The sequence below is a fragment of the Helianthus annuus genome, chromosome 8, assembly GCF_002127325.2.
Source record: "Helianthus annuus cultivar XRQ/B chromosome 8, HanXRQr2.0-SUNRISE, whole genome shotgun sequence".
In the NCBI taxonomy this organism is placed as follows: Eukaryota; Viridiplantae; Streptophyta; class Magnoliopsida; order Asterales; family Asteraceae; genus Helianthus; species Helianthus annuus.
In genome coordinates, this window is record NC_035440.2 from 110,707,113 (window position 1) to 110,779,201 (window position 72,089).

Genomic DNA, 72,089 nt, shown 5'->3' on the forward strand with positions numbered 1-72,089 from the left:
TATATTAAGTAAAAGTTAAATAAATAATAAGTTTGTTTAGAATCATGCTCATTTATTAAACAAACTTATTTTTATGCTAAGCTCGAGATGCAAACTCCATTCGAATTTTTGACAACACAATTTCAAGTAACTCTTAAATCGTTTACACTATTATTTCGTTACATCTGTGCCAGCAGACTTTGTCAGTTTTTTTTAATTCCATACGGGTCGTATAATAGTATACGGCCCGTATGGATATATAAAAAACTGAGAAAAATCTATACGAAATCCCTTAAATACTTTGAGAAAAATCTAATTTTCGAAGTATACGGGCCGTATAATAGTATACGGCCCGTATACACCATGTGTAAATATTTTGCCTGGTCATATACAATGTATACGAAATAGTATACGGGTCGTATACTGTTATACGGCCCGTATTCTTCGAAAATTAGATTTTTCTCAAAGTATTTAAGGGATTTAAGGTGTGAATCACACGAGATATTTTACAGTCCTGAGGTGCTCAAACATTTCTAAAAGTAGAAAAAAATAAAACATTAACATGTAACAAAGATTGAAGAACAAAAAACGTGTCGTATGACTGTAATAAAACGGAAGCTATCAACGCGGGATTACGGGCATGGTGTTATTCTTTATTTAATATATATACAGAATAAAAGGAAGGGTGAGGCATTTGATGAGAGTTGTAAGGAGTCTGAGTCTTCGGTTTCATCAGCCTGTACCGAAGAAACCAAATTCGCAACAATGAGTCTGAGTCCATTGTTGTTCGTGAATGTTTCGAATCATCATAGAAGACGTATCGGGTTCTTCTGCTAGTGGTCGGGCTTCCAATGCTCACACAGGGTGATAAAAACGCTGATATGAACACAAACCAACTACTTTATCTTGAGTCGTCGGGAAAAGTTTTCCTCATGGAAGGGTGAGTAGTATGAGTTTGAGTCCATTGTGGTTCGTGAATGTTTCGAATCATCATAGAAGACTATCAGGATTTTGTTGGTTTATTTCCAGGTAGGGTTTAGAATGTTTGAAGTATTCTTAGTTCAATACCAACTCTTCTGAAAGACAAGAATACAACGTTCATGTATCACAAGGAATGACCGATCTAAGGCAGAGAACCTGATTCAGATACACAAATTCATCACCGGTTTCTACAGCAAAAGCACATACACAATTTGTTGGAAGAACCCGACACGTCTTCTGCTAGTTACTCTTTTCTTCGATTTCAACAAATCTTTCAAGGTCTTAAGTGATGGAGAATTGGTTAAAAGATGTAGAAGAGTTTGTGTAGAGATCTTTACAACTGAATATGTTAGTTTCTTGACAGTATGGTTTCTCGACAAATGAAGTATTATCTGACAAATGAAGTATTAAAAGATGTTAGTTTCTTGACAGTATGGTTTCTCGACAAATGAAGTATTAAAAGATGTTAGTTTCTTGACAGTATGGTTTCTCGACAAATGAAGTATTATCTGACAAAACTCGAAACAATTGTAATCTTCCCAGTAATCATCCACAACAAGGGTGAGCTCGTGTATTGGACCCTGGCGCAGCAACAAAACTTAGTGTAAATCATTCATGTCCATGTTTTTCCTTGTACTTGCTACGTCAGATGTTAGCTCGAAAGTTCTATTACACAAAGTAAACCGAAGGCTTGGAATATTGGTCCACTTGTACCTCCATTCCCTAGAGAGAATACTTGTCCTTGTTGCCTTTTCGGTTGGTAAAAGACATAGGATGGTTTCTAATACAGGCTCTTTTAGAGAAATGTTGGGATTTAAGGGTTTATGAGTCAAAGTTAACATTCAGATTCAGATTCAGAAAGCAGATGATTTTGTACTTGGTTTATTCTCTTTAATCTATTAGAACGATCCTTGTTTTGTCACGTACATGCGTTTAATTCCCAACATCCTTGTTTTGTCACGTACATTTCGTAAGAAACTTTTTGTGCACTGAACCTTCAGTTGTGTACGCAAATTCACCACCGGTTTCTACAGCACAATCACATACAGCGGTTTCCAAGTAGGGTTTAGAATGTTTGAAGGAAATGTTGGTTCAATATTTACTCATCTTTAGTAGTGTTTGTTTGAGAACCTGATTCAAATAAACCACGGTTCTCCAATTCCAGAGTAAGCAAATACACAACGGTTCTCCAATTTCAGAACAGTAATGAACGTTCAGTTATGTATACAAATTCATCACCGGTTTCTATAACACAAGCACATACACAGGGAGAATGTTCTCGAAATTGAAGGAAAAGAAAAAATGGTTGCTGATGTTTTTCACTATCAGGATTTTGTTGGTTTGTTTCCAGGTAGGGTTTAGAATGTTTGAATTATTTTTGGATCAACAGAAATAATTGAAATAACAACTATGTTGGTTCGGTTGAGTTATTTTCCGACTGTTTCAGTTACGATTCAATAAATAATATCTGATTGAGAAGCACTAAAACGGTTGCGGTTGTCCAATTGAGGGTTACTCTGTTATATACATCAACAAATCATTGGTTTAATACCAACTGCTCGAAATCCCTTTCGTTTTTTGGATCGGTCTAATAGAATAAAGAGAATAAACCAATTTTTACCATAAGAATACGGGTCGTATACAATTATACGGCCCGCATACACAAAGTTAAAAAAACTACCGGCTCGTATACAATGTATACGATCTGTGTATACGGGCCGTATACTATTATACAGATCGTATACTATGCGTAAAAAATGATTGTATCAGACTCTCTCCCCCTCCTTTTCTCTCTCTGACAACCCTAGACCCAAACCACCGCAATCCACCACGTTCTGCGAAAAAAAAAACATCATCTGTTCATCATTGTTCTTGAAGATGAAGATGAAGAAACGATGGTTTATTCTCTTTAATCTATTAGAACGATCCTTGTCTTGAGAACCTGATTCTGATTTAAACAATGCACGAAGATCCTTGCATTAGACACAATCTGATGGAATTTGTGGATCAACAGAAATAACTAAAATAACTCGCCATTCTCTTGCACCTGTATACATTGATTGAGGATTTAACTTGCAAGAATTGGGTATGTCGCATGATAGAAGATACATATCGTCCGTTCAAGTTGAGCTTCCTGATGCAATTTGTTGGAATTTGTGGATTTCGGTTGGTTCAGATCTCGGAAGTACTGAAAAACTGATTACTCGGTCGAATAATGGCCAATAATACGTTCATTATTTTCACATTGGTGCCAATGTCCTACTACTACAATCCTTCCAACGCCTGATTTCGATACGGGCCCACAAGAGTTGAGCAAGAATTGGGTCCGTCGCATGATAGAAGATACATATCGTCCGTTCAAGTTGAGCTTCCTGATACATATCGTTCGTTCAAGTTGAGCTATCGTTCGTAAGAAACTTTTCGTGCACTGAACCTTCAGTTGTGTACCCTTCAATCTTCTTGAGTATTTTTTCTAACTTTATGCTTGCATCCACCAGACCACCACAGTGAATATTAACTTTGAGTGAAAGAGTTTGGAAACCGGACGGAATCTACGAAGAAACTGTTGGAATTTGAGGATTTCGGTTGGTTCAGAAACTTAACAAAAGAAGCAACTAAAAAAATACAATTGATTACTCGGTCGCATGATAGAAGATACATATCGTCCGTTCAAGTTGAGCTTCCTGATCTCACAATCGTCGCTCTCGTCGGCTTCAAAATAATCGTCGACGTCATTGCTGGGGTTTTTTCTCTTCTGGTTACCAGGCCTATCATCTCCGTCTACGTTTGGTTTCCTCAACGAAGAACCATCAGCCATTATCTGCCCTTTTTCCTTTGGTTTTCTGGTTGATTTTGAGAAAGAGAGAGAGACAGGAGAGGGTGAGGGTTTTGAATTGATTCCTGCGCTCAAGTTTCAAGTACTGGAGTGAAAGATTTGTTGGAATTTGTGCATCAACAGAAATAACTGAATACAACCGGTCAAATCACACACTATATAAAGTGTAAACTTATCGTGTGTTGTAGTTTGGAAAGATGACCGAATAGAGATCTGAATCAAGATTTGCGTCTGAAGTCCAAGTTTGATCACATTTGACTTTGTTCTTCGTTTTTTGGATCGTTCTAATAGATTAAAGAGAATAAACCATTTTTTTACCCTAAGAATACGGGCCGTATACTATTATACGGCCCGTATGAACCATGTGAAAAAAAATACCAGATCATTTTTTACCCTTTAAATACGGGCCATGTACTATTATATGGCCATATACAGCATGTGAAAAAAATTTAACCGGTCGTATACAATGTATACGATGATTGTATATGGGCCGTATAATATTATACGGCCCGTATAATATGGGTAAAAATTGGTAAAAAATGGTTTATTCTCTTTAATCTATTAGAACGATCCTTGTAATCATCAACCGGCTTTGAACGAGTGTAGAACACTCGTAATCCTCAACCGGCTTTGAAACCGGACGGAATCTACGAAGAAACTGTTGGAATTTGTGGATTTCGGTTGGTTCAGAAACTTAACAAGAGAAGCAACTAACACAAAGTATCTCGATATGGTTGGTGTAAAAGCTCACATTTTACTACGTTGACCATGTTTTTTGACAAATCATCTGCTTCCTGAATCTGAATCTGAAAGTTAACTAGACCCCTCAAGTTGTCATTCATAACAACTAAGCATCTGGAGAAGAGTATGTTGATATAGGAGAGTTGATGCAATTTTCCAAGCATTTTATCGTGTGTTGTAATTTTAATGAAGCAATGAAGATTGAATATGCAAACCGCATCCGTCTTCTGTTATGATTCGAAACATTCCGAATAACTAGCAGAACCCGACACGTCTTTTGTGATGATTCGAAACATTCCGAATAACTAGCAGAAAAACCCAACACGTCTTCTGCTAGTTAATCTTTTCTTCGATTTCAACGAGGAAACTTTCCTTATCACCCGAACCGGTGATTTCTTATCCATACTATTCTTCATAGCCATATTCCCACTCACAAGTTGTTGATCTTTGGGTGGTGATTTACTCCCGAACAAACCATGCCCACCTTGACCATAATAGATAAGCGTATCACTCGATCCACTTACATTCGAATAACGCTGAGAATCCACAACGCTTAAGGTCAGATTCTTTCCTTCAATCTTGGCAAAATCAATGCCTGCTTGTTTTATTATCACGAAAGTACTGAACAACCGAGATAACAGCTCCGGTATGTATCACCAACTCATATTTAGTAGTGTTTGTTTGAGAACCTGATTAAATAAAAACTAATATTAAATAAAAACCACTTACATGATATTTAAAAAACTAATATTAAATAAAAGTTCACGCATGAACTTCAATACTTCATATTGTTACTGAAAGAACATATTTACATTTCTTTATCCTATAAATATATCTGCTTTATCATTTACAACTTTAAACATGTGCAAACATGGATATATGTTGGACTCTTTCATAAACTGATCACTTTTAAAAGTGATTTTTTCAAACTAACAAATCAAACCTAACCCTCACCTACTGTTTCAGAAAAAAAAAAAATCATGGTGTGTTATTTTATACTGAACCACAAAATATATTCACACACATGGCTTATTTATCTAGTTTTTCAAACAATACAAGGGTTTATTCAAAAGAACCAAAACACATGAATATTAAGAGCATTAAAAACATGCAAAACACAACCTTTTAAGAGCATGTATATGAATTTACACATATCATTCAAACTTTGCTACAAATGGGCCTTAATCATTCAAACTTTGTTTACATGATCGTGGCAAACAAGCATCCAATTTTGTTTACAAAAATTGTTGAATTCTCCAATACATACGAACACCAAGAAATAGCCGAAAGTCGAATTTCAATCAAATACACTTCAGCAATCTGACTACCTCATTCGGCTACTTTGGCTCAGTCAAACTCGCCTAGAATCTAACGAACAGAAATCCAAACATCATAACGATCACTGAATCACCTCGTTCGGGAAGCCTTTGTAGTACCAAGTTGAGCTCGGATAGCCTCCGCGGCATTAATCCAGTTTAAGTCTAGTTTGAATCTAGTTCCGTAACCATTAGTCTTCATTGACCGCGAAATAGTCGGATAGATCTATCGGGTTTACACGCCCCGCTCCTGGTTGGTCGTGACCCTGTGGGAGTGCAATCGTATCCATACTTTGCGTTTGCGTCACCTTAATTGGTAGCGTGTTAAACATGTGGTAGGTTTGGTTACGAACTTTATGTGAGCGCATACGTTAGTGTTCTAGCTAGACATTAATTTGATCAGATTTCATTAAAACTATGCATACCGGTTTTATCAAATGTTTTAAAAATTCATTTGTTACAAAAACCTGTGAACTCGCCAACAATATGTTGCCGTTTTTAAACATCTATTTCAGGGAAGTAAGCAGCGTCTCATGGCGTGAAGGTCAACAAATAGGATGCATATGACGATGCCACTTTTGGAGGGTTTGCCTTGTATTTCCCACCCACGTACGGGATATATTGGTCAAAGCCTTGTTTTATAAACAATAACTTTGTCTAGATATTTTTGAGATAAATGATGCTAATTTGGGCAATGTATGATAACTCAAATACTATGGTTTTGTAAACTTTTTAAACAATATATTTGGTATCGTTGGTTTATTTTTAATCATGTAGACGTTTGCTAATCGAATGCTTGAAAACCTTCCGTGATTGCACGTCGCGTTTCCTCCTTGGGCTAAGGTGTGACACATAAAAAATTGGTATGATCATCTAGGAAAAAGATATAGTACCCATAACCCCAGCGCTAACAATTGGGAAGGTCCAAAGGTTACTATGTATTATGTCAAATGATAAAAAAAAAGTACTATTATTTAAAGAATTAAAAGGAAAACGAGTAATTTTTTTCCAAAAACACAAGATTGACAAACATGTTTATCAAAAAGCCATAATCAATACAACTTGAAGTTTTTAAAGAGTGTCCTGGGTGGCCGAGACGTTGGTGCCAAAGTTGTATAGATAAAACAACAAATGTTGCGGGTGATTGTTGTTGCAAGGATGGTCGTGGAAGAAGTGGATATAAGTCACTGTAGCTATAGCACCGCAGGATAGGGATCTGTGTCTTGAGATCTTTCACAAGAAAACCAAAGTGATCAAATTCGATTGAAATGGAGTTCTCGGTTGTAAGCTAACGCACGGATATAAGATTTTTTATAAGTTTAGGAGCATAAAAGATGTTTAATTTGAAGGGTGGAAAGAGTGGTGGTAGGTGTTTATTGTCTTGTCTAGTAATCGGGATGGTTTGTCTATTTCCAACAATAATGTTATGAGAAATGCTATTATTAAAAAAAGTTCAGAATTACCTCTCGGTTGTGGCATGTATGTTAAAAGATTTTGTAAAAGTTGTGTCTAGATTCAATCGGTTAAAAATGAATTGTGGATAATATTTTAGGGATTTAAATGGCAGGGTGGTGTTGATACAACAAATACAAGACCAAGGCCTGTAGCGATATCTCTGGGGTAAAAGGGTTCAGGGGTTCGATTAGCCTAACGCAGGTCGTGGGGTCCCCCCACGTTTGCAAGACGTGGAGAGAGATTCACTAGTATTGTTTTTATCTTCCTTAGATCTTGAGTTGATTAGAAATCAGCCCAGAAAGCGATCGTTGGAGAAGATGAATTATTTAGTGTGAAGAAGAGAAGCAAGCATGAAACTAGTTCTCAAGAGGGAGAAGGAGAATCAGAGAGTTAGAGTGACATCTGCTGATCCTGGAGTGAATGGCATGGTGGAATGGCCTGCATTTTATAGGGGAAGGTGTTTCTCAAAGGAGAAACCCATGACTAGTGAATCTGTGCTTGCAGTGAGGGGTTTGCCCATTTTGGGGGTTGAAGGGTTTGGACCTGCGGACAAAAGGGTGTGCTCTCCCACATGTTCTGGTTGCGGCTGGGCACAAGGTTTCACACGTTAAGTGTTGATGTGACCGGACACTTTGCTTGTCCTTTTTACTGTTCATGACCGTTGGACCATTTCCGAACCTTTTAACCTTTTAACCTTTTAAGCTGTTGTGTCTCTAATCAGTTTATTAAGGTTTGAGCTACCCCCGTCATCAGCCCCCCAAGTCAGAGGTATTTGGGGTGTAAGCTCAAATGCTTCTGACTTTTGTACACGATTTTTATTGCTTCAAGGCTTCAAGGCTTGAAAGGTTATCAGGCGTCTAAGTTTTTTGGATTTGAATTTTGAAATGACAGTTAATGTGATGGATGGCAGTTTTTTTTTTTCCTTTTGCGTAATAATAACTGCCTATACTTCACTTTCTTTTCACTTTTGATCGCCTCTCCTGGGTGCTAGCAAAGATCTGTATGTGAGTTATTCTTGTCTCACTAGATAGGAAGTTGAGGCTTTTTGTAAATAATGGGGCATCGATCTAAAGTTTAATCCGGTGGCTCCGGGTTTTAGATAAATCGATCGATCAGTGTCCCGCTGGTTCGATTGCTCTTTATTGCTGTCATTTCGAGTTTTCCAACTTGTGTCATTCGTTTTTGGTCTTTGTTCTGAATATTTTAGAGTATTATTGTGTGTCGCTTGGTTAGTTACGTCCTCAAGGTCTTGCTGGGACTTTACACTTTGAGGTCTTGTGATATCGTATGACCCATCATTGTTGTTTCGATGTTTCTTACGGTTGACCAAGAACGATGATTGGGTCACGTTTGAGACATCCCAAGTTGATGTTTGTTTGACTTCCTTAATGGTTACTACCGTTTGTTCTTGGAAGGACCGAATTTTCTGGATTTCTGAGTCCATTGTTTTTTTCAAGCTTGTTTGGAGGCACCCTGATGTTATGTTAAACAAGCTTAAGCCATTTGAGTCTGAACTAGATTGTTTAAAAGCCATTAGGAAGTGTCCTTCAAGGCTTCGTCCCTTTCCTGAACACCTTTTGGTGTTGATGGGTGTGAGCACCTTGTGGGACAGGCCGGATCATGAGGTATGATCAGGGTATGATGTTTTGCCTTATGCTTTATCAAGAGTGATGATACCTCTGATGTTGTGTTTGGGGATGCTGAGGCCACCCCCGGTGAAGATGCTGTTGCCAGAGGTGCTGAACATAGGTTCGAGGGTTTAGGTTATGTGAACCTTCCAAATGTCAAAGGCTTTACTAGGGTCGGTGCTTCCAAGGCTTCTACCCATTGTTTAACTCGACGTATGTTAAAGAGAGCTAACCAACTATCGGCCTCCGAGCCAGTGCAACCGAGTGATGATATAGAGGCTTCGGACGACTTGGAAGTTGGGGTTGAGAGAACATAATAAAAAAAGATAAGGAGTTGCCCTTGGTGATTGGTAAGGAGAGTAAAGCAGCGGGTAAGAAGGTTGTAAGCTTGAAGGGTTCCGGGAAAGGTGGTGAAGGTTCCACCAATGTTAATCCCGAAGAGGTTTATGTGCCGGATTGGAAGGTCACAGTTGGTGACGGCTTCAAGTATTCATCCGTTTGTGAGGATGTTCTTACCCATTTTGCTCCTCCTACTGTTCAAGGTTCTTGCTCGTGTATGGATGATGAACTAATGATTTCGAAAATGATGATGGGTGCTTGTAAACTTGCTGCCTTGCTTCTAAAGGGTGTATCCCGATTTCGAAAAGGATGCAAGGATATGAAGTCTTTTCGAAGAAGAGGGATTAGATGAAAGCTTCAGTGGTTGCTTTGAAAGAAACTGAGGGCTACACTGAGAAGGAGAAAGCATTGCTGTTTGAAGATTTGAGGAGTTTTCTTCCCGCACAAGACTGATATGGTTGAGTTGGAAAAACGCTTGGAGGCTGACAAGGTTTAAGTCAGGGTCGATAAGGCTGCCTTGGAGGTTCAGAAAAAGAGCCTTCTTAGAGGAGAAAGAAGGGTTAAAGGCTTCATTTGCCCAGGAAACTGGTGATAATAAATGGCTCATTGAGGATGGATTCCAGCAAGTGGTTACTTATCTTCTCCATTCGTCAAAGTTCAAAAAAGTCTTGGGTGATGTGTACATCGAGCTTCTTGCTCATGGGAGACACCAAGGTTTGTTTGCTGGTTACAAATATTTGTGAACCTAGGAAGCCTTAGAAAAAATCTTCTGTTTTTCAACACAAAGCCTTCAAAGTATTATGGGAACAATTTTTAAGATAGAGCATTTGATTTACTCTTTTGTGGGTGAAGTCTCCGAGTGTTTTGGTAAACCTTTGCCTGTTTTGCAGGAGCTAAAACCCCAGGGCCTTAATGTGGTTGTTTGTAACGAATTGTTGAAGTCCCTTTCGAAGAAACGTTCTTGCTCCGGAGATAGCGAAGAAACATGTTTTGAAGGTGGTAAGGGCTCAAAGGGTTCAAGCCTTGAAGCCTCCGAGACAACGGGTGTCATAGGGAGGAAAAAGAGGAAGGCTAAAAACTCCCAAGATGATGGGGTTTCGAATAAAGGTGATGCAGCAAAGTCTATCATTTCTAACGTTGCCATACGAAGAAGAAACTTTAATTCATAGCTTTCTTAGCATGTCGAACAATGTTATGGGTTGTTTGCTTAAACATCTTTTTGTTTTAAAGGAACCGTCTAGATCCCTTGGTGGTTAAAGCCTTGAAGGCTTGTGGACCATGTTTTATGTTTGATGGCAAGTATGGCACTTGCTATCTTTAACTTATCTTGCTATGTTGTTCTATTTATTCCCTTGCGTTTTCGTTTGTTTTGCATGTTGTCTTTGTTTTGGGTGGTGCATCTTATGTTATTTATACCTTAAAGGGTTCAGTGCTTCAGTCACTTAGCCTTAGGATATTTTTAACAAGAAGATACAACCTCTATCCTATGTATGACATTCACTTAGAGTATTTTTGGTTCGTAAGCCAATGTTAGGGCTTAAGGAACATTTGGTGTAGGCTGTTCAAACCCGTCTATGAGACATGATTTTTAAAATTTCTATGAATCTCATGGAGTAGTATTGATTTAGGAACTCACCCCTTATATAGGTCCATTCAACCCTTGAACCTATTGAGCGATGTGGCCTTGGAGCTCATCCCCTTACATGGCCCTTACCATGGAGTTTCTTGCTAGGTTCTCAACCTGATTATAGGATAGAAAGACAAATTTTGATCCATCGTTCATTCATTTCAAAGTAATTTGATTACTAGGGGAATATAACAACTTTTGGGAACTATTTGTAACACATTTTGGTTAAACGTAGAACCTTTTAAGGTTTTTGCCATTCCAATGGCGGGGAAGCTTTTTGCCTTGCGGACCTGCCAGCTTGTATGATCCCCCTTTGTGGGCTTTAAGGATAGTGTATGGCCCTTCCTACTTAGGGCCGAGCTTTCCTTGGCTTTCTTTCTTGCAGGCCTCATTATTTCGAAGCACAAGGTCCCCAGGCTTGAAGTGTTCATGCTTCACCCGTGTATTGTAATGAAATTCCATGTTTTGCTTGTACCTTGCTTTTTGTATGGCTGCTTAATCACGAGCCTATTCGAGTTGTTCCAAATTCAACATCGTCTCTTTCTTATTTGGCTCGAGGTCGATGTTAAATGTTCTTTGTGTTGTTACTCCGATTTCAGCTAGGATTACAGCCTCTGATCCAAACACTAGCTGTAGGGTGTTTTCTTGTGGCTCGTTTTCTTGGTTGTTCGAATTTCCAATAGCACATTGGGAAGCTATTCGAGCCAGTTGTTATTGTATCTTTCCAATCGAGATTTAATCCTTTCAACAATGTTGTTGTTTATCCTATTAACTTGGCCATTAGATTGTGGGTGAGCTACCGAGCTGAATACCTTGGTTATTCTGAACTCCTTACACCAGGAGCTAGAAGGCTTCTCGGCAAACTACTTCCCGTTATCCGTGACTAGTACCCCTGGAGCCCAAAACGACAGATTATGTTTTCGTAAACGAAATCAATGACCTGTTTCCCTGATATTTTTGCCAATAGTTTTACTTTTGACCACTTGGTGAAGTAGCCCACGGCTAACAATAAGAACTTGACTCCTCCTTTGGCTGGTGGGAATGGTCCAACAATGTCCATTCTCCACTTACTAAATGGCCAAGTCGAGGTGGTGGGAACGGGGTCATGTTTAGTTCTTTTAGGTACCGGAGCATGTAACTGTCAAGCTTCACATTTTCGCAGTTGTTCGGAGGTATCTCGATGCATGGAAGGCCAAAAGTGTTCGAGGTTCATCAACTTTGACACTACCGATTTTGGGCCACAATGAGCTCCACATATCCCCTCGTGAACCTCTTTGATCAGATATTGGCTTTGTTTTGGGCCAACGCATCGAAGTAGTGGTGCAAGGTATCCTTTTTGTAAAGGATATCTCCTTGTAACACATATTGCCTTGACTTGATGCGAACCCTTTTAGCCTCGGTCTGGTCATTAGGTAATTCACCATTTTGAGGAACCTTTCAATGGGAGTCATCCAATTTGGCCCTTTTTTAGTGATCACATCTTGAACCTCAAGTTTTTGGATGGATGAGGTTTTTAATACCCCAACTAGTACCTTCTTGGTGAGGTGGGTAAACGTAAGAGATGCAAGCTTGCTTAGTGCATCAACTCTCTTGTTTTGAGATCTTGGAATTTATTTGATGGTACACGTTTGAAATGCGTTCATTGATTTCTCTCAGTATTTATTCATGTTGGGTTCTTTTGCTAGGTAGCTGTTATTGTCTTGGCTTGAGAGAGTTTGTGAGGACTTGAAGCTTTTGAACCCCTATTTCTTTGGCTGTGTAGTTGTCACCTATTTGGTTTGAAACAAGCAACGAGTCTGTGAAGACTTGAAGCCTTTTGACACCCATATTTTTGCAAGATTGAGCCCAGCAATCAATGCTTCATACTCAGCTTTGTTGTTTGTAGTCTGAAATTCAAGACGAAGGGCATACGTGAATTCCAATTCATTAGGATCAATTAGAACTAGCCCTGCTCCTGACCCTTCAATGGTTGAAGCTTCGTCGGTAAAGAGCTTCCAGGTATGGGGGTCAGAGGGTTCAGTGGAGGTTGTATTGACTTCCGTTGTGACTTTTTTAGGGACTTCTATGATGAAGTCAGCTGAGACGTGGGCTTTGACAGCTTTTTTCGGGACATAGGTGATTTTTTAAGCACATTCTTAATAGATTAGTCAGTGACCACATGTATCTGGTGTGACTGAAAGTACCTTCGAAGCCTTCTAGCCGTTTGGACTAGGGCTAGAGCAAGTTTTTTCGAAGAAGAATATTTGATTTCAGCTAATTTTGAAGTTTTGAAAAAGTCAATGGGTATCTGAACTTTATTTCGTTCAATGATTAGAGTCGTACTTATGGTTTTTTCAGCGATCGAAAGGTGGACAGAGATCGTTCCTCCTTTTTCCGAAGCTGAAATGGTTGGGAGTGAAGCCAAGTGTTGCTTCATTTGGTTGAAGGCTTCCTTTTGAGGTAAAACGCTTCAAAGCTGTAAGCTTTCCATCGAAAGCCTTTCTTGTTAGCATATCCCTTGAGGGTTAGCTTTTATGCTTTGTTTCCCAATGATATGCCCTACAAACGAGCACTTGATTGGATTAAACCTCATCTTGATCTTTCTCGAGTTTTGGAAGGTTTCTTGTATGTTATCGAGCATTTGGTATTCCGTTTTGCTCTTGATCACCAAATCGTCAAAATAAGCTTTAATGTTTTTGCCGATTTATCTGGCAAACGCTTTGTTAACCAGACGTTGATAAGTGGCACATGCATTTATTAAACCAAAAGATATTTTTTGGTAGCAAGATATACCTTCATCAGTGTGAAATGTGGTTTTTTCTTCATCTTTTTTTTTCATTATTAGGATCTGATGGTAACCCTTTTAGGCGTCAAGAAAACACTTGAATGGGAAGCCTGTGAGCGAGTTATCCTTGAGGTCTATCTCGGGTAGCGGGTAGCAACTTTGGGCGTGCTTTGTTCAAGTCTTTAAAATCGATACACATTCTCCCAGACTTGTCGGGTTTTTGAACCATTACCGAATTGGCTACCCATGATTGATACTTGACCTCTCGAAGGATTCCGGCTAGAACAAGCTTTTCCATCTCTTGGCGTTATACAAGGCTTCTGTTAGGGGCTTGACTCCGTTTCTTTTGTATAATGGGCTTAACATCAGGTGGGATCCATAACTTCATGTTTCAACAATGCTACGAGGGATGCCGGTCATATCTTCTGGGCACCAAGCAAAGACATAGTGCAAGAGCAGCTTTTTAAGGTATGAGATGGTTTCTTTGGAAAGGTTAGTGTTTACCCTTATCCCCTGTTGAGGATATTTTGGGTTATGTCTAACCCTTGTTCATCGTCTTCGTCCTTTCTTGAGCTTTCCCCTTCAACCACAAAAGCTTCTTCGGTAGGTTGAAGGGTTGTTATCCATTTTTCAATGAGAAACTTCACAGCGCCTTGGCCAACTGAAACTGTCATTCCGAACACACTTTGCCATGGCCTTCCTATGACGATATTATAGTTGGAAGGGATATTGATCACCGCAAAAGTGAGTTGTTCGGTTCGTCCCTTTGTTCTTTCGCTGAACAAACGTTAGGGGTTATTTGGCCTAAAGGCTTGGTAGGTATGTCTGCAATACCTTCGATGGAGGATTCAGGCTGTTGAAGCTTTGAACGCTCATCGTCGCTGAGAGGGTTAAAGTGTTTCAAGCTTTTCATCAGCTGAGAGGGTTAAAGCATTTCTCAAGCATGATTTTGGAGGATTCAGACTGTTGAAGCTTTGAACGCTCATCGTCGCTGAGAGGGTTAAAGCGTTTCAAGCTTTTCATCAGTTGAGAGGGTTAAAGCTTTGTTTTCAAGGTCGACCATGTTCACTTCCTACTTTTATTCTTCAACCATTTTGTCCTTGACCCCTTTAACCAAGTGAGCCAGTTTGGAGTTGACGGCTTTTTCGATCCTCTTTTTGGGTTGGAAGCAATTATTGGTATGGTGACCTTTCTATTCATGAAACTCACAATACTGGCTTGATTATTCCAATCTTTTGTTTGGCAAAGGTTGAGGAGGGCGGAAGCTGTGTTTTACCTCTTCGGTTGCCAAGATCTCTTATGTAGCCTTTGTTAAGGCTTTAAAGTTTATGGTTTTTTCTTGGCTTGGAGGGTTCCGGCCTTCAGGCCTTCTGGAATCCGAACCTTTGAACCGTTTGTCATAAGAGCCATACTGGAAGCTCCAGTTAAGAGTCTTTTATTTTGTTCTTTGATGTCTACAGCTTATTCTCCTCGAATGTGGGCTTCAGCCCTTTTAAGTGTTTCTTCAAGGGTTTTGGGCAGGCATTTATTGAAGTCTCTTGTGAGATATTTGGAATTTATAGCATTCATGAACCCTGCGACCCTAATCTTTTTATCGGTGTAAGTTAAACCTTCCTTCTTGTAACTTTCGATGAAGTCTCCGAGACTTTCATCATCACGTTGTTTGATTTGGAAGATTATCGTGGCGTCCTTAACATACCTATGTTTTTATAGGGAACTTTTGCTAAGATCGTCAAAGGTCTGAACGCTTCGTCCAGGAAGGTCATTGAACCATATGCGCGAAGACCCTTCAAGGGTTTACCTGAACATGAGACAACATTCGGAGTTGGCTCATTTTTCAATTCTTGCAGTCCCGACAAAGATTTGGAGGTAGTCTTCAGTACCGTGATGGCATCTTTATCTGGGTTTGAAACTCGTACTTAACAATTTGTTGGGAGAAGCAAGACAAGTTGTTGGGCTTGTAAGGTTTTGAGAGGTATTTTACTACCCTTGAAGCCGGGTTACCGCTCGAGGTACCCTGGTGAGTAGTTGGCACTTGGTTGATGAAGTTAAGGCTAAAGCCTTGAAGGCTTTCTGTGTCATCATCCAGCTTTCACGTGTTGCAAAGGAAATTGTGCCATCATCTGTGTCATCAGCGAGGGCATAAGGTTAAATCCTTAAAGGCTTTCTAATTCCATTATCTGTGTCATAAGGTTAAAGCCTTAAAGGCTTACTGTATAAGGCATTCCCATGGATGTGCTCATGACCGCACCTTCGAGCCAAAGGCAGGGTGGCCATAACTTGTTTTCACGAAGTAGCAATAGAAGGGGGAACACTTGAAGCTGGTGACTGACATAATTGATCAAGAGTGGTTTTATGCCCCATAGATGCACCGGTTGTAAGGAAAAGCGGTTTGGACTTGGCCTCCCCAAAAGCTAAAGGGCTTGAGTGGTTGGTCTGTCACACTAGGACCAGCTTCAAGGTAAGGTGTGGCTGAACGTGAGCTGCTAAAAGGAAGAGATGGAGGGCCAGGTGATAATGAGGGTTCAGACTCCTCATAATTTAGTCTTATTCTCACCCTTTTTTTCTCTTTCTAAGCTCACATGCTAGTTGAGAAGAAATCTCAGTTGTAATAAATTTCTAGCTAGTCACTCGGGTGTTAGATCTATGCGTTCCGGTGTATGCATTACATCGTGAGTAGGTGCAACCCCTGACCGAGATGGGTTTGTGTTTGAAAAGAAGTGAACTCCAGGAACATATCCCGGTGGAGTACTTCCGGGAGTAGAAAGAAATGTAGATTTGACCGGTGAGATCCGACCGGAACTTGGTGTTAAATCGGTGTTGTTAGGAACCTGATTTACCTGACCGAGAGACTCGCTTTCAGACATAATGTAAAGAGAAAATGGAGCTACACAACTGGTCTTTAAGATAAAGTAAGCGGCGTAGCCCCACGGTGGGCGCCAACTTGTTGATACAACAAATACAAGACCAAGGCCTGTAGCGATATCTCTGGGGTGAAAGGGTTCAGGGGTTCGATTAGCCTAACGCAGGTCGTGGGGTCCCCCCACGTTTGCAAGACATGGAGAGAGATTCACTAGTAATGTTTTTATCTTCCTTAGATCTTTAGAAATCAGCCCAGAAAGCGATCGTTGGAGAAGATGAATTATTTAGTGTGAAGAAGAGAAGCAAGCATGAAGCTAGTTCTCAAGAGGGAGAAGGAGAATCAGAGAGTTAGAGTGACATCTGCTGATCCTGGAGTGAATGGCATGGTGGAATGGCCTGCATTTTATAGGGGAAGGTGTTTCTCAAAGGAGAAACCCGTGACTAGTGAATCTGTGCTTGTAGTGAGGGGTTTGCCCATTTTGGGGGTTGAAGGGTTTGGACCTGCGGACAAAAGGGTGTGCTCTCCCACATGTTCTGGTTGCGGCTGGGCAGAAGGTTTCACACGTTAAGTGTTGATGTGACCGGACACTGTGCTTGTCCTTTTTACTGTTCATGACCGTTGGACCATTTCCGAACCTTTTAACCTTTTAACCTTTTAAGTTGTTGTGTCTCTAATTAGTTTATTAAGGTTTGAGCTACCCCCGTCATCAGGTGGGTTGAATTTGGACGAAGAATTAGAGGTTTTTGAACATTTGTATCAAATTTATTGGCCAACAATCACCAAATAACGTCCAGGTAAAAGAAACATGAGTAAAAAGTAAAAATTGAAAACTAAAAAAACCGAAGAAGGGAGATTTCAAATCAATTGTAGTTAAAATAGGAGACTTGTCAATCCATCTACACAACATATATTTACTAATTTAACATTAGGTTTCAAATGAGAAGAATTTTTTTTAAGAAGAAAAACGAAGAAGTTTTTTTTTTTTTTAACGTCCAACATAAGAATCGTCGGGTACTCCGTACGCGGCACCCATTGGCCGAAAGGTAGCCCGCGGCAGCCCAACCTTCACGCACGGAGCCCCTAGCCCACCATGCCACCAGTTCCGGGGAAAACCCGACCCTGCACCCGCCCGAGGGCACGACAATGCAGAGCCGGTAAAACCCGGGTGGATCAGGAATCGAACTTGAGACCTTTCGGTCAGAAGTCTTCCCTCATTTCCATAACCACTGAGCTATAAGCCCAGGGTTAAAAAAAAAGTTTTTACCAATAAAAATGCTTCATTTTACTTAATTTAATATTTGCATTTAATTTTAACTAGATCTGACTAAATTTGATATAATGAATTTGAAGAGAACCCCAATTTTGTTTTTCGAAAGGAGATGAAGTGATGCGGACCAGTCTCGTGATAACCAAACAAGTGGCTAGGACCGGCCCGGGCTCGTTTTAAGTTCCGACCAAGTCTTGTTCCTTTTATTTATTTCCGTTTGTTTTTTTTAATAATTTCCGGATGTTTTTTTTATTTGGTTAATTGTTAGGTTTGAATTTTAGTTTATCTTTATCTTGGTTTAGTTTGTTTAAAACCTGGAGATTTGGTTGGAATAGATTTGGTGAATTTTGAAAACTTGTTTTTTCTCTCTTTGGAACGAACAATCGTTCTTGTGAATTCCGGTTGGTCGGATCACGGTTTACCGTCATCATCGTCTTGGTTGGCCAAGGGTGGTGTCGCTAGGGTTAAGCCTAGGTTATTTTGTATCGAATCCTATCAAGTGGTATTCAGAGACCAGGGATTTCTCAGCATGTCAGGCCAGGGTCCGGTTTTCCGTCCACAGCCTCATCGCCGGCCACCTGCCGACGATCATGAAATCGATCCACGTGATGCTGAGATTGAAAGATTGCGCCAGAGGATTCGGGATTTGGAAGCTCATCCGTTCGATCGTCTCGGTGATCCGGACAAGACTACCGTCACCGACTCCGACTATGACGACCACGAGCATAATGTTTTTGCCGATGGTCGTTATCGCCGTTCACCGCCTCGCCATCGTCACAGATCACCGCCGCCGCCACCACAGGCACAACAACCTGATTCGCTTCGGGCTCTCGGGTTTAGACTAGAGGTTCCGGAATTTGAGGGGAAAGTTCAAGCCGATGACTTTCTCGAATGGCTTCAAACGGTCGAGCGTGTTTTTGACATACGAGAGGTTCCCGAGGAATTGAAGGTAAAATTAGTTGCTCTTAAATTTCGTAAACATGCGTCTTTATGGTGGGAACACGTGCAAGCAAAACGTAGACGGGAGGGTAAAAGGAAAGTACGTACGTGGGAAAAATTGCGTTCTTTGATGAAAAAGAAATTTTTGCCAGTGACTCACAAGCAGGATACGTACTTGGACTACCATAACTTGCGTCAGGGTTCGTTATCGGTTGAGGATTTCATTGGGGAATTTGAACGCCTGCGTTTACGTTGTGACATGGAAGAAGACGAAGAACAAATAATTGTGCGGTTCTTGGGTGGGTTACGAACCGATCTTTCAGATGTTGTCTACTTACAGCAGTATTTCACGTTTGACGACGTATGTCGGCTTGCTTTACGCGTCGAAAAACAGCTTCTCGCCAAGCCCACACCTGCAAGCCGATTTGCACCCACAACCAGGCTCACTGTTGTTTCGCAGCCCACTGTTTCGGCCCAAAATGCCACTGCCAAGCCCAATGCTAAAGCCGATACTCCACAGCAGCCCACCGCATCGGTTCCAGCATCCAGTACGGCCCATTTACGTTGTTACAAGTGTCAGGGCTTCGGTCACCTCAAGCGTGATTGTCCGAATAAGCAGGTTTTGGCACTCATTGCTGATCTGGATAACCAGTCGGACCATGAGGAGGGCCAACCCGAGCTTCTTCTTCCGGATCGAGGGGAGTTACTCGTCACTAGCCGTTTGTTACACACCACCGTGAACGACCCTGATGACACGGCATGGCTTCGCCACAACATTTTTAAAACCCAATGTACCGCAAAAGGGAAGGTGTGTTCCGTTATCATAGATGGGGGTAGCTGTGAAAACATGGTTTCAACGACGATGGTAGAAAAACTTAACTTGCCCACTCAGGATCACCCGGATCCTTATCAGTTGTCTTGGCTCCGAAAAGGTAGTGTTGTTCGCGTTACAAAAAAATGTTTGGTTGCTTTCACGATTGGTAATAAGTATGCGGATGAAATATGGTGTGAGGTGATTCCCATGGATGCTTGTCATGTTTTGTTGGGTCGAGCATGGTTATACGATAGGCGGGTTAAACACGACGGTTTCCGCAATACTTACACTTTTAAAAAAGACGACCTACATGTCACACTTGCTCCACTTAACCCGAAAGACGAACCGCCACCGCCGATTGCGTCCAAATCGGAATTTGTGGGTCTCACTCGGGTTTTTCCCACGTCAGTCGTTTTCGGGCTTGTGGTCACGGAGGTCAACCCCGCCGTGCATGAGCCACCCGAAGTCGTTTCCCCGTTGATTACCGAGTTCGCGGATATCTTTCCTGAGGATATCCCTCACGGGTTACCTCTCATGCGGGATATTCAACATTGTATCGACTTCTTTCCGGGTTCCACTATCCCTAATAAACCGGCGTACAGGATGAACCCAAAAGAATTCGAAGAACTACATAAACAGGTCAAAGAACTCTTGGACAAAGGGTTGATCCGGGAAAGCATGAGCCCTTGTGCGGTCCCGGCTTTATTGGTTCCTAAACCTGGAGGTGCTTTTCGGATGTGTGTGGATAGCCGAGCGGTTAACAAAATCACGATTAAATATCGGTTCCCAATTCCCCGTTTTGACGATATGTTGGACCAACTGCATGGATCCACTATTTTTTCTAAACTTGATTTGCGGAGTGGCTATCATCAAATACGTATGAGACCGGGGGACGAGTGGAAGACGGCATTCAAAACTAGAGATGGTTTGTACGAGTGGCTTGTTATGCCTTTCGGGCTTTCGAATGCACCAAGCACGTTCATGCGGCTTATGAATCACATCTTCAAACACCTTATCGGTAAGTTCGTTGTGGTTTATTTCGATGATATATTGGTCTTTAGTCGTTCGTCGGACCAACATTTGACTCACTTACGGGCGATTTTCACAATCCTACATGAACAAAAGCTTTACGCCAATTCAAAAAAATGTCAATTTTTCGCCAAAGAAGTGAAGTTTTTGGGCTATTTGGTGTCAAAAGACGGTATTCGGATGGACCCCATTAAAACCGAGTCCATCACATCTTGGCCAATTCCAACGTCTTTCCACGAGGTGTGTAGTTTTCATGGGTTGGCGTCGTTTTATCGCCGCTTTATTAAAGATTTTAGTACTATTGTCGCGCCTATCACCGAATGTTTGAAGAAATCAAAGTTTATTTGGACCGACGAAGCTCAAAAATCTTTTGAGAGTTTAAAAAAAAGCGGTCACGAAAACCCCAGTTTTAGCTTTACCGAGTTTTGACCAAGTTTTTCAAGTGGAATGTGATGCTTCCGGGTTGGGAATTGGAGCCGTTTTAAGCCAAGGATCGAGACCGATTGCGTTTTTTAGTGAAAAATTTAACGAAACTCGCCGTCGGTATAGCACTTATGATAAAGAATTTTATGCTATTGTGTGAAGCCTTGAGTATTGGCGCCACTATTTGTTGCCAAACGACTTTATTTTATACTCCGACCCCCAGGCACTAAAATACATTCAAGGGCAAGCAAATTTAAACCCGAGACATGCTAAATGGGTCAAAATGCTCCAAGACTTCTCTTTTGTTATTCATCACAAGCCGGGCACTTCAAATTCTGTCGCTGATGCGTTAAGTCGGAGACCGAACAATCTTTTGACCACCGTCGCTACTTCCACCGACCTACCGGCATACACTCCGGAGGATGAAGTTGGTGTTGACTCGGGGACGAGTCAAATTTTAGAGGGGGAGGATGATGCGGACCAGTCTCGTGATAACCAAACAAGTGGCTAGGACCGGCCCGGGCTCGTTTTAAGTTCCGACCAAGCCTCGTTCCTTTTATTTATTTCCGTTTGTTTTTTTTAATAATTTCCGGATGTTTTTTTTATTTGGTTAATTGTTAGGTTTGAATTTTAGTTTATCTTTATCTTGGTTTAGTTTGTTTAAAACCTGGAGATTTGGTTGGAATAGATTTGGTGAATTTTGAAAACTTGTTTTTTCTCTCTTTGGAACGAACAATCGTTCTTTGTGAATTCCGGTTGGCCGGATCACGGTTTACCATCATCATCGTCTTGGTTGGACAAGGGTGGTGCCGCTAGGGTTAAGCCTAGGTTATTTTGTATCGAATCCTATCATGAAGTGTACCCTGTTACTTTTATAGATGCCTATCCATGACTATATAGGCTAGTGGCATCTTGGGGGGGGGGATAAGACTTTGGGACCAATAGGTCCTGGGTTCGATTCCCACAAAGGGGTTTTTTCCATCTTTATTGGATTTCCTCCTGAATTGGTGTATGGGCAATACGCCTAGTGGAGATGGATATAATCGGGTGGTTCCGCTGGTGGCACGGTGATACTCCAGTGGTCCGTCAGTGATCTAAATTTGTCGTTCAAAAAAAAAAACTTGTTTTGATGCCTCAAATCCAATCAACTTTCCTGGATTCTCTTAGACATCCATGATTAGAAAAACTTTAATGAAACCTAGCATATCATTATATCATTGGTAATCTAATAATTACATATTAGTAATTTAGTACTTAGAACAAAGAAAACTTCGATGACTTAATTGAAACAATTGTCAAACTTGGTTACATTTCTACAAGTTACCCCTTTATTTTACAGCAAAGTCTAAGACTAAGGTACTGTTTGGTATGCAGGAATGAGTGGTGGAATGGAATGGATGATTACGAGGAAATGAAGGAAATGGTGTTTGGTTGGTCAATGGAATGGAATCACCCATTCCAAAATGCATTCCATTCCCTCAAAATCATTCCTTCCACCCCCCATGTTTTTTTTCCATTCCATTCCCTCTTGCACCATTCATCAACAACACCACAACCCACCACCTTCGCCACAACCCACCACCACCGACGCCATCGCCGCCACCCGCCACCACCTCACCCCGACAGCAACCGCCGTCACCCACTCGCCACCGTTATCACCCACAGCTGCGACCAACCGCCAACGACACTCGCTGCCGCCGCCCACCACCATCGTTGACGCCACCACCACCACCACCACCGCCACCACCAGCCGCCGCCACCAACCGCCACCTCTGTTGCCACCCACCACCAATGACCACCTTGCAACCACCACCACTCGTCGTCACCGCCGCACCGCCACTCGCCGCCACAACAACCACTCGCCGCCACCACCACCACCCATCGCCGCCGCCGACACCCACCACCGCCACTTATAACCACCCACAATCACTACCACCGACCACCACCACCACCACTCACCGCTGATTTTATTACTCCGTTTTTCTTGCCTACCAAACAATACACAATAATAACTCATTCCATTCACACATGGTAACCAAACAAGACATGGAATGGTAATGATCCATTGCATTCCCTCGTCCATTCCATTACCTCGTTCATTCCATTCATTCGTCCATTCCATTACCCCATACCAAACAGACCCTAGAGTCTGGGACACAGCTAATCGGTGACCAAATCAGCTTACCAGACCGTTATACTGACCCACATCAGGCATTATATAGAATATCTACAAGCTTGAAATGAATAAATGCTGGTTATGTTATGTTTCCATTATTATGCTTCTTTTTATTAAAAACAGCGGCTTTATTGCTTACATGTGTTCAAATCAAAGATTAAATCCATGCAAAACATAGTTGATGGAGCAAGGGAATGGTATAGTAATCTATTAATGGTACAATTTAATCATGTCAAACATCATAGATGAAAAAGGGGTGGTGTAGTAAGGCTATGCGGTATGGGGTACGTCCCCATGCCGTCGAGGACCGGCGCCGAAGGCAACACCGTGCCGCCCCCCTCGTCCCCGTCTTGACCGGCGAGTAGAAGACGCTGCAGACGGTCCAGAAAAAGACAAAAAATGGTGGGGTTCGAGGCTTTTGTGACCATTTGAATAAAAAAACAAAATTCAAAAAAAATATAGGACCTGCCATTGTTGAGAAGATTGGAGCTTTGCTTGAGGAGACGACCTTTGCCATGGAGAGAAGATGTGGCGGCTGTTTATGTTTTAGGGTTTTAATTGATATATCTTTATATTTCCTTCTTTTTTAAGTAAACTACATTTTCATCCCAGTATTACAGTTTTGGTCAAATTTAACCCTAAACTTTCTATTGGTCAAATTTAACCTTAAACTTTCTGTTTTGTTTATTTTTTTTCCTTTAGTTTTATCTAGTTGTATATATAGCTTGGTTAGTTATACATTGGGTGTGTTATATACATTGATGTGTTATCTACTTACTACCTCTGTCCCACTAAAAGTGTCTTATTTTGAATTTTCAAAGTCTTTATTTATAAACTTTGACCTTAAATAATTTTGTTTGTGTTAGATAATACTTGATGAAAGTTATATGATTTGAGTGTGTTTTACAAGTGTTTTTATCGGGTTAATTTTCATCAAGCTTTATATAACACAAAAATATATAATTAAAGTCAAAGTTTATAAATAAAGACTTTGAAAATTCAAAATATGACACTTTTAATGGGACGGAGGGAGTATTTTTTTTCTTGAGTTTTACAGTAATGTTTTTTAATAAGTTTATGTTTTTTTATTAAGTGTATGTTTTTTTATGTTTATATAATGTCTTTTAATATTAATGAAAATTTTTTGTTAGTTTATTTGTTAAATGTTAAAAAAAAGTAGAAGATTAAAAAAAAACATAAAAGTGGTTGGGAGGACTATGACTAGGATCATCCTCCATACCCTCTAGTTTTGGGGGATGGACCATCCTTGGGAGAACTATGACGTAGCGCCTACGTGGCAGATCATCCTTCCTTGGAGGACCATCACCATAACCTCTAGCCTAATCTATTAAGGTAGTGTTTGGTATGCAAGAATGAGAGGTGGAATGTAATGGATGATTACGAGGGAATGAAGGAAAGGGTGTTTGGTTGGTCAATGGAATGGAATCACCCATTCCAAAATGCATTCCATTCCCTCAAAATCATTCCTTCCACCCCCCATGTTTTTTTTTCCATTCTATCCCCTCTTGCACCATTCATCAACAACACCACAACCCACCACCTTCGCCACAACCTACCACCACCACCCACCACCGACGCCATCGCCGCCACCCACCACCACCTACTCGCCACCGTTATCACCCACAGCTGCGACCAACCGCTAACGACACTCGCCGCCGCCACCCACCACCATCGTCGACGCCACCACCAACCGTCGCCGCCGCCACCAACCGCCACCTCTGCTGCCACCCACCACCAACGACCACCTTGCCACCACCACCACTCGTCGCCGCCGCCGCGCCGCCGCCGCACCGCCACTCACCGCCACCACCACCACCCATTGCTGCCGCCGACACCCACCACCGCCACCTATAACCACCCACAATCACTACCACCGACCACCACAACCACCCCACCGCTCACCGCTGATTTTATTACTCCGTTTTTCTTGCCTACCGAACAATACACAATAGTAACTCATTCCATTCACACATGGTAACCAAACAAGACATGGAATGGTAATGATTCATTGCATTCCCTCGTTCATTCCATCACCTCGTCCATTCCATTCTTTCGTCCATTCCATTACCCCATACCAAACAAACCCTAACAGTCTTATGTGATATTAATGACCTAATCCATGCCCCTACACCCTTTAGCCTTAGGAGTGTTTGAAATTCCTCTCAAAAACAACTTATAAACTTTTATAAGTTATAAGTTAAGTTATCATTTTCAACTTCTCAACACACAAAACAGCTTAAATACGCTAACTCAACACTATAAAAACAACTTATTAACTTTTATAACTGAATAAGTTATAAGTTATAACCCAAACAACGTGTAAGTGGTGTAAATTTAAAATGTATGAGGTGTTTCCAGGATACAATGGTATCGAGAACCCATTGATCAGGATGGCCACAATTGTTAATATGGCGTCCGAGCCATTACACCGTGAGGAACCAACTTATCCTCCAGAATTGGTAAATGGACGCAGCATATCTCTTCAAATATATACATATATATGTAAAACAAATTAAACAAAAAAATTTAATTTAGTTATAAAGTTGGAATGAAAATAAAAATAAAGCTCAGTGGAAGGAGAAGTCGTTTAAAATGGGGATCACGGCAAAACGGTTTTAATCGTCTTGTCCACTTCCCTAAACACATCCTCATGTGTTTTACCTCATCACCACAATTATTATTAACATCCCATTTAATAAAAAGAAATTATTAAGAGCTTCAGTGTGTGTAACAATCAGATCATTAATTAAAAGTAAGTAATCTCACTGAAATCCGCTAAGATAATTGTATTTCTCATCATTAGCTCTTATAACCTAATTTTAAAAACAATAAATAAACTCAGAGTATTAAAAACTTATGAATTAGATGAAAGGTATAGTGCTCTGACAGCCAAGGGTTTGTCGTCAAAATAAAATGGGAAGAAGAGCCCAATATCAGAAACTCTAGTCCACAATATATGCTTCATCACCGCACTAACTAACAATTCCGAAAGGAAAAGAATACAAAAACAAAAAAAAAAAATCAGGTATGGATTACCAGCTGGTTGAGGAGATAAGAGGTCCGTTTGATGAGAGTAAAACGAAGACTGATGGAAGAAGAGGCGATGGCGCAGTCGATATATAGTGTGTGAGAGGTTGCTCTGGTTAGTTAGGGTTTTGGGTGATTGGTTGGGTTTCATGGGCTACGTGTAATCCAATTATAGCGTGGGCTTTAAAGATACTCATCCATAGTTTTATTATGGTGTAAACTGTGCGAGCTTGAACTTGGCTAGGCTTGAACTTCGATTGTTTTACTACAAAGATCTCATATTCGAGCTCTATTTAAAAGCTCGAGTTTGACTCTTATGTAGTATTTCAAGGTCGAGATTGACTCATTTATTATTTATTAGGGTTAATGGATTTAAACACCCCGAACTATTGCCATTTGGCCACTGGCACTCTCAACTTTGACTTTGGCTTACACCACTCCCAACTTAACACTTGGGTTGCTGTGTCACCCCGTCGTTAAATAAACACTAACTAGGTTAGTTCTTTTTGCTGACGTGGTCATTTTATTCAACGTGGAATGGTGACCTGGCCTATTTTTGTTTTTATGAGGTGATGTGTATTTTTTTTTAATTCAAAAGAAATAATCAGCAATAAAAAACAAATATAATCTCCTCCATATATCATTCAAATCCAAACAACCATCTCTGCCTTCAAAGACACCTCCGCCTCCATAAATCCCCAACTTCTCCACAAGATTTTGCCGCCACCCACTCCGCGACGTCACTACCTTCTCCTCCCAAACCCTCCAACCGAAATCCACCATCTCCGGCTTCAAAGCACCTCCGCCTGCTTCAGCTTCGACGGCCTCCTCCTTGCCGCCGGCTCTTTCTCCAGCCGACCACCACCACCACCACCACCACTGTCTGGTGGTGGTGCGATGACGAAACGAAGAGAGAGAAGCAGAGATGAGTAACGGAGAAGAGAGAGAACGAGGAAAGAGATCGACGGCGAAGGCGCCGTTTTCCGGCAACGATCCGCCGACGGCAGCGGAGCCGTGGCGGCGGCGGCACGGGTATTCTGACCGACAAAGCATCACGGTAAAAACCCTCTTCACCATTTTTCTGTTATTTATGAGATTGTCGATGATGATGTTGATGATGGTCTTAACGGTGGACGACGGTGGACGTCGACGACACCGGTCAGATGAACCGGCGCCGACGATGGTGGCGGTCTTCATTTCATTCTGACAGGGTCACCGGTCAGATTTGTTTCGACAAAGGGGGAAGGAGATGATATTGGCTGGGTTGATTGTGGCGGTGGTGAGAAAGGGAGAAGGAGGTGCTGGCTGGGTTGATTGTGGCGGTTGATTGTGGCGGTGGTGAGAAAGGGGGAAGGAGATGATGTTGGCGGTAGTGAAATCTGATGTTGGAGATGGTGTGTGCTGATTTATATGTATTTGGTTTTTTTTATAAATTTGAAGCAGGTTATGAAAAAATAACAATAGATTTGAAATTAAAAAATTACACATCATCTCATAAAAACAGGCCATGTCATCATGTATGACACGTATGAATGCCACATCAGATTAAATTGCCACATAGGCTAATTTTAGTAACCTGGTTAGTGAATATTTAACGACGGGGTGCCATGACAATCGAAGTGTTAAGTTGGGAGTGGTCTGAGCCAAAGTGAAAGTTGAGAGTGCCATCGGCCAAATGGCCATAGTTGGGGGTGATTAAATCCATTAACGCTATTTCTATTATTTAGTTGCTTTTATCAAAATTTTATATATAGGGTTAGGATTTAGGGAAAACGGTTAAAAGTGTGAGAACGCTTATGGATCGTCAGATCAAAATAATCTATGGACTAGATTGGCGCGGTTGCATTTTCGTAAAACCCAGAAAATAATAATTAAGTCGATTTAGGACCCCGCATGTTGTAACAAACTTGTCAAACCAGGAAAAGATAGACGACGTAAAAACGTAGAACCACACACGCCCGTTGATCTGTGTTAACTCGCAAAATCTAATACGAAGCGTAAAACAATATTTTAAAACGTTGAACCACACACACGTTATGTCGTGTTAACTCGCAAAATTTAAAACGAAAATTTTGCGAAATATGAAAAGTGTGGGGACCAAAGTTGAAAGTACAAAAGTTGTGAGTTTAAATTGCAAGAAATGAAAACTTTTGGTGTTATAAGTAGAAAAACAAATAGTTTTGGGTTAAAAGTGAAATATCAAAAAGTTTTTTGAAAACCTCTCAAAGCATGAGGTACATACCTCTATGCACACAAATGTTGATAATTTATACTTTGTTAATATAAGGGTATATTGGTAAACTTACAAAAGTCATTAATTTGTATTCTTCCCCTTTAATAACTAACTAAATTAAATTTGTAACTTCTTTTCAAAATATATACTTTTTCCAAATTAAAAAATAACTTAATTTAAAGTGTAGAATAAATTACTAGTTATGTACGATATATTTCGAGTTGTATAGGATAAATTTTGACTGTGTAGGATAAAATTCTATAATGTGTAGGGTATATGTAGGAAAATTTTGATATTTGTAGGTTTTGTAGATTATATGTAGGATAATTAATAATTAGTTGACTAATTAAATAAAGAGTTAAAAATTAATGATATGAGTTATAAATGAAATAGTATTTTACTAATATGTTCTTTCTTCTTTTTCTTCTCACATTAAATTTCTTCTCAAATGAACCTTCCCCAACACATGTAATATATATACTTCGCCGGTCAGGTTTAAATAGTAGGCTACTAAAAGAAAACCGTCGGCTGGCTAACAGTTCAATCCAGTTTTTCAAATCGTAATCTGTGAAACAAACTGTACAACCCCTAAACCGGCCGATATAACATGGGGTCGACTGTTTTAACGGTTTTCTAACACCCGTAGTCATTTATTTTTCACATAAATTAGCGGTGACAATTTAAACTGATTTATGAATTGGTCATTTTGAAAACCAATTGGTCAAATATCCAAAAGTGTAACAATTGAGCATACAACCTTCTAATTGCATTATTTAGTTTATTAAATTTATGCTTACGCTTCTCGTGAAAAGCTTTTTAAACTCGAACACGTCTCATTTGTCTTTTTATATTAGTTTGTTAATTATGTGTGTGTATAATTATTTGTATACATATGTATTTATAATGTGCATATATAAATATGGGTAGGAGTTGGCTACAAAGTCAGCTTTTCCCTTTTTCCACAAAGTATAGGAAGCAATCTATTTGTGACATGTGTCATTTAGTTATTTATTGAAATATTGGATTTTAGTAATCTCAATTATTCGTCGTTGGTCGCCAACAGTCTCAACTTTAAAAATAACCACTGGTAATCCTAATTTTTAACATATTGGCCTCCAATGGACCCTGACTAACAAAACTCTAAGGCCATTAGTCTCCGTTCGCCGGAAAAACGTTTTTTGGCCGGAAAACTCAACATTTTCATCCCGAACCTCTTTGTAACCTTGTAATGGACCTTTGGCAAACTTTTTTTATGTAAAAGACTTAATTATTAAAGTCGCCGAAAAACTCCTTTTCACCGGAAAGCTTCTTTTTCGCCGGAAACTCAACTTTTTGGCCAGAAAACTCAACGTTTTCATCCCAACCCTCTTTGTAACCTTAGATCGGACCTTTAGAAACCTTTATTCTGGACAAAAACGGTTTTCCGGCGACCGGAGACTAACGGTGTTAGGGCTCTGTTAGTCAGGGTCCATTGGTGGCCAATATATCAATAGTTGGGACTGTCAGTGGTTATTTTTTAAGTTGGGACTGTTGGCGGCCAACGACGAATAGTTGGGATTATTAAAATCCAATATTCCATAGTTATTTTGTACAAAATGGCATAATAATAATTGGATAATTATTTTAATTATGGAAGATTTAATATCCTAAACAAATTAACAAGATCTTTAAGGAAACTCATATCTCTTTAATTTCAAAATTGACAGTTATCTTTTATATTACGATTATTGCTATTCATATTCGCATTCCATTATTTCTTGACAGTATGTTTTATCAGTTTATAGTTTCTTCACACTGTGTTATATCAATTTTCACAATTAAACACACCCTCAAATATTTCGAAACATAAAACACATTCAGTATTTTCTTTACGTTGTGTTTTATTAGTTTCTAGGTTCTTCACATTATGTTATATCATTTTTCACAATTAAACACACCCTTACACATAAAACACACAATATAAAATACACCAGTGCCTGATTCGATGTAGATACACTAGTGTCTTAAATACATAATAAAACACATCAGTGTCTGAAATACACTATATAAAACACACCAGGTTCGGAGGTGTAGAGGTTTATGGTATGACAGTTATTTCCTTATTTAAAACACACTAGTTTCGAAGGAGAAAGTTAGAGAGAGAAAAAAATTGTGAGAAAGATGGAGAGGTTTATGATATGACAGTTATTTCCTTATTTAAAACAAGTTGAATGACTCATTTACCCCCAATCAATTAAGTTAGCTTATTTTTAAGATATGCATATTTACCAAAATGCCCCTAACATGATCTCAACCATCAAACACACTCATCTAATGGTCAAGATCACTTACTACACTTTGTAAGAAAAAAACACACTCTGGAGAGGAACCACACCCTTACAAATATATATTTTGTATATATCTATATTATGTAAATTTTATATAAGGTTTTCGAACCAACTTGAGCTTGTAGAGTAACCTCACCCATATAAATATATATTTAGTATATATTATGTAAAATTTATATAAATGTGTTTGTTTAGACTTACGAACCAATTTGAGCTCAATAAGTAAACCTCACTCTTGACTTTGTTTATAAAAACAAGCTTATTTGGTTTAACTTGACAAGAAAATAAGTGGCTTGATTCCTTAACAACCCAGCTTCCATTGCATCATTCCAAACATAGGTAACACTAATTTGATTTCAATTTTGGGTCATCATGGCATGATATTTACGGCCCACTTTAATGGGCTTGTGTGATAATGATAATAGAACTCATTATTTGATTGGGCTTTCAGACTAAAGCTCAAACACCTAGGCTTTGTTTGCTGAACTGGTTCTGTCACACATCCGACGTGGCTGAAGCCCACAGGTTGAAAGAAATGTAAAACCAACGGCTCCTGTCAATATCCAAAAGTTGTCAGTTTTGGATAAGTCATCATGTTGACACCTAACCTTATCTGGTAAGCTCCGAAACCTGGGAGTCCATACCGTCTTTTTTTTATTTTCTGGAAATATATTAGATATTTTATTTTGAGTAACTTGCCAATAGTTCCTGAGTTTTAGTCATATTTATCAGTTCATGCAAAATGAATTTTTTTTAAGACCCTCACATGTTTTAATTGGAAAAACGTAACGGAAAAATGAACCATAAAATTTATTTCTTTATATTCGTTCTAAGATGTTTGAAAACCGTTTAAATAACTCTCTTACATGAATTACATATTTACATTTTATTAAATACTCCATGTGTTACATACATTTTCAACTAAGCGACCATACTCCCGTACAATCCACGTTTGGGCTCGATCTTCAACCGCTTACATCTCATGATGATGATGATTGATGATCCATGTAACCTACAGACACCATACACATCCACATCATTAGTAATAACTGACAACATACATAATCTAAAACAAGTATAATTTAAAGGACATGACGCATTCTTCCAACGTGTAATATTCCATTTGATAATCCTTTTGAATTCAATCCTTGCACTCCGGCAACGAACCTTCAAAGGCCAACAATAACTTCCCTGCATCTTTATTCCATTCTCAAAAGTAACATGATTAGTACCGTTAATACTCATACGTATTATAAGTCACGTACACATATTTACAAGTCATATTCATTCATATATACTAAATTCCAATATATGCGTACATAGTATTCTATCCAACTTTACCGTGTATGAAGAACCTACCACGAACATGCATTCCCTCGGTTATTTATAACAATTGTTGCTATGATTAATACTTATGCGCTCATTATATAATATCAAAACGGTTATGAATCTTCTACGTGCCTTAGTTCATACATTCTAATCCTTTTTTCCAATATTTTATGTTCCCGGCATTGTCTTATCACAATTTCATTAAGTTCACATAACTCCCTATTAGTTATTATCACATTTCGGGACTCTTTAAAGGTTACGGAACAGGTTTTAGGAAGTACGGAACTCGTGGTGGGATAAACCATCAAAAACATAAGTTCTGGACATGTGGGGGGCGTCGGCGACGCCCTAACATGCGTCGACGACGCACCCTGAAAGTTTGCGTCGAGGGTTTTCAGCGTAAACGGGAGATTTGGGCATCGGGAGCAAGAAGCCATGTCGACGACGCACCAGGGGGTGTCGGCGACGTCTCCTCAGTTATTCCAACGCTGTTTTGTTCACTTTCAGCTCGTACGGCCCGTTTCCAAGTCCCGTTCCAACCCGAACTGACCCAAAATATTCGTAACATTCTAGAACATTCCTACATGACTCCCAACATTCATACAAACAAATTTCACATCAATCCCCATACTCTAATGTCCAAAATCAACACCTTATTACGCTACTTTCGGTTTTTGACCCGTTTGATTCTACCATGCAATTTTGGACATTGTCAACTACATTTGACGCACAACAATAATACTTACCTTGGTGCTTACCATTACCTATACTTTCTTACATGATTCCCTATATTAAATCATACCAAACATCAAATATAATATAAGAAGTGAATTCGGGATTCGCTTACCTTAAGCGTTCCTATACGCATTCGTTTCCTTATCTTCTCTTGGCCCATTTGCCTTCCATGCTTATGCGATACCTATCCTTTCATGCCATCATGTCCATGACATTGTTAGTATGCATGTCCATTCATATCAACATTCATTTCAAATTCTTAGTTACATTGACTTTTCTTAATCAATCATTCACCAACATGCATAAGACATGAATCGACAATCACATTGTTCCACATCTATGAAATTCAATTCCTCATCATACGTAACACATAATTAGTCTAACACATATCACATGATTCCTCATAATCTTACATTCATATTCATAAGTCTAACCATGCTACTAACGTATTCGTTGACTTTTCAGAAAGTCAACGGTCAAGCATAAAAACTTCCAACTTAGGAACTTGTGTCCATATTAATGACACCATATACATTTCATACTCATGTTTTAGGACACATTCAACCACATTATCAATTAATTACACCATGGACATGTATAAACAATTCAATACAAACTAATGCTCTCATAATCCTACAATTGTCAACCACATTCAAAGTTAGTACTTTAACATAATCTCAATGTCATTATTTACTAGTAAACCCACGAGCTATACATTTAGTGCACGTCATTCCTAAATTACCATTGAACAACTAGTTCGACACATGATGTGCACCACACCATTCAAGTATGGAGTACAAACTCCTAACGCATACTTTTAGCAAAATTCATTTCATCAACTAAATACCCACATGTATTCCATCAAAAACATCTATCTCATGCTAATTTCACTACTAATACCTCATTATCACCTTCTATACCTAATTACCAAATTCTTGCATACAATTTCACCTTCTAACTTCACATAGTCATTTCATCAAACACTTGGCGCACGTACAATTTTTTAAGCATAATGTACAAGTATTTTCATACATTTTCTTCCTAGTTCTTGCTTTTAGTCATCAACAATACAAAATATCAAACTAATTTCATACCATGTTCAACCTAACTAGCAAGATAATCACATACAACATAATATATCAAGAATCGAACAAAGATTGGACATGGGTGACATACCCATGTCGCCATCTTCACCACCAATGGTAGGTTTCACCTCCAAACATCAAATTACACAAAATATTTCATAATTCAAGTTTTATTTGTTGACTCTAACACATCCTCATGCTTAATTTCATATGAAATCAAAGATAATTCACATACACATACTTGCAAGATCATTAAATCAAAAACTATAACTTACCACATTTTTAGCAAGTCTAGATGATCATGTATTAGGGTTCATGCATAAGATTTAGCCTTGATCTCCTTTCCAATTTACTGATTTTTGGGCTGTGAGGGTTTTCTCCCTCCATTCCTCTGGCTCAGATCGACACACACACACTGATGTGTGTATTTGTGTATTAAAATTATGTTTTAATAGTTCATCTTTCCAGTTGTCCCCTTTTGGTCCTTCATGTTTGAGTGTTTAGTTTTAAATGGCTATTATCTACCTCAAGTTAACATATCACTTGCATTCTAACTAGGTTAGTACTCATAGTTACCATTTTATAAAATAAACGAACAATTATACTTATATACTTATTCTTAACACATGTATATATAAATAGCTTAGTTATTTTTATTTCATGCTATAACATAGAAAACATGCTAGCGAATATAAAAATTCGGATTTTGGGGTGTTACATTTTTGTCCCAAACAACCCTTCACTTTTGGCATTTTTTGCCATTTTCATCCAAACCACTAACTTAGTTTACTTTTTCTGTTAAGTTGAAGGAATTTGGATGAAACTGACAAATATAAAACAACAGGAACGATTTTGGCAATTTAGTCAAACTTTTTTTAATTTATTTTATTTAATTAATTTTGTCACATATATAATAAAAAAGAATATACATGCAATTTTTATATAAAAAATGATAGTTTTGTCACATAATTTTTATAAATTTTTATCCAACCACTAACTCAGTTAATTTTTTCTATTAAGGCGAAGGATGTTTTAAATTTTATAAATTAAGACATAAATTAATTTCTAATTTTTTTATACAGATCAATTTTAGAAAAATAAAATCTACTTAAACCTCTAAATTTTATAAAACTAAAATGTTGGTAACCTTATAGAAAAAGGTCAAATAAACAAATCTTATCATATGTACAAAGTTTGTAATTCATTTTCTACTCTTTTAAATTCGCTTCTAACGAAAAACAGAAGTCAGTGCCCCCCTCCCTTATCAAACAACGTATCGTTACCAAACCTTAAAAGTGTCCACCAAATAGTAAGTATAATGTCATGAACCAAAAGTTTCTTTACTCAAACCACTTAGAATAAATATTAGTTAGTTACCCTCATAATCTTAATTATATAAATATTTTATATCTGCCAACATATTTCCTAGGTGCTCAACACATTTAAAAAAATATGTAACGTTTTACAATTTTTTTTCTATCTCTACAACTGATTAAATACTAAAAGTTGTAATCGATTGTTATGTGTTGCACACCAATTATATTTATTTTATATGTCATTTCTCTTTATAAAACTGATCTATATAAAAAAAAACTGAAAATTAATTTATGTCTTAATTTATAAAATTTAAAACATCCTTCACCTTAACAAAAAAAAATAATAAACTGAGTTAGTAGTTTTGATGAAAATTTATAAAAAGTTATGTGACCAAACTATTAATTTTTTTTTATAAAAAATGCATGTATATTCTGTTAGGGGATGGATCATGAGAAAACTAGTTTAAATGAGAAAACCAAAAAAACTAACTAAAAAAGCCCAAAAAAAAACATACCAATTTTTTTTTACATTCTTTTTATAAAAAAAAGTCGCTATATTTTATGCATGGAAAAAAAGTTTCTAAAAAAAATAAAAAAAATTTGTATTATTGCACATGTGCACTATTACGGATATAGTGCACATGTGTAGTACAACAATTTTTTTTTGAAATTTTTTTTATATATAAAAACTAGCGATTTTAAAAAAAAAAATTGTAAAAAAAAAATGGTATGTTTTTAGCTTTTTTAGTTAGTTTTCTAGTTTTCTCATTTAGATGTAGTTTTCTCATGATCCTCTCCCTATTCTGTTATATATATATATATATATATATATATATATGTGTGTGTGTGTGTGTATGTGTGTGTGTGTGTGACAAAATTAATTAAATAAAAGAAATTAAAAAGAGTTTGAGTAAATTGCTAAAATCGTCTCTGAGGTTTTATATTTGACAGTTTCATCCAAATATCATTCAACTTAACAGAAAAAATAAACTAAGTTAGTGGTTTTGATGAAAATGGCAAAAAATACCAAAGGTGAAGGGTTGTTTGACACAAACAAGTTATTTTGGATAAAACTGACAAACAGACCTAAATCTCAAGGACGATTTTGACAATTTACTCTTTTATTTTTTATTTTTTAACGGAAAACTATATTCACACTAGCCAAAGCTAAAGAATAGTATTATATTTTAATTAACTAGATGTTCTTTCATCAATGACCTTACGGTAGATTGGTAGTCCAATAGTCTTTTAAAGTGGAAATCATGGACTCAAGTCGCCTTTCAATCAGTGTGTTTCCTTTTGAATGATAGCTAGGCAGGTCACCACCGCCATCTACGTTCACAGGCGCTAGATGATCTTTTGTCATTGGATTTACCCATATGATCGGTCTTTTGTTGATCGTTTAAAAAAACTAGATGTTCCTTAGAATATCACAAATAATTTTTCTTTTTAAATAAATCAAAAAACATAAATAACTCTGGTTTATTCATGAAGTTTTGGGATTTCGACTTGTTGTTTTTGGTCTTGGGATGAAGCTCGAAGGGTTGGTATATTGTATCAACTTCCCTTCTTTTGTATTTATGCTGGTTTTTGCCGTTAATTTGTTCCTTTTGTGCATTTAAGCTCTTTTAATCCTGAAAATCAAAAGTATACAAAGAAACGCATTTTTTCCAACATTAGTACTAAAAAGTGTTGTTTTTATACCTCATTTGATATAATTTATATGTTGAATTTTGCGCATATCACCAACCGACACTCATCTCTAGTTACACTATTGCGACGTGCTTTTTTATTTATGTTTAAAATGACCCGCCGTAATGTGTGGCGGTCGTGCTTATTTTTATATACATTTTGGTGTAAATTTGTTCGAATAACTAGGCTTCCGTATACAACGTAACTTTTATGTGACTTTCGAGCATACCGTCGCAATGTGGCTTTTTTATTGTCACATAGAATGTCCTATCAGTATTTTCTATTTTTTGTATGCTTCGAACCTGCCCCAGAGTGCGGGTGATAACCCATTAGTTTTATTATAATTATATAAATGTAACACCTACACAAATTTCAAACCAGTTATTAACATGGAGTTAAATGCCAAAATTATCCCTGAGATTTGGGCACTTTGTCACATTCATTCAAAATGAGAACTTTTTATAACTAGGCCTCCCAACGTTTCATTTTTCTTATCATTTCTATCTAAATCACTAACTCAGTTGAAATGTATCGTTAACTTGTGGACGATTTTGGCAATTCCCAAACCTCAGTGATATTCTAACAGTTTACTCATTTTATTCTTTTGTTTTCTTTTTATTTTTATATTTTAATAAAAATAATTATAAATATAATATATATGAATACACACATTTATATACACACACTTATTTTCTTAATTTTCTTTTTACTTCACAATAATTTTCTTTTTACTTCTAAATCATATTAGTTGGATAAATTAACTTGGTAGTTATATCTTAACAAAAGATTAAAACCCCGGTGGGTTTTCTTTAAAAAAAATCCGGCTTCATCCTGTGGTATTTTTTCTCATCTTGAATTTCTTTTCTTTCTTTTTTTAATTATGTTTTGCTTTTTGTTTTAGTTTTGGTTGAGTTTTCATTATTTATAAAATCAAATAACATGGACAATATTATTGAGAATTTAAATATATCAACATATAATTCTAACATGTTTTCCAAAACCATAATTATTAGAATTGGATTTTTTTACATCAATAGTTAGAATTGATTTTTTTGTCACATCAATAGAATTGACTTTTTATTATGTTTTTTAAGTTACAAAACAATATGTTTTTTATTTATGTTTTGATGTTAATAATGTAGCTGCTGCAATGAACCAAACACATGTAGATATCGTTTTGGCAATATACGACTTTATTTTTTGGTTATTCTCTTTCGCTTACCGATACTGACCGAACTCCTGTCGGATCTCCGCCGCAACACGCGGATGGAAACTTACTAGTTATAATTATATATGAATAAAAACACACATTTAAAATTATATATACACACACATCATACACACTCTTTCTTTTTTGTTCTTCTCTCTTATCCACAATAAATCTGTCTATCTCAGCACTCGTACCTCATTTTTCCTCGTTGATGCGTCGTACCAAACGCCATTATTTTATTATTATTATTTTATTTAAAGGTAAAAAGATTTATAAATAAAATAAGTGTGTGTATATATAAATGTGTGGTATATGTATATCAATTATATTTATAATTATATCTATTGTTTTTTATTTAAAGATAAAAAGAAAAGGAAAAAAGAAAAAAAAAACAAAAAAATAAATGAGTAAATTGTCAAAATCGTCTCTAAGGTTTAGAAAATGCTAAAATTATCCATAAGAATTCATGATATATTTTAAGTGAGTTAATAATTTGAATGAAAACAACAATGAAATGAAATGATGGATGCGTAGTTACAAAAAGTACTCATTTTGAATGAAATGTCAAAAATACCTAAACCTTATGAACAATTTTGATAAGAGATATTTTATTCATAAATTATCACATCTTAACGCATTTTAAACATATTAATATGTGAAAAAACCTTGTATAAAAATCTTCATTCGAGCACATTATACAAAAGCAAAAATCCATATTTTTACTTGTATAATAACGACAAAACCTTTGAACCGAGAAAATAAAAAAAACTACTACATTGGACTACGAGAATCTTATCCACCATTGTTATCGTTATCAACATATTCATCACCACGTAATCCCACGGCGGCCCACCACCACCATCCCCATTCTTCCCTTCCCTATATAAACCCCTACAACCACACCACCTCAATATTATTATTCCTTCCTTCCTTCCTTCCTTCTCAACAATAATATAATATTATTATTATTCAAAATCAAAATGTTGGCAATCTTCCACAAAGCATTCGCACACCCACCAGAAGAACTCAAAAGCCCAGCAAAACACAAAACCCAGCCCAAACTCCCTGAAGAAACACTACAAGAATTCTTGTCCGTACACCCCACTAACACCTTCTCCATGACGTTCGGTGATGCCGCCGTACTTGCTTACGTTAAACCCAACTTGAATTACTCAGTAAATCAAAGGTTGTTCACTTCTTTTGATGATATTTACTGTTTGTTCATGGGGAGCTTGAACAACCTGTGTTCTCAGATTAAGCAGTACGGGCTGTCCAAGAACACCAACGAGGCCATGTTCGTGATTGAAGCCTACCGCACCTTGCGCGACCGCGGGCCCTACCCCGCGGATCAGGTTATCAAGGATCTTGAAGGGAGTTTTGCGTTTGTCGTTTATGATAGCAAGACCGGCACTGTTTTCACCGCCCTGGTAATGTTTGTTTAAGATTTTTTTTTTTTTTTTTTTTTTTTTTTTTTACTGAAGTTTTTGATGAAATGCCTGAATGAATTTATTTATTATTTTTTTTAGGGTTCGGATGGTGGAGTGAAGTTGTATTGGGGTATAGCAGCTGATGGGTCTGTGGTAATTTCTGATGATTTAGAGGTTATAAAAGCAGGTTGTGCTAAATCATTTGCACCGTTTCCTAAAGGTAACATATTCATTACAACTTTGAATTTTTTATGTTTCATGATGGTGATTGTACATAAAATAATAATTTGCACATTTTTTAAAATATGGGTTATTTTTAGGAATAGATGAAGAGTGGGGTCCATTTTTATTGTTTAATTTTGAATTAATCGTTACCTAAAACAGCGACTTATCAATGTCCTAGAGTTCATTGTCTAGTGGCACTTATTTGACTGTAAGACCATTCCTAATGGTTAATGTCTAGCGATATTTTTCTACCCACCAACATCATAACACCCTAAGGATGAGCATTTTAGTTGTTTCAAGCACAAATTTGAAACGCTCGTATGATATTTTCAATACTTGGGAACTCCTAGACATAGTAATAACTATACGTTATATATCGACTAACTTTGGAATTAAAATTTACACTTCAATTTTTATAAGACAAAAAAAGTTGTAACAAGACAAAAATTGAAACACCATACGCACACTAAGACATAGAAGTAGCACTATTAGGTAGCGTAAGTGATCGTCCTAAAATTCACTACAGCATAGAAGTAGTTGTGTAGCGCTATTAGGTAGCGACTGTCCTAAAATTCACTACAACAAAAAAGTAGTTTGCGTTAGGTAGCGACGAACCTAAAATTGAAAAAGAAATAACATTCTCACCAGGTTTTTTTTTGTAAATATTTTTTTTAAAGAAGTTAAAGATTTGAGGTTTTTGGAACAAAACATTTGCAGGGTGTATGTTCCATAGTGAAGGTGGTTTAATGAGTTTTGAGCATCCAATGAACAAGCTTAAGGCAATGCCAAGGGTGGATAGTGAAGGGGTGATGTGTGGGTCCAATTTCAAAGTGGACACTTACTCAAGGGTCAACTCTATCCCTCGTAGGGGCAGTGAAGCCAATTGGACCCAGTGGGATGATCATTATGCATCTTAATTCTTCTTGAATCTTGATCAGCTTCCAACATCCCTTTTTTTTTTTACTTTAAAAGTTTGTTTGTTTGCTTTTCTATTTTGTTATTTTGGATTTCCTGAATGTAAATATTTGATTTTGTTTGAGAATAATAATTATGATGGTTTCTAGTGTTGTTTGGTTCAAAAATTTTGATATCTTGAAATTGTCATGTACAATAGGTTTTCTTTTAACATTTAAACGCAGCCACTTTATTATACCCCAACCATTATTCTCTCTTAGCAAGATGCTAAAACACCAGTAAATGAAATGATTACAAAATATCAAGGAAACAAACCCACAACAGAAGCATTTACATCACTTCTGGCAAATGACTCCAGGGGCACAAAAAGGAAGCAGGACCAATTAATCATCACTAGTACCGACTCCAAATATTTTCCAAATATCCAAATAACAAGAATTTTTTAAAAATCTTTGTTTTTATTAGCAAAAAGAGAGACGACGTATATAGCCCGACTAGCAAAGAGCTAGACAGAAACCAAAAAAGACGATTACATCTTTCGGCTCGGTCCGAGATTTTTAAAGCCCGAGCTCGGCTCGTTTATTATTTATTAATTAATATATTACACAAATAATATAAATAATAGATTCGTTGCTCACGAGCTCGATAAGTGAAGCTCGGACTCAGGTTTGTTTTCAAAACAATCTTAAATTTAGGCCCGCACTCGGCTTGTAAACAAGTTTAAATAAACTCGGCTCATTTATTAGACAATTTTAAATAGGGGTAAATCAAATATTAATAAAAACTAATATTCGACAAGCTTGACGAGCGTCATATGCCAGGCCCGGGCTTGGGCTCAATAAATAAGCAAGCTTTGTTTAAGGCTTAAGCTCGGCTCGGGTTCAATAAGGCTCGGCTCGTTTCGAGTAGGTCTTTTAATCGCCGTATCGGACCATTGTGTCAGGTTGACCGCAAGGGTTCCCCACTGCCAAAAATTATCTCATGACCAGGTCTTCTAGTCATCGTTCTGGACCATCGTGTTCTTATTTGTAACGGAAATGTCAAATTTACACATCGCAACGAGAGAGAGAGAGAGAGAGAGAGAGAGAGAGAGAGAGAGAGAGAGAGAGAGAGAGAGAGAGAGAGAGAGAGAGAGAGAGAGAGAGAGAAGGGGGGGGGGGGGGTTCAAAACAACAGAGAATACGGTAGTTTTGTTTTGACATTTCTTGTTACAAATAAGAAGACAGTGGTCGGAACACATGGTGAAGAAAATGGTTGTCAGACAACAACCCAAGAATCACATGATCACTCCCAAGAATCACATGATCACATCCCTGCTTTGTGGTGGGTGGCTACTGGTATGAAGATTAGGGTTTCTTAAATAGAGGGGAGGGGATGAATAGAAAGTGTTGAAATGACAAAACTACCCCTCACGTGAGGGGCACGTGGTGGTAACTAACGGCGTAAGTAGCTAACGTATGTGAGTTTCGTAACGTATTAAGAGTGAATTAAATCTTATAAATGAGGCAAACCACGTAGATGAAAATCGCAATTTACTCATGAAATCTATTTTAGATTTATTGGCAAATTCATAGTAATCCCATTTGTAAGAGAGAACGGAAGGGGATTTGTGTGTTGAGTAGAGGTGCACAAATCGGGTTCAAACCTTAATTTGTGTTGGGTTAGTCAACAAAAAATCAAAACTGATTTTGGTTTTAAGCCAGTTCACAGGAAAGGATTATAAACCGGTTAGGAACATATGGGATTAACCGTTTCAAATTGAATTTGTCTTTAGTTTGGGTCTCCGTCTTCTTAAACCGGTTTGATTATGCACATGTGTGAGTAGAGAGGTGAAAGAGAATCTTGAAAAGTCGAGAGGAATAAATGTTTTTATTAAAAGTTATTAGTTTGCTATAAACAAGAGAAAATGAGTGAAAAGTAGAAAGGAATAAATGTTTTAATTAAAAGTTATTAGCTTCCTATAAACAAGAGAAAAAGAGAAATTTCATGTCTCCTTCAAAACTATGTCTCCTCTAAAGCTTAACAAATATTTAATGTTTAATACCTAATGTACAATCTCATTTAATTACGATTTAAAGAATTTGTAATTTTACAAGTTTATAGAATTATTAATGAAATCACTCCAAAAGAAAAAATAAAGTAGTTGAAAAATACTATTATATAATATTATATTACTATTTTAATTTATTTTAATTTTATTAATTAATTAAAGTAATTATTTGTTTTAAAGGTTTTTTATATGTGTTATTTAGTGGACTATTAATAGACAAAATAAATGAATAGTAATTATTTGTTTTAAAGGTTTTTTTATATGTGTTATTTAGTGGTTTTTTATATGTGCTATGTGGTTTTTTATATCTTATATAACTTGCGTTTGTTTTTTATCGATGTAAATCACGTGTCGGTATTTTTTGGTCATATAAAGATTTTTTTTCTCTATGGGTTGCTGTAACGAGTGTCGGTGGCGTATCGAAACAAACTGATACCAACCAAATTCCCGTTGTGTTGGTATATTTTTGGTCATGTCATTATTTTTTTTCTCTATTGGTTGCTATAACGAGTGTTGATAGCATAGTTAAACGAACCGATACCCACCCACTGCGCAACATGAGAATTTCCTGATGCAACGCGTGGATTTAATAGCAGTAGTTACATATAAATAGGAAGTTTCATCAAAAAAGTAGAAACCGGAATACCAAGTCCTGAAACCAATTGTGGGAAGCCATCGTTTCTTGTTAGCTCTACTTTATCCATCCATCCCCACCTATTCTTTTCGATTTCCGTTAGCAGAGCAATCATATTATTCCTTTCTTTTTTATTATTCACAAAACATGTTTCATGATTAATAGAGCTAAGCCTTAAGGGTCTATTTGGTATGGGGTAATAGAATGGACGGGGGAATGGAATGGACGAGGTAATGGAATGGATGAGGTAATATAATTGACCATTACTATTGCATGTCTTGTTTGGTTACCATGTGAGAATGGAATGGACCATTACTTTTTGTTGTTTGGTATGCGAGAAAAGACGCAGGAATAAAATCGGATGGTTGTGGTCAATGATGGGCGACGATGGTGGGTGGTGATAGGTGGCATTTGTAGCGGCGGTGGCGGTGGTTGGTGGAGACGACGGCGAGTGGAGACGACGGGTGGTGACAGCGGTGGTGGTGGTGGGTGACGGTGAAGGTGGGTGGCGGCGGTGGTCAGAGGTGGTAGCGGTGGCGACGATGGTGGCAGGTGGTAGCGGTGGGTGGTGGTGGTCGATAGTGATGGCGGAGGTGGGTGGCGATGGTGGCAATGATCAGAGGTGGCATCGGTGATGGTGGCAGCGATGATCGAAGGTGGGTGGTAGCGGTGATTGGAGGTGGCAACGGCGGTGGTGGATGGCGGCAACGGCGGTAGCGGGAATGGAGGTGGGTGTCGGGTGACTACGGTGGTGGGTGGCGGCAAAGGTGGGTGACGACGGCGGATGACAGTGGTGGTGGGTGGTGGCAACAGTAGTGGGTTGTGGTGTTGTCAATGAAGGGTGAAGAGAGAATGGAATGGAAAAAAAACAGGGGGGGAGGGATGGAATGATTTTGAGGGAATGGAATGCATTTTGGAATGAGCGATTCCATTCCATCGACCAACCAAACACTCTTTTATTCATTCCCTCTCAATGGTCCATTCCATTCCACCTCTCATTCCTCCATACCAAACGCTACCTAAGTGTTTTACTTCCTATTCATTTAAGAATTTTTTTTGAACAACCGACATGAAGCATATTTATTCAAACTAGCAAGGTGCTAGGCACCAAAGATACAAGGAAACAAGATAATATTACACCAATTAGGCCAAAGCCGAACCAAGATTATTCAAAAACCGAAAATCTGTTCCAATCTTCCCATGATAAAGCCGCCTCCTTGGACCTATTTTTAACCCAAAGGAAGTCAAGCGACTTAACTTTCTCCAAAACTTTAACAATACTCGGCTGAACATTGTTGAACATTACCTCCAAAACTTTAACTTCCTCCATTCGTTTAAGAATTTAACATTGGACTTGTTCACGAACACATATTGAATGAAAAATGCCCGTGTTCGTTCATTAAGGCATTAAACTTGTTCACGAACAAAATATGGTTATGTATACATTTCTTTCTCTCACTTTTCTAATTATCTATTCATGAACTTCGTACAAGTATATAAGAAGTCAAGGATTAAACCTGAGACCTTTTTTTTCTTCTAAATGCATATGTCTCTATCAAGTGGGCTAGCCCCACGTCAACGAACGTTTCTTTAATAATAACACTATTTTTATGCATATAAATGAACCATTTTAAAATCAGGTATAAAGTAAATTTGGTATTTATTATTAAAAAAGGTTATATATTAATTTTTAATCACGCTAAAACCCTTTTTTTATTGTTAATCATGTATGAAGTTCGAAATTGTTAATCACGTATCATTGTGGGATTAGTCTATATGGTAGAGGTGCAAGTGTTTTGATGTGGGATGTATTGGGTTCAATCCCCTATAAGTAGATGTGTTCACCGTCCGGTTTGAATGGGTGTTAGGTTAAAGTGAGACAAACTATTAGTAATAGTTTTTGATTAACAAAAGCCGAAATCGGACTATTTAAAATTAAAACCGATTCGTTGCAAACGGTTTAATTTCGGTTTAGTTTCACGCTTTGGGCTATATTGGCCCTTATATAAAATACAAAATATAAAAACAAAAAAGTTGTCCAAAAATACATATTACGTCTTTTAACACATCCTTTCTTATGATTCAATACAACTCTGATTTCCATTTTTAGTTTACCTATAAAATAACCTTATTAAATATTCGAGCCCTGTCAAACGTGGATTGGTGTAAAAATTTGTGCAGTTAAAGAAAATGAAAAAAAATTCGTGAACTTAAAAAGAGGTATCGTAACTCGTAAGCTTGAACGAAATTCATTAAAAAAAAGAGGACTGCAAACTCATTAAAATCTTAACAGAACTTGGGAACTCAAAGTCGATTTGGGGCTTGGATTGTGGGCTGCATTTGTATTTCAATATTAGGCCCAATTCTAAGATTATTAAATTAAAACGTAGAATAAACTATAAAATATAAATAGTAAAAATATGTGATTTAAAATTATTTAAAAATCTATATCTATCTATCTATACTATTTAATAAAAGAAACCATTTGTGAGACACATGACGTTCTATGGGATAATTTCAATTGTCTTTTCCTACCTAAATAAATAAATATTATGACTATTGTGACACCCTTGTTATTATCTTAAGGTTTTCGTATAGTTTACGAAAACAAACATGTTTGATAAATAAGGTTAGTTAAAACTTTTACAATTTAAAAGTATATACAACTTAATGTAATTGAATTCATCGTTTAAAAGATACGACGAAACGCCGCGCGGAAGCTTGTATTTTATCGTGTTCGGTTCCTCATCGAGCTTGATCTCCATCCGGGCACTCTTGACATTCACTTATGATCAAAACCAACTTAAAAGTTAGTTTTGATAGTTAAATAACAAGTTTAAACAAGTTATGTGGGTCAAACAAACAAAATTAAACAATTTTGGGATTCAGGGGGGGCTAGACGCCCCACCTAGGGGCTAGACGCCCCACCTAGCCCCTTTTTTGACACCAAGTTCCTTTATTGTTGCTGCACTTTGCCCAACTACGAAAATTCACCAAATATTAACTTAGAACTTGCATAACTTTCACTATACAAGTCCGTTTTACGCGATTCTTTTTCCTATGCGACCGTAATTTAATTCTCCATCTCATGGAGTTAAAATCCGACATCCGGATTAACAAAATTTAAGACTTATAAGTCTTCGGCTTACGACCCTTTTTACTAAATTTTGACCCGTTTATGATTTTATCACACAAACATATTTATTTGATCTTTAAACTCGTGAAATTCATAACTTCAATATCTCCTATCATATTAATCTCAAATCACGAGTTTCTTACATAATAAAAACCCGTTTACGCTTAAGTGCTTATTTTGACCCGTTAAGGGTATTTAAGCATTTTCAAGCCTAAAATCGCTGTTGATTGCTTCTAGCATCCCATCACCACATTTCTCATCATATAATCTTTCACGACAACTATATTTATGGTAGGTTTAATGTGGTGATCTATAAAAACCAAATTTTACCTCTCGAATCATTATTTTACTGCAAAGACTCAAATAGTGCAATTTGACTAACATATTACCTCTTTCAGCTTCTATACTTATTCTAAGTATTTATCTAATCATGAAACTTGTTTCCAAACAACCTTTAAGGGTTGTTTGCTCAGTTTAACTTATAAGGGCGTTTTGGTCCATTTTGGCCCTTCATTAAGTATGAGAGATTATTGCAAACATGTTGACCCATAAGCCCTCTTTTTAACTATGGTTTTATTTGAAAAGTCATTATACCTTTCAAATGTAATGACCATCGACCGTAAAATTTGGTTTACCTATTAAAGTAACCAGAAATCTATTTTTGACTTCGTTTAACTCTCATCACACCTTACATTTAAATGAGAGTTATTCTATCATGCGTACCTGGCTCGGATTAATATATTGACCCATTTCGATACCTTGCCTTAGTAACCGCTAAGCAATAGCGATGTACATATCCATCTGATATTTATTCCTATAATCATATAGCTCAACAAACCATTAGTCGATATTGTCAAAGGGTGATAATTTCACCTTTTGACCCGATTGGTCTAAAGGACCATGAAACTCTATGAGATGGTATTTATTACCATCTTATCCATATGACTAACTCCGGTTTACACCGTATAGTCGTTCTACTTGTAAATCATCTATTGATTTCTTTGACCCATTATAACCCATGCTATAACGTGTCTTTCCCCAATTTAACGGCTATTGTCAACAAGTGACCAAAGTACCATTTTACCCTTATTATATGCAATGGTTTACCTTATAAGGTAACCATTTAAAAACTCGTTATCTTTTAGTCATTTCATGACTAATTAACCGCATTAGCTCCTTTTTATCCATTAAACATGATTTATGACCATTGTCTTTTGTTCCGGACTGCACTTGCCGTGTCGGAACATCATAATTTAAAACATGACTTACTATTCACGACCTATCAAACCAATAGGTATTAACTAAATAGAGTGTAAGCTTTACTTACCTTGTATCCAGATTATGCTCTTTTCCGCGTATACGATCTGTTTGACCCGCTTCTTTCCCCAAGCCTCCATCAAGCTTGTCAAGAGTCAAACTAGCATCATAATTCGTAAGATGGTTAGATTAGTCATCATTATTATGACTAGTTCATCTTACGGACTTTATGTCGAAACTTCTATTCGGCTTTATCATAGGTTAGTTCGACTTTCTAAAGTCAACTACCTTTAATCATATAATATGCACGATTAAGGCAAGTCAACATTATGATTAGAACCCGTTTTATCCCGTATCTCATGTAATTAGTCAAGCTTGCCAATTACGTGTTTCACTTGAATTTCAACACTTTACTTCTCATTTAGGCATTTTAACAAACACCTAATGGGCATAATTCTACATGTTTACTAACTAGTTCATAACTAGCTATTTTCACCACGATTTACATCAAGAATCAAATCTTTATGTCTAGTGTTTATAAACAACATCTAGGTCTTGCATCCTATCTTCAAATTTCACAATTTAACATTCAGATTCATGTATCATTAAATCTCTAGTCTTATGTCACTAATTCTACAAGTTTGCTTCTAGGACTTGTTCCTAGACTTGTATTCATGTCAATATCACCCATACATTCCACATGCACTCAAGAATTTCGATTGTGGGTGTTCATCATAAATTCAAGATATCACCGAATTAAAAAAATCGACATACCTTGTGACCTCCTAGCTTAGGGGATCAAGGATTTAGTTAAAGCCCCAATTTCTTTGCTTGATTCATCTTCGATTTTGCTGGATTTATGAGCTTTTGGGTTTTGAGCTAGAGAGCTTCTTGGCTCCTGTGTTTATGTCGACCAGAACACACACTCAAGGTGTGTGTTTTGGTGTTGGGTTTTTTATTTATTAAAAACTAGTTTCTAGTTTAACACCTTTAACCCCTCTACTTTTCCTAAGTTTTATTTAGGGTGTTTTAATCAAGTTTCCTCATTACTACAAGACTTGTAATTAACTAGGTTATTTATTTCCTAGTTATTTTTATCTTGTTCATAACCCGTTTTATTTTAAGTCCCGTTAACTCGCGCTCTTATAAACTCAATTCCTTAAACCTTTGATTCGTTTGTATTTAATATTAGGATTTCTTATTTAAATCCAAATATTTACTAGGTTATTTTTACTACTAACGGTACTTTACCCGTCTTTTAATATTAACGGAGTTTGATTACCAAACCCGTTGTCGGGGTGTTACAACTATTAACTAATTTAAAGTTATTCACAGGTTAGTTGAATTATCTTTTTATCTTTTACCCTTTTGTTTTTCATATTTATTAGGGGGTGTTTGGGAGGGGATGGTTCCGGTACAAAATACTCTTAACCTACAAATGGTGAGAAACGATCTAAGCCCTCCATCCCCGCAATTGTAACACCCCGTGTTTCGAAGTCAAGGTCAAAGTCAAGATTGAAGTCAAAGAAAGAAAAGATTGCTAATTGCGATCTTTCTCTCCTTGCTCAATTCCTGTTTTGACTTCTTTGGCTAGTGGATTAGTATGTTTTATTTTCGTTTTAGTTGTATTATGTAGAGTAATTGTTAAGAATCGCAGTAATCGATGAATATTTATCGCTACGAATCGCCTTACGACTGTGAGTAATAGGAAGTAACAATGCGATAAAGTCGACTAAACGATTACCAATCTAATTTAACCAACATCGAATCGCAATCGCACTCGCAGCTCGAAATACGCAATTTTGGTTAAATATATACGTGTGTGTGCTTGTTATGTGTTACTTGTGCATGTTTAATTTATGTTATGTGTGGTAATCAATCGAAACGCAATCAAACTCAATCGCAATCGAAACGGTATAATAGTTAGTGGAGAAGAGATAGCGCGAGATATGAGTAGTTGGGATTAAAAGTAATTTGAATAGGAAACTCTATCGCATTCGCATCACTCGCAATCGCAATCGAAATAACAAAACTCGTCGCACCGAACACTCGAACCAGGCGTCAACCAACCCAATTGCTATCCGATCGGGCTGCCATCCGGTCGAGGTGCCGTCCAACCGGGCTGCCACCCGGGCGAGGTGCCATCCGATCGACCCACCCTTTCCACTTTGGGAATCCTATAAATACCCCATGTCACTTTCATTCTTTCCACTTTTGGCAAGTGACGTCCGACCAGTGCTCCTACTCGCTTTTTCTTCAGATTTCTCTCAATTAGTAAGGTCTCATCCTAAATCTTGTACTTCCGTAATCTACACGCACTCCTACACCTTTTATCTTTTGAATCTTAGCTTTTAACCGTGAAATCATCAAGACTCAAGGTGTTCTAGGATGACGTCATCATGTGTTCTTGAAGAACTTCATGTTTTGGCCTCAATCCACCAAGAACAACTTAGATCTAACCGATTTCCACATAAACAAACAAAGATCCTTCATGGATCTAGACATATTCACGGTGAAAAGGATTGAGAGAAGGTTTTCCAACTTTCTTTCAACTCTTTTACACTCAATGCACTCAAAACCGATAGAATGGGAGCTTGTGTCAGCTTACTACTCATCATTGTGGTTGTGTTGGTTCAAAGATCCGTATTCTATCCACGAGCTTAACGATTTCGGGTTAACCAAGAACTATCGTCCTGAACCGGTGGACTGACCGAATTTGGGTGATCCCTGTTCAGTTAAGTCACTAGAGCTGAGGACGGGACTCTGTTGGTTAGCACGATATCAACACAACTCGATAACATGACAACCAATCAAAACGACCAATTGTAAGACAAACGGAACGACCAAGACGGAGTGCTGTCCGACCGGACTACTGTCCGAACGGACAGCCATCCGAGCGACCGGTGTAACAACTGCCACTAAAATCAATAATTAGGACAATAATTAGTCAATAAGAAAACCCTAATTGAGACACCCAAGTAATTCTGCACTAGCCCTAAAATTTTCAGAATGACCGGAATTAGGATCAGGGCCCCTAAAACTCAAGGGGGCAAACCCTAGTTGATAATAATCTAAAATAAAACGTTGCAAACTTCTGATTGGCCAATTGTTTTGATTCACCCAAGCTAGTCCCGAGCCTAGGCAGCCTATAATTAGACTGCTTAGCTTACGGACCGTAAGGGTTCGGGCATACGGTCCGTAAGGGAGTCCCAAAACTTGCTATAAATAGCCGACCTTGGCATTAGAACAGGGGTGTTAAAACGTTGCACAAACCTTCTGTGAACGTTGAGTTATTCCGAAATCAGTCTAAAACACACACACACGATCACGAGGTGCTGCCGCAATCAGGGTAATAACTCGATCGCTATTACGATTCAACGTCCGATCGATTAGAACTATCCAACAATTGTCCGAGTGCTGCTCAAATTGAGCTTGTACTTTGTTATTCATTGTGATTTCAACTTGAATGTTTGAGTGCTGTTCGAATTCGGACTATGCTCTGTCATTCGTTGTGAATCCATTGAATTGTTAAGTATCGCACTTGATAATAGTTGTGAGGGTTTAATCTCGTGAATTGACGTAACTGCTGAATTAGTTACTAATCCCGTTTGTGTGTACATTGTTATTTAAATTAGGTTAGACGGCTAATCAGTAAAGCTTATACTCTGCTCGTAAATCTGCAATGTGAGTCATTCCTCTTTTATAAACTCTTTTCTCACAGTTTGTGAGTTATTCTATTTTTATCAACTATTTTACAAAACTCCAAGTTATTTTCAAAGTTATAGTTACAGTGATTAAGTCTATGTAATCACCAAGTTACAGCCGGTATGTGGGGTTTTGTACACATTACTTATTTCCCGTCACACTTGGACAAACGGGTGGCCAAGGGGTGATCTTACCACAGTCACAGACACCATTGGACAAATGGGCTAGCCAATGGATGGTCGAGTGACAAAAACTGTGGGTAGTTGGTTTGATATCAGAAACATTGTAATTCCCCTTAATACTGTAGATTATAACAAATGTGTCGTTTTCAGTAAAATGAATGATTCACTCAGTATTTCCCCGCTGACAAAACCTTTTTCAAACATGTTTCAGGTGATCTGGTATGAGCAAAGAAAAGTGCCATGGAGCACTCCCAGCTTAGAAAAGTGGCTCAATGTAAATAAATAAATGAACATGCTTTGAAAATAAAGATTTCCCTGAGAAATCACATTATTGTAAATTTCGGGAATTTATCCCTAAGTTATGAAACGGGCAGTTTAAATTATTAAGAGATCCTGTTTTAAAAAGACTTCCGCTGTCGCCTAAATTAAATACCACGGGATTCCTGTCCCGCGGCTCCTGAAACGGGTCAAACCGGGTCGGGGGCCGTGACAGGAAAAGGTGGTATCAGAGCCACTGTTTTAAGCTTACTGATTAAGCTCACTATTTTAATTAGGAAAATTTTATTTGTCATTCTGTGAATATATGCTTATTAACTGATTAATTGTTAAAATTACAGTATGGGTAAACAAAAGATTTCTGGTATCTACCGCAAATTAGATAGTACACCTAAAGAACAGGGAACCTCTTCCTCCAAAACTTCCGTCAAGTTAGAGGAAGGAATCTTTGTCCGTAAGGCAAATTATGAAAACCCACTCACACCAGATAAAAGGAATTTGATTATTAGGAAAGGTCAAGAGAAAAAGAAACCCCAAACCAAGAGAGTAAGGGTTAACCCGAAAATTCAGGAAATTAACAGTAATCCACCAGGGGAAAATAACTTAGATGAAAAATGGGCAAATCTGTATCTGCTCGCTACCGTAGCAGAAAATGCAAATCTTTAAATCTAGAAATATTTACTTCCCAGTAAATAAATAAATAGATCTGAGTGTGTTCTGTTTGCTGTTATGTTGTACAAATTGGTGTGCAATAAAAATGTTTATTTGTTAAGCTTTGTTCCAAAGTTTTAACTTAGCATTTTGTGCATTTTGCATATATGCCGTACAACATGAATGAGATGTCGGAAGCATTTCAGAATCCCAACCTCTATCCTGTGCCAATTGAAGTCTCCCACAACTTCACTGGTTACATTGCTGACATAGAGGAACCTCTGGAATTCCAAGCTCCACCGCTGGAAAAAGCAAAACCTAAAAAGAAGAGAAGATATGTAGGGTGGCGAAAGGTGCGCAGAAGGAAACCTAGGAGAATCCCTAAAATAGAAAACCCTGTGAGTGTGAGCAAGGGAAAAGAAATAGAAACCGGAGAAAGTTCCAAACCAGCAGACATAGGGATAGACCTAAAGCAAAAGGGAATAGAGATCGGAGAAAGCTCTAAACAGTCTGAGGAAATCACATTCCAGGACGAAATAGACCGCTTACTGGATAATTGTGATGTTCTAGAGCCTATCAACGATAATCTCTTCTCTTATCCTGCTACAGCCCAATTCCCAATAAACCTAGGACCAGCTATTCTAGACCCACTAGTTCACACCCGACCATTAGGCCAAATGGAGGAATGGTGGACCAATGACTGGCAATTCAAAAATATAGTTAATAGTCCCTATAGTTTTCTCCCACAGTTTGATCCAGAACCTATCCCTAATCCGCCAATGAGCTATGAAAATTTAGCTGAACTACGTCAGTTTGGTGAAGAACTGATAGGCACCGGGAATAGGATCCGGGAAATGGGGGAGCAAATCTCTTGGAAGTACGACGAGAGGGAGCGTCGTTACTGAAACTGCCAGTGGACCAAAAGATAGGAGGGGTTGGAAAAGTTTGTTTGTATTATAACTAATATAGTAAAACTGATTCTGTAAATGGGCAATAAAACACTGTAAGATAAAAAGTGTGTATTGAAGCAGGTATAATATATAAAACAAAACAGAAGTCGAGGTATCGACAATTTTGACTATGCTTGCATGTTATACTGATCTATGTGTTTATCTGTGATTTTGTTATCAATAATTAGACACTAATAATTTCTATTAAAACTAATTAGCAGATGGAAAACGCTAATAGTGAACCAGTTAATGAAGTAAATCAGTCTGAGCAAAATCAGGAAGATCAATATATAACTAGACAAGATATTGAGCACTTTATTGCTCAAGGGATAGCCAATGCTATTCCAGAAATTGTGGCTGCTGTTCAGAAACCTGCTGAACCACAATTAATTCCTAGTAAACGTATTCCGGAAGATAACGGCAGTAACAGCATAAACGGAGGCGGCAATCATGACTATCATGATCCGCAACAGGCCCCACTCCCTAAGAAAATGAAAGCTGCAACGCCTGGTTGCACTTACAAAGAATTTCTTGCCTGTAAACCCGCAGAATTTGCAGGTAATGAAGGGGCAACTGCAACACTGCGTTGGTTAGAGAAAACCGAAGCAGTAATTGCAATAAGTAAATGTGCTGAAGAAGATCAAGTGATGTATGCATCAAACTTGTTCAAGGAAGGGGCGTTAGAATGGTGGAACACGGTGCTACAAGCAAAAGGAAGAAGGATGGCCTATGCGATGAATTGGGAAGAATTTAAGAGTCTTGTCGAAAGAAAATTCTGTCCCGAATACGAGAAGGAACAAATGGCAAACAAGTTCCTGAGTCATCGTATGATAGGTGTAGACTGTCGAGGATATACTTCGACATTCTTCGAATATGCGAGAGTGGTACCTTCCCTGGCTTCGCCAGAACCGGTACTTATTTCCTGTTATATTTGGGGATTAATTGGAGAAATCCGTAACATCGTTAAGGCTGCGAGACCACGCACGATTGACGATGCTGTGGAATTAGCTAATACCTTAACCGATGAACTAGTCCGCACAAGAGAAGAAGATCGCAAGAAGGAATTGGCCCAGAAGATTACCCAAGGATTTCGCGTGGGTAATAGTAACAATAAGTTCAAAAAGAAGGGAACAGGGCAATCCTCATCACCTCCTTTCTGCAGAAATTGCAAAAAGAAACACTATGGACATTGCAATATATTTTGCAACTTCTGCAAGGCGAAAGGACATCGGGAAGAAGACTGCAGAAGGAAAACAAGAGTCTGTTATAACTGCAGAGAAACAGGACACTTCCAGTATGAATGTCCTAAGTTAGCCAAACCAGCAGATAGTAGAGCTAAAACGACTGAAGGAACTACTAAGAAAAATGCACGAGCATTCCAGCTGACCACTCAAGAAGCCGAACTCATTCCAGACGTGATAGCGGGTACGTTCTTAGATAGCGGGTACGTTCTTAGTACATAACGTCTATGCAAAAGTATTATTTGATTCTGGTGCAAACCAAAGTTTCATTAATACTGCATTCTGCCAAGCTCTTAACTTACCTCTAACTACCTTTAGGCAGCTTTATACAGTCGAAACGGCAGATGGAAATTCTGTTAACATAGACAAGGTTTTGCAAAAAGTAAAGATAGAATTGTTAGGTCATAAGTTTTCTGCAAACCTGTTTCCTATGAATTTAGCCGGATTCGATGTGGTATTAGGAATGGATTGGTTAATAGCCAGCCATGCTCGAATCCTGTGTGATAAGAACTCCGTAGAAATCCGTACCCCCACAGGAGAAGTAATATTAATTTCAGGAGATAGACCTCGAAAGCCACTGAAATTCATTTCAGTAATGAAATTGGCTAGTTATTCAAGGAAACAAGAAATGGTGTATATGATTTCTGTAATCATTAACACTAAAAGTAAGGAACTCCAGGACATCCCTATAGTTTTAGAATACCCAGATGTTTTTCCAGAAGAATTACCTGGGTTACCACCTGATAGGGAAGTAGAGTTTAGAATTCATTTAATTCCAGGTACTACACCAATAGCTAAAGCACCTTATCGATTAGCACCTACTGAAATGCTAGAATTGAAAAAGCAATTAGATGAATTACTAAGCAAATGATTTATACAACCTAGTTCATCCCCTTGGAGTGCACCAGTGTTGTTTGTGAAAAAGAAAGACGGATCAATGAGAATGTGTATCGATTATAGGGAATTGAATAAAGTCACAATTAAGAACCGATACCCATTACCTAGGATTGACGATCTTTTTGATCAATTGCAAGGAGCTAGGTATTTCTCTAAGATAGATTTAAGATCTGGATATCACCAATTGAAAGTGCAAGAGGAGGACATACCTAAAACTGCTTTCAGAACTAGGTATGGTCATTATGAGTTTACAGTCATGCCCTTTGGATTAACAAATGCTCCAGCTGCATTTATGGACATGATGAATAGGATCTGTAAACCCTACTTGGATAAATTTGTGATCGTTTTCATTGACGATATACTTATTTATTCCAAAAGTCAGGAGGAACATTGTAAGCACTTGCATACACTCTTAACATTGTTAAGAAAGGAAAAGCTTTATGCCAAATTCTCGAAGTGCGAATTCTGGCTACAAGAAGTGCAATTTTTAGGTCATATGGTGAATCACGAAGGAATTCACGTAGATCCTGCTAAAATAGAAGCAATCACGAATTGGAAAGCTCCACGAACGGTTATGGAAGTTAGAAGTTTTCTAGGATTAGCTGGATATTATAGACGATTTATTAAAGATTTCTCTAGGATAGCTGTACCTTTAACTAAGCTAACCTGTAAAGCCATTAAGTTTGAATGGGGATCTAGACAAGAGGAAGCTTTTAGGATTCTAAAGCACAAGTTAACGAATGCTCCAATTTTAGCTTTACCCGAAGGAACCGAGGATTTTGAAGTATACTGTGATGCTTCAAAATTAGGATATGGATGTGTGTTGATGCAACGCAAGAAGGTAGTTGCGTATGCCTCTAGGCAATTGAAAAAGCACGAAGAAAATTATACAACTCATGACCTAGAGTTAGGAGCCATAATTTTCTCCCTTAAAATTTGGAGACATTATCTGTATGGAAGTAAGTTTACTATCTATACCATGGTTGCAAAAATCGCGACTAGCCGGTGATTAATCGCTGACTAGTCGCTAGTCGCCCATCAACTGAGTAATTTTCAGCTAATCAGTAAAAAAATCGCTAGTCGGCCTAGTCGGCCCTAATCGGCCCTAGTCGGCCCTAATCGCGACTAGTCGGTCGGGAAAAATCGGAAAAAATCGGGAAAAAACAAAAAAAAATCGGAAAAAATCAGAAAAAATCGGAAAAAATCGGTAAAAAACACATATTCCGGCTAAAACCTGGTCAAAACTTGTCCACTTAAAAAAATTACGTATAAAAATATATGTATATATGTATAAAAACTTAAAATTATACATAAAATGTCCGATCCGATTAATCCGGGATTAATCCCGAGTAGTCGCTAGTCCCTACCTCACCGACCCGCTAGCGACTAGCGAGTTCTACAACCTTGATTTATACGGACCATAAGAGTTTAAGGTATATATTTGGGCAAAAAGAGTTAAATATGAGGCAAAGAAGATGGATGGAAATCCTAAGTGATTACGACTGTGATATCCAATATCACGAAGGAAAGGCAAACGTAGTCGCAGACGCCTTAAGTCGTAAATATCATGAAAAGCAAAAGCGAGTCCGTGCTCTTAGGTTAAATCTACAATTAGATTTAATGGAACAAATAAAGAAAATTCAAGGAACGGCAATCAAGGACAATGCCGAAGGAATGAAAGGTTACCTAAAAGAATTAGAACAAGGAAAAGATGTAATTTGAAGATTCCACAAGAAACGAATTTGGGTAGCTAAGCAAGGAGAATTAAGAAATAAGATTTTAGAAGAATCTCATAAATCTAGGTATACTGTACATCCAGGAAATAATAAGATGTACCAGGATTTAAGAAATAATTTTTGGTGGATAGGAATGAAAAAGGATATAGCCGAATACGTATCTAAGTGTTTAACATGTTCACAAGTTAAAGCCGAACATCAGAAACCTTCAGGACTACTACAACAGTTAGAAATGCCTGTATGGAAATGGGAACTCATAACAATGGATTTTGTTACTAAGTTACCCAAAACCAGAAAAGGCAATGATGCTATTTGGGTAATTGTGGATCGATTAACCAAATCAGCTCATTTTCTACCAATGAAGGAAACCTTTAGCATGGAAAGGTTAGCCAAGTTGTATGTAGATGAAGTAGTATCCTTACATGGAGTCCCACTCTCCATTGTATCTGATAGAGATAGTCGTTTCACTTCCCGTTTCTGGACAAGTTTCCAAGAAGCAATGGGAACTCGACTTAATTTAAGTACTGCATATCATCCTCAAACAGACGGACAAAGTGAAAGGACGATACAAACCCTGGAAGACATGCTCCGAGCATGTGTAATTGACTTTGGTGGTAATTGGGATAGCCATTTACCATTAATTGAATTCTCCTATAACAATAGTTATCATTCGAGCATCGAAGCTGCTCCATTCGAAGCACTGTATGGACGCAAGTGCAGAACTCCCGTTTGTTGGGCAGAGATAGGAGAAAATCAGTTATCAGGCCCAGAGATTGTACAAGAAACTACTGACAAGATATCGCAAATCAAGGAAAGACTGAAGACTGCTAGAGATCGTCAGAAGAGCTATGCAGACAATCGCCGTAAGCCATTAGAATTTCAGGTAGGAGACAAAGTACTTTTGAAAGTATCTCCTTGGAAAGGAATAGTACGATTTGGTAAGAAAGGAAAACTGAGTCCAAGATATGTTGGACCATTCCCAGTGATCCAACGAATAGGACCAGTAGCCTATCGTTTACAACTACAAGAAGAGTTAGCTGGAGTACATGATATGTTTCATGTATCCAATCTCAAGAAATGTCTATCAGACGAATCCCTGGTAGTACCTCTTCAAGATATAGAGGTAAATGAAAAGCTGAAATTCATAGAGAAACCCCTACAAATAGAAGATAGGAAAATCAAGTTTCTCAAACACAAACGACTAGTGCTAGTAAAAGTCAAATGGGAATCCAAGAGAGGACCAGAATATACTTGGGAACTGGAATCAGAAATGAAGCGAAAGTACCCTCATCTATTTCAGTAAATCTCGAGGACGAGATTTTTCTCAAGGTGGGGAGGATGTAACAACTGCCACTAAAATCAATAATTAGGACAATAATTAGTCAATAAGAAAACCCTAATTGAGACACCCAAGTAATTCTGCACTAGCCCTAAAATTTTCAGAATGATCGGAATTAGGATCAGGGCCCCTAAAACTCAAGGGGGGCAAACCCTAGGTGATAATAATCTAAAATAAAACGTTGCAAACTTCTGATTGGCCAATTGTTTTGATTCACCCAAGCTAGTCCCGAGCCTAGGCAGCCTATAATTAGACTGCTTAGCTTACGGACCGTAAGGGTTCGGGCATACGGTCCGTAAGGGAGTCCCAAAACTTGCTATAAATAGCCGACCTTGGCATTAGAACAGGGGTGTTAAAACGTTGCACAAACCTTCTGTGAACGTTGAGTTATTCCGAAATCAGTCTAAAACACACACACACGATCACGAGGTGCTGCCGCAATCAGGGTAATAACTCGATCGCTATTACGATTCAACGTCCGATCGATTATAACTATCCAACGATTGTCCGAGTGCTGCTCAAATTGAGCTTGTACTTTGTTATTCATTGTGATTTCAACTTGAATGTTTGAGTGCTGTTCGAATTCGGACTATGCTCTGTCATTCGTTGTGAATCCATTGAATTGTTAAGTATCGCACTTGATAATAGTTGTGAGGGTTTAATCTCGTGAATTGATGTAACTGCTGAATTAGTTACTAATCCCGTTTGTGTGTACATTGTTATTTAAATTAGGTTAGAAGGCTAATCAGTAAAGCTTATACTCTGCTCGTAAATCTGCAATGTGAGTCATTCCTCTTTTATAAACTCTTTTCTCACAGTTTGTGAGTTATTCTATTTTTATCAACTATTTTACAAAACTCCAAGTTATTTTCAAAGTTATAGTTACAGTGATTAAGTCTATGTAATCACCAAGTTACAGCCGGTATGTGGGGTTTTGTATACATTACTTATTTCCCGTCACACTTGGACAAACGGGTGGCCAAGGGGTGATCTGACCACAGTCACAGACACCATTGGACAAATGGGCTAGCCAATGGATGGTCGAGCGACAAATACTGTGGGTAGTTGGTTTGATATCAGAAACATTGTAATTCCCCTTAATACTGTAGATTATAACAAATGTGTCGTTTTCAGTAAAATGAATGATTCACTCAGTATTTCCCCGCTGACAAAACCTTTTTCAAACATGTTTCAGGTGATCTGGTATGAGCAAAGAAAAGTGCCATGGAGCACTCCCAGCTTAGAAAAGTGGCTCAATGTAAATAAATAAATGAACATGCTTTGAAAATAAAGATTTCCCTGAGAAATCACATTATTGTAAATTTCGGGAATTTATCCCTAAGTTATGAAACGGGCAGTTTAAATTATTAAGAGATCCTGTTTTAAAAAGACTTCCGCTGTCGCCTAAATTAAATACCACGGGATTCCTGTCCCGCGGCTCCTGAAACGGGTCAAACCGGGTCGGGGGCCGTGACAACCGGCTATCCGAACGACGTACACTATGGGTCCCACACTTAACCATTTTTACCAATATTTTGAGGTCTAAGTGTTGAATGAATTGTTGTCCGATCGGACTACCATCCGATCAAACTGCCATTTGAACCATGAGACATTTAAACTTCCACACTTAAACGATTTTCAACATGTTCAATGCACTAAGGATGCCACCCGACCGAACTGCTGTCCGATCGAGTAACAACCTGCTGTGAACTTGTTCTCACTGAAGTGTCAACCTATCGGATTGCCGTCCGATCGGACGACCGTCCGATCGATCGAACGACCTGAAAGGTAGAGGTACTTCAATGTTTTCAAAATACTACAACAAAAACTTCAAAAGTCAAGCCATCATACACAAACACATCCTTCTCAAAGGAAGAAACAATCCACTCGAACAGCCATCCGACCGGACTACTGTCCGACCGGACCGCTGTCCGAACGGATTGCCATCCGAGCGACCGGCTGTCCGATCAGACTACCATCCGATCGAACTGCCATTCGAGCCACTCGCACTTTGCATCATTTTACGCGTCACTTAGCGTTATGCTATCAATCTGTTCAGGCTAACCCTACTCTCTAGCGCTCCCTTCAATCCATCAACCGTTGTGAGTATACTCGATCCCTTTTTGCTTTATGCACTTTTGGGTGTTACATACGTTACTTATTCTAAATCACATCGACACACTACGCAATACTTTAAACGCTAACCATTACTGCATGTTATACGTGACTAAATGAATGCTTGTTTGTTATGTTTACACATGGAATGCTGTCTACCTGCCTTAACGACGACAGTACTATAGTTTGGACTCAGCACCCGCTCACGCGGGGGTTGTTAAGGACAATTATTTGCATGGATTGCAGTGGTCATCATGTATTACGAACTGCCTTGGGCAGTCAACCCGTAGTCATTGGTATCGATAGGTTCATGTCGATAACTAACATGCTTCGTTTTACTCAGTGTACGTGTTGGTTATGCGTAAACTATTTCGAACTCTATATGCTATTATCAAACTTGTATATTCGCCTTTACACTATGTGTATTGACTTTTATTTTACCGTATGTGACAGGTGCATAAGGTGTCTATTTGCTTGGAAATCAAGGCTAGGAAAGAGTCCTAGAAACCAACAAATAGTTGTCTGTACTAATGAAACCTGAGTTGTCGGAATAGAACTATTTGACTAGAATTATCTGTAATAATTACGTTATCTTTTATGACATGGTATGGGACGTGTTGTTTTAAATAATTGGTAATTGTAGTTGTTATGGAAACTTCTGGACAATCTGTTTCACTCAGTGCCATGCCCCGATGTTTCCGCCATCGGTTGGGGTGTGACAGCACTCAACGGCTGTAATGAAAAGGGTAGAATGGGAATTGTATAATAAAACAACCCCTTCAAACTCCAACGGTCTCCCATGAAATTCCCATTCTGTTAACACCGTATTGTGACTGAAATCAAAGTGAAATGAGCGATTCAGTCTTAGCATTCGAAGATGAGATTCAAAAATTGGCGATGAATCCTTGCAGAAAATTACAAGATTCATTTAGTATGTAGTGTTGATCGATCAGATTCAATTATTTTTAGTTTTAGGGCTTTGACATTCTCATGTAATTGAGTTTTCAGGGAGAAAGTTTCTTATCAACCTTAAGAAGAAGAAGAAGCGTGAGAAACAAATCAAAATGTTGAAAGATAACACTGTGCAATGTGGTACTAGTAACTGATTCTACTCAATCTTTTGTTATACTAGCTTAGGCTTTTATTATATGGATTGATTTAGGCTTTTTCGTTAGGGTTTTACTATATGGATTGATTTAGGCTTTTTGTTGTGTTGATTAATATGGTGTTGTTAAGGTGGTGTATTATATGGTGTTGATTATATGATGAAATTCATACACGTGTTTGGTACTGAATGATGTTGGTACTGTTACCTGTTACCTGATAGACTGATAAATGTTGTTTATGATGTTAGTAAATAGGATTTGATGTTCTGTGATGGTGTTATATCACTAGCTTAGATTCTCTAATTAGTGCTTTTAGTTGTTTAAAACCTTTGTTACTATCACCACTTTATTGATGCTATGTAAGCGAATAATTTGTCGTTAAACGTTGAATTTATTGTGTGGGTTATGGTGTTATGAGTCATCGGATGTACGAAGATTATGTGTTATTGTTATGTTGTGTTGATAAATGGAGCAAGAGGTGTTGTTATATGACTAAAAAAAAGGGTAGTTGCACGGTACCCATGACCGCGGAAGGGATCTCCCTTCCCAGTTCACCACCCGACAAGGATCCCTGGCGGCAAATACCCATAGCCATCAAAGAGGGGTAAGAAACATGTTTCGAACCCGAGACCTCAAGTGTCCTCGGTCTGGCTTTAAAGCGGGTGTCGGTAGCCACGAAAGTGGCACTAATGGGAATTGAACTTGGGTCTCCATGGGAGAACCCAAGTCACTCCACCACTAGGCCACTTGTGGTGGTTTTGCTGTTATATTGAAAACCGATGTTTGATAATACTAAATGTTTACGATGATATGAACTTGATTTAAATTTTGAATGATTGTGTTAATTATCATCAGATTCAAAAAGAGTGAAACGACAATGTGAACAACATGATTCAGATGATGATTTTGAAACTCCCATGCCAAAAGGTAAAAGAAGATGTGATTATATATCAGGGTAAGTTTTTTTTTTTTTTACTAATGTTGTGCTGGTAACACTTTGCAGGAAATACTGTTAACAAAAAAAGGACCATTGACATTCTTGGCGGTAATTATGTTGTTCTTATCAACTTAACGTATTTTATATTTTCTATTTCATGTTTTAACTCAAAAAATCATCTATTACAGTTAGTGTATGCTCATGAGAAAGGAAAATCCTTGATGACAACTATACCAGCGATACAACACTATGGGACGGTTTCACTTAAACCATGGCGTATGGGGCGGGGGTTTGGGTGTGGGTTGGGGGAAAACACCCAAGCCACCATCCCGGGTGGGCCTGGGTTGTGGCATGGCCCTTGGGGCTTGGGTTTCAAGCCGGGCGTGGGGCGGGTCTAGCAAGTGACATGGCGGGCTGTGAACGGCCGAACCAAGTAGCCGTTGGGCTAGCCGTTAGGGGCTATTTAAAAAAAACATTTTTCCTTTATAAATACCTTACCATATTTATCATTTTTCTCACACAATATCAAACCCATAAAACACAATCTTGCCATGAGTTCTTCAAGTTATACTGAATCGTCATCATCATCTGATGATGGTGCGGAAATATTTCTACAAACGATCGCGACGGTGGTGAAAGCTATCATGGAAAACGAAGAGGAGGAGGAAGAGACTCAACAACCTAAACGCAGGAGAAGGTACATCGCTCGTGAACGGCTCACCGCTAACGATTTGTTGGTAAACAATTACTTCTCAGCGGAACCTAAGTATGATGAAAAAATGTTTAGGCGTCGTTTGCGTATGAGTAGAAACTTATTTTTAAGGATATCTAGAGATCTTGAGGAGAATTATGTTTATTTCCAACAAAAACCCGATGTAGTCGGGCAATTAGGATTTAGTACGTGGCAAAAGGTCACGGCCGCACTTAGGCAATTAGCGTACGGCAATAGTTCGGACATTATGGATGACTATTTAAAAATGTCTGCACGTGTAGCCAGAGAAAGTCTTCACAACTTTTGTTCGTGTATTCTAGAACTTTATAGGAAAAGATATTTGAGAAAGCCCTCGTTCAGTGACATGCAACAATTATTGGAACATCACGCAGATTATCATGGGCTACCCGGGATGCTAGGTAGTCTAGATTGTATGAAATAGGCTTGGGAACTTTGTCCTACCCAATAGCAAGGCGCTCATACGAGTAGATTTCACGGGAGTCCAGCCATCATGCTTGAAGCGGTTGCGTCCCAAGATCTTTGGATATGACACGCGTTCTTCGGTATGCCAGGTTCACATAATGATATTACCATCATAAATCACTCGCCCCTTTTCGATGATCGGGTAAATGGTATAGGACCCAAAGGAACTTTCTTTGTAAACGGGGTTGAGTACGTGTATGGGTACCACCTAGTTGATGGGATTTACCCAGAGTGGGGGGTTTTTGTAAAATCGTTCACAAAACACGGTACCACAGATCCAAAGAGATTAAAGTTTAACAGGGTCCAGATGGCTGCACGTAAAGACGTCGAGCGAGCATTCGGTGTTTTGAAGAAAAGGTGGCACATATTGGCAATGACTTGTCGACTATGGGACAAGGATCAGATTGGTAACGTGATGTACACATGTATCATTCTTCACAACATGATTTTGGAGGATGAAGGTAGAGCGGTCGTTACCTACTATGATGACGATGACCCCCAACCAGGATACGTAACAGACCAAGATAAAGCGGCAAATGATTTTTGATCAAGTCAAGGGATATACATCACAACCTTCGATCTGATTTGGTGGAATATGTTTAAACGATTCCTAGGTTCGAAACCGACGAAGACAACGAAGAATGATTGTTTTTTATTTTGATAATTATTATGTATGTCTATGTACTTTAAAAAAATATGTATGTTTATTATTTATGTAGTTATATATATATATATATATATATATATATATATATATATATATATATATATATTAAAAAAATGTTGATGTGGCTAGGTCACGCCAGCCCAGCCACGCCCAACCCAAGGCCCACCATACCCCTTCGAAACTTGGCTTTGGGTTTGTAATGTTCAAGATCCACGTGTCAACTAATGCCCCAACCCATGCCCAACCCAAGCCCCACCATACCCCACGGTCTTATGTACCTTGAAGATGACTTGTTCGCTAACACTTATACTTTCCTTAGTCACTTGGAAGAGGCTATTAGATTAAAAGATGAAGAAAATGTGATCGACATAGAAGGCGTCAAGAACAATGAAAAAGAAAGTTCTGGCACTACTATTACAGAAAATGAAGGTGAGCATCCTTTTGATTATGGAATTACAACACACTTTGTTGTAAAGTTATGTTATTTGATTAAATAATTTCGTTTTGTATTCGCAACACTACCTTGTAGGTTACATAACATCACCTATGTAACGCCCGGCGTCCCCAAACTTTAGACATCTGGCAAGATCAGTCCCTGAACTCTTGTAACTGTCAGTCTTAGTCCCTGTAGTTTTGTGATGATTGATACGTCAAAACTTTAGCATGAATCTTATTATTATGATGCTTGATTCTTTAATCTAGATGCTTGATTTTTTGAAACGTAAACTATGAGACTTGATACAAATACTAGACTCTTGATGCTTGACCCTTGATGCTTAATCTAGATACTTGAATCTTTATGAATAAACTAAATACTTGATTCTTTATACTATGAAAGCTAGATTCTTATTATTGATACTTGATACTTGATACTTGGACTCTTGATTCTTGATGATTGAGAAACACAGATTCTTGACCTTTGAGACATAAATTGGTGCTTGACTCCTTAGAATCGTGAAGCTGGATTCTTGGTTAAACGAGAGACTGGAGCCTTGTCATTGGCGGAATCTATGAAACTTTGAGACTTCGGTGCTTACGATGTAATCTAATTAATAAAATACTCTACATAATCTATATGCAACGCAACACAATGCCGAACCTAACGCGTGAAATGAATCAGAGTCAGGAAACGCGAAAGGATGGAACGATCAGATGACCATCCGATCGGATGACCATCCGATCAGATGACCATCCGATCGAACAGCCAGCCGATCGGATGGCACTCCAGCCGAACCACCTTTCTTCCTTTCCCCCTTCACCTATAAATAGGTAGTCACATCACCATTTCAAGTGATGTGACAGCTCTGACCGAACCTGATGCAAGCACACGCTATTTCTTCCGTTTCTTGCTGATTTCGGTACGTTTCAAGCTAGATTCTTGTACTTTCTTAATCTACACTTCATCCTTTACGTGATTCACCTTCGAAATCACACTTTTCACCGTGAAATCTCTCGGATCTGAGATCTTAAGGATGATGTCATCATGGTGGTTTGTACAAAACTGCTATATGAGGTCATTCTTGGTAAGATCTAGCTGAGATATAAGGGATTCCATGTATTTATCACTAAATCTAAGTTAAATCTAAGAGTTTTTATACTAAAACTTAAAGTTTCTTCACTTCTACTTCAAATTTCTGATTTATTTCGGTGATAAACGTGACTGAACGGACTGTAGACTTGATCGGTGGTCTAGAGTTGGTTTAAGAACAGATTGTTCATTGATTAAGACGATCACGGGATGGATTCCGGCATAAAACCGTCACCAACGGACAAACGGGTCGGACCGAGGAGATTCTCGACCGATTAGAATGTCGGTGAAATGATGTGTAACTGTTGTCTCAATACGTGCCGTGACGTCACCATTAAATTCCAAACTTAATGATTTTACGAAAGTTGGTAACCAAGAAACAACAGGCCAGCCGATCGGACTGCCATCCGATTGGACAACCCTACTTCCAAATAGGTCAGCCGATCGGACAACTGACCGATCGGACAGCCTATTCCTCACACTTGGCCAGCCGATCGGATTACCATCCGATCGGACAGCCACTTGGTCTTATCTCATGTTGTTCTCAATCGGACGGATGGCAACCCGATCAGATAGCCATCCGATCGGGCAGACAATGCCACTATACGTACACAAGGCCACCCGGTCGACTGGCCATCCGATCGGACAACCATCCGACCCGGTGACCTGTTAGACACTTTATTCAATCTCGATACTTCGCCCGACTCTTACCCTATTACAATCTAATCAGGCTAATCTCAAAAGAGCTCCCTTTGATCCAATAACAGTTGCGACTGTTAAACAATCACTGTGAGTATACTCGATCCCCTTTTTACTTTAAACTTTTGGGGTGTAACATGTATTCTATAAAACTTAAACTTGATTCTTTGGAAACTTATACTCTATCCTACGTGAAACTTGTGATTCTTGATACTTGACTCTTTGTGCTATGTGACGTTTAATCCAGAGTGCGTAGTTCCGCCTTAACAATAGTAGCGCTATAGGAGTAATGCACCTCCCCATTAGTCTTTGGGGTATTGTTAGGAGGAGACATATAACCTCCCGTTAGACCTTGGGAAAGGCACTAAATGCATTGGAAACTTGGGCTATCACTGCGTGGACTGCGACACTAGCACGACTGAAACTATTTTATTGTTTACACTATGGATATGAGTGGTGTTAATCTATTATTCTATTATCAAACTTGTATACTCGCCAATACTTTTGTATTGATATTTTAATACATGTTGCAGGCTGATAGGATGCTTTGGAATGCATGGAATTCAGCTAGGAGATGCTTAGAAACGTCACCTAGTTAATTTAGAATCTTTTTGAACAAATTGAGCAATATTCGCTATGGTTTGTATTTGGTACTTGAATTGGTTGTGAATGTTTCTAGACAATGTTATGATGAATTTGATCTAATTTCTATTAAAGCAAATTAGTGTTATGAAATCTCGTGAGCAATCTGAACGCTTAGTGCTCGCACCCTGATGTTTCCGCCATCGGTTGGGGTGTGACAGATTGGTATCAGAGCCATAACTATAAGGAATTAGGATGAGTAGGAATACTTGCCCTAGTCTATAGTTTTAGGAACTTGACTCTTATTTGCTGTTTAAGACTTATGCATTCTACCGTATCTGCTTCCTAGCAGCACATGTTCCTATTAAACTTACATGTCTTTCCTAAGAATACTATAATGTACACTTTATACTATGAAAACACTGTTACACGGTGCTCATTCCAGCACGAGATTTCTCACAGGATAGGAGTGACATCCGAACCTTGAGGGAAATCTCCATATTATTCTAAGTCGGTTTCGTCTGCGGATGAAAGCCGATAACACTTAGGGTACGATGTTGAGGTGAAACTCAGACCTTGATAACTAGTCCCACTCCTTGATGATTTTATGTCTCACCAAAGTCTCGTAACTGCCAATCAATTGAGTGCGTGAAATGACTAAAAGGACGAATGTCGTAGGCCTAACATCGATGATGTATTTGTCTAAGTAAGTCAAGACGTGTTACCTCAACTCGAGAGGAGTTCGAATCAGTTTGGTTAGTCACCGTTCCTCTACCCGGAACAATCCTATGTTTTAGAAGCGTATCTCGTTTTTATGATTATCTCGATTTCATGAAAGTGGTTTTTGAGGTTTTGAACTTAAATTCTTCGTTTTATTTATAAAAGCCTTTACATGATTTGCACGCTGTCCGCAAACTAAAACATTAAGTTCTAATCTCAGAACAAACTAAATTTATGAAGTTTTATTCTATGTGTAATCTACGTGGTAAACCTGATCGTCTATGGCATGATATGTTGTGGTGGTATGAACCACTAAGATGACATGGAAGTACGGGACAAAAGTGGTGTGTCTGAAGCATGGTGGATACGCCGCTGGTACTTCCTATATATAAGTGCTTCTGACATATTACCAACTTCCGTACCAAGTGCTATGCGAGATTTAGTTTTTTCAGACCATTGTGGGAAGTCTATATAATCTACGGAATGCCTATGTAATCTATGGAATGCATTTGGAAAGTCCATGTAATCTATGAAAATTCTAGCATGATCTATGGTTGATCTATTGTATTAATCTATGATAATCTAGTGCGTTAATCTATTTGAGCTAAACTATTTTAAACTATCGTGGATTGTTAGTTAGTCTATGTTCAACTATTGGGTTACGCTATGAGCTAATCTATGTCGATCTATCGAGTAAACTATGAATCAACTATGTGAATCTATTTGAGTAATCTATGAGAAACTATTTGAGCACCCTATGATGATGAAAATGGGTAAATTGTTATGTTTGGAAAATTGCGACACGTAGCATGACACTGAGTACGAGGCAAGGCGATGTGTCCAAAGCGTGGTGGATACGCTGCTGGTACTTCCTATATATAAGCGTTTTTGGCATGTTGACCAAACTTCGTACAACGTGCCATGTGAAAGTCGTGAGTTTTGTGGTGATTCAATCTAGATTCTTTAATCTATCATGTGTGTAATCCATATTGTGAGATCTCGTGAATCTAGACTCATACGATCCTCTTGTTGGATCTTTAGGATGTCTTCTCGAAAGCTATCCGACACTCTCAGGAAATCCATAGAGAAGTCTCAGAAGAAGATGATGTTATTCATGGCCGACAGATTGCTCGAGTCGTGCCAAAGATCGTTACTGAGCTTCAAGGATTAAACACTCCTCCATCCTCTGTGGACTCCAAGGCTGAGAAGCAGAAGCCTACAAGGTTCAACTACAAACATTTCATCTCTTGCAACCCCAAGTCTTTCACAGGCAGTGATGGGGTGATTGCTATGCTCGAGTGGTTCGACAGCATCGAGGTTACCTTCATTAACAGCGAGTGCCCAGACCACTTAAAGACTATGAGTGCAACTGGAATGTTTCAAGGCAGAGCGTTGGAGTGGTGGTCGAATGAGAGAAACATCAGTTCAAATGAAGAAGCCTATGCTCTTCCATGGGCTGAGGTGCGAGAACTAATGATTCTTGAGTTCGTCCCACCTCATGAGCAGTTAAAGCTTGAAGAAGAATTTTGGCATCTGAAGCAAGTTGGTGATGACAACCTGGCTTATACTACTCGTTTTAAGCAGCTGAGTCTCATCGTTCCTCACTTGGTTTCGACTCCTAAGCGGATGATAACCAAGTATATCAACGGCCTACCGTCTGTAATGCGTGATTCTATCAAAGCAGCTCAGTTGGAAACTATCGAAGAAGTCTATCGTTTGGCAGCAAGTTTGAACAACAATCGTGTGCGTGATAAGTAGTTTGCTACCCCTGCCCCTTCAAAGTCAGCTAACCAAGTGACCTAGCAGCCTAGCGGCAGCAAGAACAAGAAAAGGAAATCCCAGGGTTCTGGGTGTAATTTTATTACTCCTGCTACAAACCCTGCTGCAAAGCCTGCTCCTGCGACTGCTACTACTAACCCTGTGGCTCCCGAAGCCAAGAAGCAATACACTGGGTCTCACCAAAGGTGTACCACTTGCAACTACCATCATCCTGCTGTATCTGCATGTCATCTGTGCACCAACTGTAATCGCTATGGTCACACTACTCCCTACTGTCGTCAGGCTAACTCTGCACCGCCAGCTCAGCAAGCCCAGCTCAGGCTACACTACCAGCACCTCCAGCTCCTCTACAGAACCCTAGGCCAGTCAATGTTGTTCGTGCATGCTACAAGTGTGGAGATGCTACCCACCTCCATAACCAGTGTCCTCAGCTGAACCAGGACCAGCAGCCAGCCGCTCGTGGACGAGCGTTCAACCTTAACGTGAATCAAGCTCGTAACGACAATGACGTTGTCAATGGTATGTTTCTTGTTAATTACCTTTGTGCTTCGACTCTATTTGATACTGGTGCCGATAAAAGCTTTGTGTCTGTGGAATTCGAGTCTTTGATAAATTGTACACGCTCTAAGTTACCAGAGTCGTTCTCTGTTGAGGTCGCTAATGGTAAGTCGATTCTTGTGAATTCTATCATGCGTGACTGTTCCTTGATACTTAACGATCACGTATTCTCTATTGATCTTATCCCAATGCGGTTGGGTAGTTTTGATGTCATTATCGGTATGGATTGGTTGCGTAAGAACCATGCCGAAATCGTGTGTCATGAAAAGCTTGTTCGTCTTCCTCTTCCGTCTGGTGATCTTTTATATGTCTATGGGGACCGACCTTCAAAAGGACTAAGATTAATGTCATGCACACAAGCGAGCAGAAGCTTACGTAAACAGAACCCTGCCTTCTTGGCCCACGCGGTGGAACAAAAAGGCAAGGTGAAGAACATAAGTGACGTTCCAGTTGTGTGTGACTTCACCGATGTCTTTCCTGAAGACCTTCCTGGTCTTCCTCCTCCCAGATCCGTTGATTTTCGTATTGATCTCGTACTTGGTGTGACTCCTGTCGCTAGGGCTCCTTACCGTCTTGCACCTTTCGAGATGCAAGAGTTATCCAGCCAGCTACAGGAACTGATCGATAAAGGTTTTATTCGTCCAAGTACTTCCCCGTGGGGTGCTCCCGTTTTATTTGTCAAGAAGAAGGATGGTTCCTTCCGTATGTGTATCGATTATCGTGAACTGAATAAGCTTACCGTGAAGAATCGTTATCCACTTCCTCGCATTGATGACCTATTTGATCAACTACAAGGCGCGTCCTGTTTCTCGAAGATTGACCTACGTTCTAGATATCATCAACTACGTGTCCTCGAAGATGATATTCCTAAGACTGCGTTTCGTACTCGATATGGGCACTACGAGTTCGTGGTCATGCCTTTTGGTTTACTAACGCACCCGCCGTGTTCATGGACCTCATGAATCGGGTTTGCAAACCCTATCTAGATCGCTTTGTTATAGTCTTCATTGATGATATCCTTATTTATTCTAAGTCTAAAGCTGATCATGCTCGCCATCTACGTCTTATGCTTGAACTTTTACATGGTGAACGTTTGTACGCTAAGTTTTCTAAGTGCGAGTTTTGGATTGACGAAGTGCAATTTCTTGGTCATATTGTTAGTAGACAGGGTATTCATGTTGACCCTTCGAAAATTGAGGTAGTGAAGAATTGGTGTACGCCTAAATCCGTGTCTGAGATTCGTTCTTTCCTAGGATTGGCGGGTTATTACCGGCGCTTCATCGCAGATTTTTCAAAAATCGTTGTTCCTCTTACTACGCTAACTCAAAAGGAGAAACCTTTTGTTTGGGGTCTCGAGCAAGAGAACTCCTTTCAAACCCTCAAGAATCTTTTGTGTAATGCCCCCGTGTTGACTCTACCTGATGGCAATG

At 38.5% G+C, this 72,089-nt stretch overlaps 1 protein-coding gene and 4 non-coding genes across 5 annotated transcripts; 1 reads left to right on the forward strand and 4 right to left on the reverse strand.

Moving 5' to 3' along the window:
- Window positions 1-25,535: 25,535 nt before the first annotated feature.
- On the reverse strand, window positions 25,536-25,659 carry LOC118481614. The gene has a single exon (XR_004865823.1). It is a non-coding gene; the product is annotated as a small nucleolar RNA snoR80 (small nucleolar RNA).
- Window positions 25,660-25,760: 101 nt separating this feature from the next.
- LOC118481609 lies at window positions 25,761-25,873 on the reverse strand. The gene has a single exon (XR_004865817.1). It is a non-coding gene; the product is annotated as a small nucleolar RNA Z152/R70/R12 (small nucleolar RNA).
- A 38-nt stretch (window positions 25,874-25,911) lies between these two features.
- On the reverse strand, window positions 25,912-26,004 carry LOC118481608. The gene has a single exon (XR_004865816.1). It is a non-coding gene; the product is annotated as a small nucleolar RNA R11/Z151 (small nucleolar RNA).
- Window positions 26,005-26,071: 67 nt separating this feature from the next.
- Window positions 26,072-26,175, reverse strand: LOC118481607. Its single transcript, XR_004865815.1, has one exon. It is a non-coding gene; the product is annotated as a small nucleolar RNA Z157/R69/R10 (small nucleolar RNA).
- Window positions 26,176-39,069: 12,894 nt separating this feature from the next.
- On the forward strand, window positions 39,070-40,871 carry LOC110873657 (stem-specific protein TSJT1). The gene is made up of 3 exons (XM_022122638.2): window positions 39,070-39,579; window positions 39,679-39,799; window positions 40,522-40,871. The coding sequence occupies exons 1-3, from the start codon at window positions 39,133-39,135 to the stop codon at window positions 40,719-40,721; spliced, it is 768 nt and encodes a 255-aa protein (XP_021978330.1). The 5' UTR covers window positions 39,070-39,132; the 3' UTR covers window positions 40,722-40,871.
- Window positions 40,872-72,089: the final 31,218 nt, after the last annotated feature.

What these genes read in the sequence shown, in the direction of transcription:
- LOC110873657 (XM_022122638.2), top strand. Translation starts at nt 39,133, where the DNA reads ATGTTGGCAATCTTCCACAAAGCATTCGCACACCCACCAGAAGAACTC. An exon ending in GCACTGTTTTCACCGCCCTG is followed by an intron (nt 39,580 to 39,678) that starts GTAATGTTTGTT and finishes TATTTTTTTTAG; the next exon opens with GGTTCGGATGGTGGAGTGAA. An exon ending in ATTTGCACCGTTTCCTAAAG is followed by an intron (nt 39,800 to 40,521) that starts GTAACATATTCA and finishes AAACATTTGCAG; the next exon opens with GGTGTATGTTCCATAGTGAA.